At 35.1% G+C, this 60,948-nt stretch overlaps 1 protein-coding gene across 2 annotated transcripts; it reads left to right on the top strand.

The window, feature by feature from the left end:
- The first annotated feature begins 25,762 nt into the window (after positions 1–25,762).
- LOC136833229 (transmembrane protein 62-like) lies at positions 25,763–50,578 on the top strand. 2 transcript variants are annotated; one of them, XM_067095102.1, is made up of 17 exons: positions 25,763–26,758; positions 28,835–29,005; positions 30,151–30,351; positions 33,182–33,293; positions 34,621–34,758; positions 35,207–35,386; positions 36,151–36,412; positions 42,846–43,001; positions 43,127–43,277; positions 43,587–43,709; positions 44,325–44,406; positions 44,707–44,835; positions 45,398–45,516; positions 46,491–46,546; positions 46,772–46,859; positions 47,070–47,203; positions 48,205–50,578. In XM_067095102.1, exons 2-17 carry the CDS (start codon positions 28,961–28,963, stop codon positions 48,305–48,307), a joined length of 2,079 nt encoding a protein of 692 aa, XP_066951203.1. In that variant the 5' UTR covers positions 25,763–26,758; positions 28,835–28,960; the 3' UTR covers positions 48,308–50,578. The 2 variants fall into 2 exon arrangements, with proteins under 2 accessions (XP_066951203.1, XP_066951204.1); XM_067095103.1 differs by lacking the exon at positions 28,835–29,005 and having other exon boundaries at positions 26,589–26,758.
- Positions 50,579–60,948: the final 10,370 nt, after the last annotated feature.

The following is a 60,948-nucleotide window of genomic DNA, read 5'->3' on the forward strand; positions in this document are numbered from 1 at the left end:
TACGCAGGGTAATGTGATAATGTATTGCCTCCGGTGGTAAAATGGGGATCAACACGCACAAAACACGAGTCTCTTATACAGACGAGGCTTTAAACACACGCACATACGTACATACACATATATGTTTTATATGTATATATATGTATATATAATGCTGTATGAGCCGCGGCCCATGAAACTTTAACCACGGCAAGGTGGTGGCGTATACTATATCGTTGCCAGAGCAAGATTATGGCTAAATTTAACCTTAAATAAAATAAAAATCTAAATAAAATAAAAACTGCTGAGGCTAGAGCGCTGCAATTTGGTATGTTGGATGATTGGAGGATAGATGATCAACATACCAATTTGCAGCCCTCTAGCCTCAGTAGTTTTTACGATGTGAGGACTGACAGAAAAAAGTGCGGACGGACAGACAAAGCCGGCGCAATAGTTCTCTTTTCAGAAAACTAAAAATCATTCAGATGGTCAAAAAAGTATTTACTATATTCAGTAACCACAGGAATAATAACACTGACGAAACGAACGCACCCACCAAACATAGACAGACTTCCCAAAAGTCCCCTGAACACGTCGAGGGTAAAAAAAGAGGGAGGGGGGAGGAGAAGGGGGTCACTGAACACAGCCACTATCTACAAGAGAAATGATAACGTAGAAACATTTCTCCGAATGAACGCGCTCGCGTGATCCGGCACATCTTCATTAACTCTAAGTGGTGATGTGACTTTTACCTTTTATTTCCTCGCTTGAGAGAGAGAGAGGAGAGAGAGAGAGAGAGAGAGAGAGAGAGAGAGAGAGAGAGAGAGAGAGAAATGGAAGAAACGAGGTTATCCGTTATCGAGTTGATCTCGGCCACTGATAAGGCGCGGGGGCGGCGGCGTCGCTTGGCTGAAAAGGATGTGTTTTGTTTCGGGTATAAACAGTTTCATTTTAATCGTAGATGGAGAGGTTTAGTTATAATTGAAGAATTTAGTCATTATTATTATAATATATAATTGTATTCTCTGAGTATCGTGCATAATCTGAGGATGTGAATGAGAGACAAAGAAATTGTTTAAATCAGCTCGTTATTATTATTATTATTATTATTATTATTATTATTATTATTATTATTATTATTATTATTATTATTATTATAATATTATAATAATAAGGGGGTAAAACATCAGCCTTGAAGAAAAGAGAATAGTGGAGAATTGAAAAGGTCTTGTTATAAAATCAATTCCTTTTCTGATGCCTATCATTTTTTTAGCAACAATTATTATTATTATTATTATTATTATTATTATTATTATTATTATTATTATTATTATGAAGGAAATAGACCCTCCCTTAAACGGTCTTATTGAAAAGGATGGCTGTATTATGCGAATTTATCTTATACACAGGGTCTTTTCTATTTTCCTTATAATTCGCTTTTCAGGCTCAGCGATGTTGGTCTGCAACTGGCCGAAATTCATATTGGAAAAAGGACAGTGTGTGGAATGCGGGAAGTCTTTTATTGAAATATTCAACCATAAATCTGTGGAATCCTTCGTGATCTGGATTCAGGTTCCTACTACTTCAGGTTGTGGTACCGTCGACATGTTTCGACCATCTCCTTAGTCATCCCCTGGACGTGGTTGAGAAAGATCTGGAGAAACAAGCGCCTTTGCTTTGATTTATTACTGTATTATTTCCCCATTTTGTTCAGCTTTTGATCTTAAATATTAGGCAGTTTGGGTCACCTGACTGAATTTATCACTTGACCCCTATTTGAATAAACTCAGCTGTATTTCCAAAGTCATATACCCATCTTTATTAAAAGAATTTCAAAATGTCACAACTTTTTATTTTTAAAATTTGGGAGTTTCTTAGTTGGTTTTCTTAAATCGAACGAATGATTTTAAAAATCAGATAATATGCGTTGTAATTTTTTTTTTCTAAATCAGATGATAAATATTGTACTGTTTTTTTATGAGATGATAAATATTGTAATGTTGTTTTAAATTAGATAATAAATATTGTAATATTTTTTAAATCAAATTATAAATACTGTAATGTTTTTACGCATGCGGTTCAGTAGAAAAAATAAGTACATAAAGAACATTTGTGACTTTTGATCATGCTCGCATTTTTTGAGAAGTGCAAAATGGTTGTGTGTTTCTAATTTCAATATATTATTCACTAGGCGGACCAAAAGCATGTGGCTATAATTTGTTTGATATTCAAAGGAAAAAGACATACCAATAAATGCAATTTTTGACATAACATTCATGGTCATTACAAAATTAACATCGGAGATATTGTACTAGTTCAGTTTATTTGCTTTTTCTACTTGTTTGTTTATGCAAAAGGTTATTTGTTGATTTTTATGGAAATTTTAGCGAAGGTGACCCTCTTGATGGCAATACATGATTGGAATTTGGGAGAGGTAAAAACGTAACTTTTTGGGAAGAGCGGCGTTTGTGGACGATTATTGCTCAGCCCAGGCGGAGGTCTGCGTCTCCAAACGCCTTTTTTATTTATTTTACTTTTTAAAACTAAGCATGGCAGTTTTTTTTTTTTAAAGAACTTGTGCCTTTTCGATTATATGTGTTTTTTATGTTATTTTTTCCTCACAATGAAATAGAAACGCCGTTGGAGTTAATTTTGTTCAAATGATAACAATGAACTGAAGTATGTATAACTTCATATTTTAAGCAAGAATAATTAGCTGTCAGTGTATTTTGGTAATGAATATATTTATGAGATGAAGAAGGACTGAAAAAAATGAAAGTTTGGTTGATATAACTGCCGTAGATTCTCCAAGCACTAGTTTTTTATTCACAAATTTTTTTTATTCAGAATTGCAAAAAAAAACAATCAACTATCAGATGAAGTATTTAAAGACGAATTCAATATCCCACTTCTATAAATGGGAACCTTTAAAAAAGGATAGAAAATCTGACAAAAAATGTATATATATTCCTTCGCACAAAAGCGCGCCCCAAAATCCAGCCAGATTTAATGATTTGTGAAATCCGCGAGGAAAAGTGTGTACAGACGCGACGACATTTCCTAGCAGGTGGCGGACGCCATCAGATAAAGCGACTCCCCCGCGTGATCTTCCCTCTTGACATTTAGATCAAGATTCTGATTTGAGGAAAGGAAGAAGAAGAAGGAGGAGGAGAAAAAAGGAAGAAGAAGGAGAGTAGAGAGAGAGAGAGAAAAAAAATCAGTGGAACTTATCCACTCGCGAGGTGCTATTCCCGTTCACGATTCGACGCCTTCGCGAGACTAAAAGGCAGAAATGTCCGAGTCATGGCGCGCGCGAATTTTGACATTTCCCTGCGCGCCATTTTCGTGGCGCGAATGAGGCTCTTCAGATTTGGCTGGCTCACTCTCGCAGATTGGCCGCCCTGATACCGCCAACGAGCTGTCGTGGTTTTTCCTCTCGTCTTATCGGAGCAGATGAGAGAGTTAACGGCTTCATACGACGTGAAATATAAATGAAATAAAAATGTTGAAGTATAATAAAATAAAAACGTAGAAGTAGTCGTTACGGCTGTGCAATTTACTCCTTATTTTCGACTGGTTTTGTAGATATATATATATATATATATATATATATATATATATATATATATATATATATATATATATATATATATATATATATAAGTTTAAATTCTCCTGGCTCAAGTTAATAACATTTTAGTTGCTCCCCATATAAATGTGTGCATATTATTATTATTATTATTATTATTATTATTATTATTATTATTATTATTATTATTATTTTATTATTATTATTATGATAGAAAAATGGGTACGTACATGTTTGACGTTGTGCTTAAAGAAGTAGATTATTTTTATTTCATAATAATAATAATAATAGTAATAATTATTATTATTATTATTACCATTATTATTATTATTAAATAAATAGGTAAATGAATAATTAAATACATACATACATACATACATACATACAAGAAACCATTCCCGGAAATTCCTAGAAATCGGTCGACGATTCCGAAGCAAGACAACGGAAAATAGTATTCGGTCGTCCGTCCCCTCCTCAATCGTAAATCCTTTCGGGAAGGGGAAAAAGGAATCGAAGATCTTATCGTCAACGGTGGATAATGGCCCCGGCGTTGCCCACCCTGAAAAACAAGTAGGCCTATCATTGAATGATCACTGAGATTAAAGGCGAAAGGGGCCCGGGTGGGGCAGTTGAGGGGGGAAGGGGGAAGGGGGAAGTTTTAGGCTGCGCTTGTTGTTTACGAGGAGGAGCATATTTCTCTTTGATGAATGATATGCATGCCCAAGTTTTTTTTTCTCTCTCTCTCTCTCTCTCTCTCTCTCTCTCTCTCTCTCTCTCTCTCTCTCTCACTTACACATACATACATACATACATATATATATATATATATATATATATATATATATATATATATATATATATATATATATATATATATATATATATGTATGTACACATATATATAAAGATATGTGTATATATATGTACATATATATTATATATGTGTATATGAGTGTATGTTTGCACATGTGTGTGTGTGCGTGTGTATTTATAATAGCCACAGTGGCCTCAGGTTTTGGATAGCGTATCCAAATAGTATGGGAAAATTGTGATTATCACAATAACGTACATACTTAGAGAAAAAAGCAACAAACTATCTATCTATCTATCTATCTATCTATATATACATACATATATATATACATACATGCACATATTTATAATCAACATTGGTTTCGCACTGCGCGATCAAAGTATGTACGCGATATTGTGATTCATAAATAAAATAGCTAGCACGACATAACACTAACAAATGCTTTTCTTATCTATTAATATTTACTATTCTATGGCTAGCTATACTCTCCCCTGAGTAATTCCACTGGAGAAAAAAAATATAACAGAACATCCCGTTTGTCGCCTTGTTAAACTTAGTCAAACATGTAATTGTTTATTAATTATGTATTAAAGTTTGTTTTTTCTTTTTTTTCATGTTATTCATTGCTTTTACGTAACAATTTCACGTGCGTTTGATATTGGTAGATTTACTTTTATTATTATAAAAAAGTTTTTTTTTTTTCAACATTTAACCAGAAGATGGAGTCAGAATTTCTTCTACAAGTCCTTCTACTTATCTTCCATTTCCTGTTCGTATTTTTTCCTCCTCCTCCTCCCTATCCATCTTCCCATTCAGTCTTCCTTCTCCTGTTTCCCCCTTTTCTCCTCCTCCCCCTACCCTTCCTTTCCCCTATTCTGTCAGCTCTCGCCCTTATCACGATCATCTACCACTTCCTACACTCCCTACTTCTCACCTCATCTGTCATATGTCAACCTGTTTCTCTCTCTCTCTCTCTCTCTCTCTCTCTCTCTCTCTCTCTCTCTCTATCTCTCCAGAATCTTTCTCGAAGGGTTCCCTTTGCTAATAATTCCCAAGTTCTCGTCTGTAAGTTATGTCTATTTTTATCTTTTTTCTGATAAATATAAAAAAGGATAATTGTGTTTCTACTAACACTACTACTACCACTATTATTATTATTATTATTATTATTATTATTATTATTATTATTATTATTATTATTATTATGTCTGTATTTTTATAATTTTTCTGATAAATATAAAGAAGGATAATTGTGTTTCTACTAATACTGCTACTACCACTATTATTATTATTATTATTATTATTATTATTATTATTATTATTATTATTATTATTATTGTTGATAATAGTAATAATTCTGGATATTATAGCTTCGTTACAGGGGCTCCTTGGTTCATTATTATTATTATCATTATTATTATTATTATTATTATTATTATTAGTAGTAGTAGTAGTAGTAGTAGTAGTAGTAGTAGTAGTAGTATAATTTAGTAGAAATGAAAATGAACTTATGATATAATAAGCATTTCCTTAAGTTTTCAAATTCTTTTTAGAATTTAACCCTGTAAAAATGGAGTATGAGGAGTCAGGAAATTTTCATCATGTTTGCCTTCTCTTGGTTTAACTTCTGAATATTCTACGAGTTGGATGCTCAGGTTGTTTGTGCTCTCTCTCTCTCTCTCTCTCTCTCTCTCTCTCTCTCTCTCAGTCAGTGTGTGTGAGTGTGTAATGGTGTTGTTGTTTCCTTTTATAGCTTATTATTTCATGTGTCATTTATAGTTCCGGTTGTCATTCTCTCTCTCTCTCTCTCTCTCTCTCTCTCTCTCTCTCTCTCTCTCTGTAACGTTAATATTATTTTTATTAATTCCTTTATAGGATGCCATTTTCTTTTTACTCGATTTAGGTTGTCATATCATCTCTCTCTCTCTCTCTCTCTCTCTCTCTCTCTCTCTCTCTCTCTCTCTCTCTCTCTATAACGTTAATATTATTTCTTATTAATTCCTTATATAGGATGCCATTTCTTGTTACTCGATTTAGCTCTCTCTCTCTCTCTCTCTCTCTCTCTCTCTCTCTCTCTCTCTCTCTCTCTCTCTCTCTCAATATTATTTCCTATTAGTTCCATATGCAAGATGCTATTTGTTACCTGATCTAGATATATATCTCTCTCTCTCTCTCTCTCTCTCTCTCTCTCTCTCTCTCTCTCTCTCTCTCTCTCTCTCTCTCTCTCTCTCTCTCTGTGTGTGTAACATTGATATTGTTCTTATTAGTTCCTCATACAGGATGACATTTCTTGTTACTCGATCTAGACACATGTTCTCTCTCTCTCTCTCTCTCTCTCTCTCTCTCTCTCTCTCTCTCTCTCTCTCTCTCTCTCTGACGGAATCCTTATCCCCGTTCACAGTGCATTCCTCTTGTGTATATACATAATACTCATAAAGTCCTCATTACTCCCTTCATTCTTCCCCCCTGCTCATTATTCCCCACATTTCCCCTCTTTTTAGGTCTGTGTCTCCCCTCTGTCCTTCCCCTCGCCTGCTTGTTTATCTAAGAGGGGAAATCTCTGCAGCCGCTTTTCACAAGTCTCTCTCTCTCTCTCTCTCTCTCTCTCTCTCTCTCTCTCTCTCTCTCTCTCTCTCGTAGGCGTTTGGGTTTTGGCGTTCAAGTCTGTTCTCTCTACGTCGTCTGTCTAAGTTCGCAATTTTGCAGAGAGATGAAATCACTGTGATTTTAATCGTTTGGAATAATAATAATAATAATAATAATAATAATAATAATAATAATAATAATAATAATAATAGTAGTAGTAGTAGTAGTAATAATAATAATAATAATAATAATAATAATAATAATAATAATGTCCTCTATTTCAGCTCAGGGCCATATACATGGAATATACAAATGTTTTCTTTGATTGGATGGTGATTGTAGAAGGTTCGTTTTGGGACGTGCTGGTGTAATAATAATAATAATAATAATAATAATAATAATAATAATAATGAAATCTCTGTGGTTCTGAACCAATAGCTTCACTAAGTGATTGAATATTGCATACACATAATATCTGGGATGCTAAAATTCATTTTTTGCATAATTTGCGTAAATCGTTTTCAGACTATAATTTTGAGCTAGGCGTTAAACTCTTATTCCATATCTCTGTCAAGTCATTCAGTCTGTTCAAATTAGAGTTTGCATAGACGTTGTGCATTTGGAACTTCAGAAGTTCAAGCGATTCACTACTGCCCTAATACTTTTCTCCTTGTATTTGAATCATTTACTTACATTTTTATGTATGTATTTATTTGTTTGTTAATTTATCTGTTTTTCGAAATGCAGATCTCTTCTTTCTGTATTTCCCAATACCTTCTGTGACCCCTTTAGAATGAACACCATATTCTTTGGAAGCTTGAATTTCAAGTCAGTGGCCCCTGTGGGCTTATTCCATATGAATAGGGTTCATCTTCTGAATAATAATAATAATAATAATAATAATAATAATAATAATAATAATAATAATAATAATAATAATAATAACTCTTCAAGGATGTTAGCTTAAGTATGCATAAAAGATTGAAATTAGAAACTCCTAATACCTTCCATCCTTAAACAAATATGTACTTGAACTCTGTATCTGCATATAGCTGGAAAGTAATGGTATGTTATTATAAGGAGTATTATTATTATTTGGGTGTCACCGTTCTTTATTATTACTTTTTATCTTGTGTGTATATCTGAATTTTGTGTACTGTGTAGTAGCTGCCTTATATGTCTCTGTTTGTGGCCCTGAGCTAAAGCAAAGGATATTATTATTATTATTATTATTATTATTATTATTATTATTATTATTATTATTATTATTATTCAAGTGCCACACAGATAAGAGCCATGAAATAAAGGATTTTATTATTATTATTATTATTATTATTATTATTATTATTATTATTATTATTATTATTATTCAAGTGCCACGTAGTTAAGAACCATGATATAAAGGATATTATTATTATTATTATTATTATTATTATTATTATTATTATTATTATTATTATTATTATTATTATTATTCAAGTGCCACAGATAAGAGCCATGAAATAAAGGATTTTATTATTATTATTATTATTATTATTATTATTATTATTATTATTATTATTCAAGTTACACGTAGTTAAGAGCCATGAAATAAAGGATTTTATTATTATTATTATTATTATTATTATTATTATTATTATTATTATTATTATTATTATTATTATTATTATTCAAGTGCCACGCAGATAAGAGCCGACGTCCCACGACCTTATTTGTAACGGAATCCCAAAAGCACAATATTGGGAGCCTAAAACAGAAACCCCCAACACTCGTACCGTATGCCTATTCATGTATGGCCCATGTTCCAACAGGGGGCATCTGGCCACCATCAAAGCACATAGGCCCGAGGAGAGGGGGTGGGGGGAGAGGGAGTGGGAAGTATTTGGGTGAAAGGGAGATTGTAAAAGAGGTCATGAGGGAATAAGGACGATCGATGATAGGGGGGAAATGGAAAACTGGGGGTTGGGGAGGAGGAAGTTAATGGAAGGATGGGGGAGGGGAGCGAGTTGATTTTAAATGGGGATGGTTTGTCGTTGTTTGGGGGAAAGTTTTGCATTTCAGGGGAAACATTATTGTCGTGCTTGACCCATATTCCGAGAGCCTATGTGTGTAAGAGTGTGTGTATGTGTGTGTGTGTGTGTGTGTGTGTGATGTATGTGTGTTTGTGTTTTCACGCAAGGTACATGCACACATGGCTATGGAAAGACCGTTTTTAATGGGGACCTGTTAAAAGTTATCAGAAAGGGAGAGAGGGTTTTTTATTTTTTGTTTTTGTAAAAATATGGTCGTGATATTCCTGTCATTCAATGTTTTTTTCGTTTCTTATTTGTTATTGTTCATGCTCGTTCCCTCCTTGCGTGGTACAGTTTTTTAGTTTTATTTTCTTGAGTAAGTTTTCTTTTTCTAACGGATGGGATACGTTTTGACAATAATCATTACGTATCATTTAATCCGAGTAACTGCATGCGATTACTGTTACTGCCGTTGTCATGAGAGAGAGAGAGAGAGAGAGAGAGAGAGAGAGAGAGAGAGAGAGAGAGGCAGGCCTAAGCAAATTCTCTCACTTCCCGAGAGAGACAGACAGGAATTTGACGCATGAGTTGAACTCTTCCCCGGCGTCCCATGACAGTCAACACTCTCCCTGGATCCTCCCTCTATGTCAGGACCCCCACCTCCTCCACCCCCTCTATTGAATCACCACCACCCCCTCTCCCCCGAGAATGCCATCCCCACCTCCAACCCTCCCCCCTTCCCCCGATAGCTCAGTCCGCGACCAGACGAAAGCCTTCGTTCCCTACTGGGAAATGGCGGGATGGCCCTCCAGTTACTCACTTGTCTTTAATAAATGCCGTAACTGAATGGTTGAGCAGTTGGCCACTTTGTCTACATTAAGTACAGTCGTTCCAATGTCTCCCCAGGGGACGCCGTGCGTAATTGTGTAATTTATTAGTGTTATTTCACTGTGGTACGGTCCCCTTCAGAATTTCGGTTGGAGAGAGATATTATACGTCTCCTGCGAGATGGATTAAGGCAACGGGATACGTCTCTTTCTTCTGGCACGATAGGAAGGAAAGGATTAGAAAACTGTTAAGGGAATGTGATACGAATTATTTATGCTTATTCTGTACGGTAAGGACGTCAGTATAACTCTCTCTTGGCATATTTACGTGCGTGTTTATGCGGACGACTGCACAATGTGAACATCAAAAATTGAAATTTTAGTAATTACTGTTAATCATGGCGGAGTAATCTTCGTTGAGAAATGTTAGTGTGCAAACGAAAATATATTTCCTAACCACTGTCCCATTCAGAAGTTTTTAAGTTTAACATCTTCGTTTTCAGAAAAATACTGGGCATTCAAGTTCCTTCATTCATACTAGATATCCTTTAAATGATGATGTAGGGTTCAGATATCAACCTCTTCACCCAGAAAACCTGACGATTTCCTAGGATGCCATTTTTTCTTTTCAGACATTTTATTGTTATTCTGAACTTTTAGCTGTTACTAGTGAGAGTACTCACTTTCATTTTTCCTATTAGAGAGTGCCCTCATATTAATGTAATTAAGGTGCTCTCACTCTCTCTGTTTACAAATTCAATATTATAGTCATCGTTTCTGTATTCATACTCCTTGAGCATGCTACGTAAAGCCTGTTAAGCTGCAGCATCTTACGAATGCAGCGTAGAGGGTAGCAACCCATGAACTAATTGCTTCGTGTAATTTCTTGTTCTTCTGTTCCCCCAAGGTTTGGTAAATCTCTCGTTGCTTTGTTTCTTTGTTCAGTTATCTTTATCTGACCCTTCGTTATTTATTCATGTTCCTTCCCTTTTCCATTTTGTTTTCTTTCGTACCTGTTTACGACCGTTGCACTGCGTTTTTGTGAATCCAAAGAGCTCCGCCATTCGCTGGAAACTCGGCGCTACATTGATGTCGGAGGACAAGCCCTCACGGAGATAAGTAGCAGCCCCTCATATTTCGTCCTCTCGGGAGAAACTATTATTGTCAGGTGAATTGTGGGTATCAGATGGCGAAGCTGGTCATCCGTCAGTCCTCCTTAACATCTACGATCCATTAATCATATCAGAGACGCGCGCACACACACCCAAAACTTTACAACTCTTAACACGAACCGACCCGCGCTTATCTCGCGGCGTCTCGAGACCCGGGCGTTTTTGAAGGCCCCCGAGAAAGTGTCGACGCCTTCGATAAGTTTCTGTTCGGAGGTGAGAGGGAGGGTGAAAAGGAGAAGCAGCCGTCTTAAAAAATACTCCGTTCTCTTAGGTTGATGTTAAGTGGATGTTTGTGCGTAAAGATTTCACTCGCGATAAGCTTAAAAATGCTTAAAACCTGTTGTAGATTGCGTCAAGCGAAGCTCCGCTGTATGGTTTCACCACGGTCTAGATAGACCGTGGTTTTCACCTACTTGATTTTTTTTTTTTCCCCTTTCGTTGTTCAAGTGAAGAATGTCGAAAGGTTTTTGAAAGTGACTATTTTTACTTGACTATCATATCGTAAACTTGCATGTATCGCCATATACTTCCAACTTCTCGTGATATGGCGGCAAAGAGAAATTGTCAGGCATTTGAATTTGCATAAAGCGCCGTGTTCCGGCCCACATTGGCTAACTACACAATTGAACAAGAAATCCAGGAATATTCTCTCTCTCTCTCTCTCTCTCTCTCTCTCTCTCTCTCTCTCTCTCTCTCTCTCTCTCTCTCTTATGACGTGAAACCCTGGAGAAAACGAAATCATAAACGAACAGCGAATAATAATTATAATTCTTTATATACCTCTACTGGTAATACTTCGGATTTTGATTGAAGCCATTATTGTTCACGATCCTTGCAAATCTGTGTAAATACTCCAACTCTTTTCATATGAACTTTGCTTATTATGCATTTAAATTGAAAGGCAATCATAGAGAATTGTTTCAATGCGTTATGCCAGCACAGGCTCTTGCATTATGAGTCTATCCCGCAATCCCCAGAGAAAAGAGCCCATACCCACGCACAAGCTATGCGAGCGCACCAGTAGTTTGGTGTAAATTTGGATCTCACCCTTGGGTACGCTGCGTCTGTATGTGGGTTTAATATGCTTGCGGTTGAGGAGATGAGGAAATCCGAGAATAGACAGTTAATGTTCATGCAAGTTTTTGTGGTAAGTTAAGTATACCTTAGTACCAGACCACTGAGCTGATTAACAGCTCTCCTATAGGGCTGGCCCGAAGGATTAGACTTATTTTACGTGGCTAAGAACCAATTGGTTACTTAGCAAGGGACCTACAGCTTATTGTGGAATCCGAACCACATTATAGCGAGAAATTAGTTTCTATCACCAGAAATAAATTCCTCCAACTCTTCATTAGCCGGCCGAAGAGTCGAACTCGGGGCCTAGCGAGTAAAAAGGGCCGTAAATGAAATGTGGATTGGCTGATGTTTGCAGATGATGTAGTGGTAATTGACGATGGTGAAAAGAAGCTGTACAGGCTGGTAAAAACAAAGTTTTAGTAGACGAATTTGAAAATTATTGACATTAACTGAATAAAATTATTAAGGTGAATTGATACCTTGACAATGTACCAGCGATATTTATTGTAAAGGGCGATTTATTCCTACTGATATTTACAGAACGAATGTGAAATATAAACGCAAGATGAGAAAAGAAGATGAACCACAAATGGTAAAGGAAACAAGGTCGCAGGAGCTCTGTTGAAGGTTTGGAAATGAAGTAGAGTATTTAAGGAACCTAATGTTGAGATAATAAGGCAAATATTTACCCAGCCACGCATCTGTGGATACTAAAAGCAGAGAGGGGGAAAAAAATGGGCAGGACCAGTAGTTCTGGTGTTCGTCCTTGATTTGACATTTAAAGGATGAACGAAGCAGTAAGTGTTTTCAGTTTCTCTGGAACTACCAAGGAAACTACTTACTGACGAATAGTCACATACAAGCGCGCGCGTGTGTGTGTGTGTGTGTATATGAATATATATATATATATATATATATATATATATATATATATATATATATATATATATATATATATATATATTACACGGATTCATACTAAAAAAAATTAGTCCTTAATATTTTCTGTCTTGTGATTTTACCGCAAATATATTTTTGCAACTGCCCACCTTCTCTCTCTCTCTCTCTCTCTCTCTCTCTCTCTCTCTCTCTCTCTCTCTCTCTCTCTCTCTCTCTCTCTATATATATATATATATATATATATATATATATATATATATATATATATATATATATATATATCTCCAAGGCAGCTTTGATAACCAAAAATACTGATGATGCAGTAGATAAACCTGGCTATCTAGAGCGCTCTTTGGACCTTGCTCTTAACTAGCTTTCTAAAACACTTACGAGCTCCCATTTAGAGAACCGGAGAGCCTTTAATTACAGACACACCCAGAATAGAAGAACGTCAAATTTAACGTCAATGTACCTCCGCTTCAGCGCAATCATTTCATGATGTCTGAAATCTCCCGACGCCAAAAACGCCTTTCTTGATTTCAAAGTCTTGGCTCAACGACCCAGAAACACTCAAGTAACAGGCACACCCAGCTCACAAGTTCGATACATTTCAATAAACTGGCCAAAGATGTTGCCGCGTTCACCCAGCTTTCGAATACTACAATACAGTTGCATTTTAACCGAGCATGATCACCTCCGCTTTCGCAATACAACAATACAGTTGATTTTACCGACCAGATCACCTCCGCAAGCCGCTGCGAGCAGTCGGATCTCGAGACGTTTCAATTTATCGTACCGTTTTGATTTGCAGTCCGCGCAGAATCTCCCGCGCCGCTCGTATTTCTCATTTCTCGGGCCGTTTATCTGTGGTGGGCGCTTATTTTGCTTCTTATTTAGTGGGAGTTGGGGACGAAGGGTTATTGTAGTTTCCTTTCTTGCTGTTTATAATTAGCGTTTTACTCCTGCGAGAGGGCTACACCCTTAAATAATAATGGGGGAGTTGTTAAATACTTTACCCGTGCTCTGACGTGGGTTAGTTAAGCTATCTCTATCTCTCCCGTGATCTCGCTGTTGTTTTTAATTTTGACATTCTCTCTCTCTCTCTCTCTCTCTCTCTCTCTCTCTCTCTCTCTCTCTCTCTTACAAAGGACCTGAGTGTGAACTGAATATTCGACGCCTAGTGATCTAATTTTGGTGAAGCAGCTTGTCAAGTCGGTTAACGTCTAATACCTCCCAATTATTGAAGCACAGAGCCCTCCTCTCTCTCTCTCTCTCTCTCTCTCTCTCTCTCTCTCTCTCTCTCTCTCAACGCAAGTGTTTGATCTTTAGGAGCACTGGTCGTTTTGTCTTTTGTATCATTCACATCGTTTGATGTTCCCCCTCACTCCTTTATCTTATTTGCTTATTCCTGATGATTATCACATTATGATGATCCTTATCGCTGTGATCATTACTCTCTCTCTCTCTCTCTCTCTCTCTCTCTCTCTCTCTCTCTCTCTCTCTCTCTCTCTCTCTCTCTCTCAACTTTTTCTGCCACTTTCCTGCTTATTTTTATTCAGTGCACCATTGTCTCTCTCTAAAATTAGTTTTCTTTTTTCTTTCGCTTCTTTCCTGTCGCTTCTTTCTTGCACTTCTTCTGCTCCCTCGATTTTGCACATCCTTCCTCTTTAATCTTTCTTATCATTCCTCCAATCGCTTCCACATTACATTCTTTCGTCAGTCTTGTTTTATCTCCCCCACTTCTCTTCCTACTCCTCTTCCTACTCCTCCAACCCTTCCATCTCTACTTCTCTCTCTCCCTCCCTTCCACTTTCTTAATCACCTTTTTTCATCCTTCTTATCCTTCGTCTTCATCCCCCATCCTGCTCTTCTTCCTCTTTATCTCTTTCATCTATCTAGTTCGAAGACCCTCTCTTCTTCTTCTTTTTCTTCTTCTTCTTCTTCTTCTTCTTCTTCTTCCCAAAGTCATCAAGTATCTCTGATCTTGAGGGCCTCTTCTAATCATGGCATTTCTGAGGAGCAGTGTATCTCATCATGCCTTAAACTTAAACTGTGAGGAGATGGCCCTCTCTCTCTCTCTCTCTCTCTCTCTCTCTCTCTCTCTCTCTCTCTCTCTCTCTCTCTCTCTCTCTCTCTCTAATTTAGTTAAAACTATCCCTGGCATTTGTAAAGGAAGAATGGCTTACAGATTTTCTTTGGTAAGTCTCTCTCTCTCTCTCTCTCTCTCTCTCTCTCTCTCTCTCTCTCTCTCTCTCTCTCTCTCTCTCTCTCTCTCTCTCTCTCTTTATGATACACACATATATATACGCGCAGTTATGGTCAAAACTATGGAGAAAGAATAACTTGGAGATTTCCTTCCGGATCTCTCTCTCTCTCTCTCTCTCTCTCTCTCTCTCTCTCTCTCTCTCTCTAATATAATCAAAACTATTCATTGCTTTTGTGAAGCAAGAATAACTTAGATATTTGTTTAGGGAGGTTTTATCTCTCTCTCTCTCTCTCTCTCTCTCTCTCTCTCTCTCTCTCTCTCTCTCTCTCTCTCTCTCTAATATAGGCAAAACTATTCATGGCGTTTGCGAAGGAAGAATAACCTGGAGATTTTCTATCGTAGGTGTTTTCTCTCTCTCTCTCTCTCTCTCTCTCTCTCTCTCTCTCTCTCTCTCTCTCTCTCTCTCTCTCTCTCTCTCTCTCAGCCAAATCGGGAGAAGGTCAGCGATTTGCATCTTGAAATTTGAATCGCGTTACCTGATAAATCACAATCCTCCTATTATTTCTGATTGTACCAATCTTATCAGGGGGAATCTAGTGTGTGTGTGTGTGTGTGTATGTATGTGTGCGTATTTGTGTGTGTGTGTGTGTGTTTTTCCGATCAGTTGCGCAGCGAACACCACCAGATTTCGTCCAAAACAAATGTCCTGCTTTAGACGCAACCTTACGACTGCCGGCCGCTGAGGACTTCTAGAACTTCTAATGCCTTTAATGGCCAGAAGGATTTAAGCACACGAAGTCTAATGACATCCCAATGGCGCCTTAATGACACCCATCATCATCCTGGCGAGATCCCTTACATTTAAAGTGACAGCTGATATTCTAGGGAAGGCGAGATCCGCGCGGACAAATCTGGGCAGTCGGGAGATCCCTCAACGTCACAACCCGGATAAATGTTGATCCTTTGATACGGGTTGAGTTACGACATCGCCGCCCCAAATGACTCATTAGCATCTCCCTGGCATTATGAAAGGGGCACCGGTGTCGGGGTTTTACGAGGGGGAAGATTTCTTGCCAAGAAAAGAGTTGCGTCGGAGGACCGCAATTCTTGTGGGAGTAAGAGAAGAAGAAGAAGAAGAAGAGAGTGTAAAAAGCAAAACAAAAAAGTCCGCGAAGCCTTCTCTTGGGAAATGAACTCAGTGATTCACACGTTCTGCTGAATATAGAGTGACGCCGTAGAGGGAAGAAAAAAGGAACATCAACCGGGCCATGAATTCAGAATTACTTGAAGGGGAAGAGGAGACGGAAACACAACGTCTGGTAATAAAATGAATAACATGGGGCGAAATGGCCAAGTGTATTATGAACTTGCGAGACCTTTATTAAGGTCTCAGGAGTAAAGAATGTTTTCATTTTCTTTGTAGGTTGACAGAGAATAAGACAACTGAGTATTAGTTGAAATAGAAGATAAGAAATATTCCCAAGTTATGTAAATTCTGCCCTCATCCGAATCACGGTTGGACATTGGAATTTCACTAAAAATAGCGTATTTCAAGCAAGGTGGTAACTTATTTTCCCACTGGTATTTTCTTGCACATGCATGCATATTGCATGTGGGTATGCAGGGTCATATTTTTGAATAAGGGTAGCTTTGGAGTAAAGAAAAAACAAAGAGAAGAAAAGGTGAAATAGCAGAATTCGTGTCAGTGAAACAAAATATGGCTTTGCATGGTTCAGTTATAAAAAATTCATCTGTAGGAGAGGTAGCCTATTGCTAATGGAGCTGATAAATTATGGGTATGTCTAAACAACATTTATCGGATTGTACCTTATGTCCGTATGGTTTGAAATGACAGTAGAACTGTAACAAAAGTTATAAGTATGTATTGTTTAATCATAGAAAATGTAAAATGTAAGAAAAATGCTTAGACTACTTTCTCGTGATAAAGCGGGAAGAGAGAGAGAGAGAGAGAGAGAGCTACTGGGATCATCTAGAGAAATATCATGATAGTGGCTCTCTTGAAATGCATATGAAAAACTTTGCCAAATGATCAACGCATGGCTGATAAAGCGATAGAGCAGATAGAAAGTTAAGCTTATCTTTTACAGAGAATATAAATAGAGATGTGTCATAGGATTATAAAAAGCTTCAAAATAGGATGCCTGACTGTGGCATAGAGAGTATTGTAAACGGCAGGGAAACTTCTAGAAAGACAGGAATAATAACGATTTCTGCGTAAGGAGAAAACGGTTGACTGAACACGTAACTACAGAGTCTAGAGTTTTCTTTGATAGATACTAGAGGATGTTTTATAGAAGGGTGTTAATCTAAAAAGTATAACTGCTGCCAGAGAATAATGGAAGAACTTTGCACTTTTACGCAAGAAAGGTTGTGTGGGGGTGTGGGTCACTCTTTCTTTGTAAGAAGTTTAATGACACGAATCTTATTGTAGCCATGCCTTCTCGTGTGCTTTATTTGGATGTAGAAAAGGCATGAGATTCACATAAATTCTAATTATTTGTAGATGTTAAGAATAACAGCGGTTTGTTAAATGAATTTCTGCATTATTTTAATTTTCGTGAAAGATTAGACTGGTAAGAGAAAGACGCCTCAGATTTAGCATAAAAGGAAGGAGTGTTTAATGTTTCCAGAATCCTTGATATATTTACGTAAAGAATGAAGGAGGAATCTGAGGGAAAACAAAAGTGCATGCGTGCCATTTTGGGGGATGGGACAAGATGCAAGTGGAAGATGGGATTGTTATTGGCGCTTATAATGACAATACGGCGTTAAGTCAAGTCAGTGAGAAGTTGCGGAGGCTGGTAAAAGATTAAAATACATTTTAGTGAACACAACATTCTGAGGGATTTGACAAATGAAATGTTTGTGTGATTGATGTTAGTATGGGTGATTTCAGGACGGCTGCTGTTGATTTCTTGAATGACTTTGAGTAATTGCAGTAATTGATGATGGAAGAATGAGATTCTCACACATTGGTTTAGGAAAAATGACAAAAATACTTAATCACTATGGGTGTGGTTGTGAATGACTCTGAAAATGATAACTTTTGGCAGTAAGAAACATGTATAAAATGCGCCAAAGTTTCTTCGGTGCAATCAAGTTTTCTGTACAACCGCTACAGCGTATAATCAAGGCCACCGAAAATAGATCTTTTTCTGTACAACCGCTACAGCGTATAATCAAGGCCACCGAAAATAGATCTATCTTTCGGTGGTCTCGGTATAATCCTGTATGAGCGGCGGCCCAAGAAACTTTAACCACGGCCCGATGGTGGCATTTCCTATATCGTTACCAGAAGCATGATTATGGCTAACTTTAACCTTAAATAAAATAAAAACTACTGAGGCTAGACGGCTGCAATTTGGTGTGTATAATGATTGGAGGGTGGATGGTCGACATACCAATTTGCAGCCCTCAAGCCTCAGTAGTTTTTAAGATCTGAGGGCGGACAGAAAAAGTACGGATGGACAGGCGAAGCTGGCACAATAGTTTGCTTTTACAGAAAACTATAAATGATTAAAATAAGTTTTTTTTTTTTTCACGGAATAAAACGCTAGAGTTGATTATAGGATTAAAGTGAGAGTGGATTTCCTTGAAGTTCATATTTTATAAATATGTGGAGGGAGAAAGGATATGAATAACGTCAATATATAAGAGCGAAAAGAAGAGCTAAAGCATATAATATGAGAAGTTTTGACCATCTAGAAAGTGTAAGGAAGGATTTTTGGCATATATATGTATATATATATATGTGTGTATATATATATATATGTATATATATATACATATATATAATTATGTTATATATATCCATATATATATATAAATATATATGTGTATATATGTGTGTGTGGAGTTAAATTTGGTATCTTTGTATTCATACGCAGTGCATATTAATCCGCTTACGATTTTAAAGATTCATGTATCTTTCTTCTGACCTGGGATTTTCCTGCAGTTCCGTGATTACGTTAGCAATCATTTAGTTCTACGGAAGGGTTAGAAAGAGTTCATGTTATTATACTGTATTTTGATATTTCATTTGTATTATATCCTCAAGTTAAAAAGAAAAGAGAATCTGTTTCTTGATTTAACTATAGCCTATCTTATTATCTTCGTTGATTTATCGTACAGACGAGGTTGCCTTGATATTTATGATAAGAATAAGATTATATGATTATATATATATATATATATATATATATATGAAATGTTCAGCTTTTAAGAAAAAGACAAAAAAAAAACTCTGTTACCGCATACTTGTATTGAGAACAGCACACCGGTTAAGTCTAGCACCGTGAATGGCAACTCCCAAAATGCTAAGGTCCTCTCTCCCATTTACCAGCCCCTCCGAAATTACCTGGGCATGGTATCGTGGATTCCAGGATCAAATGAACTGGAACCAAAGTGGACGTGGAGATGCCTGAGCTTTGGGATAGCCACGAAGAATTCTCATTGTGTGGCTCCTTTATAGGTCTAAAGATGGCTGGCTGTTCGCCTTCGCCCCAATAGGTCTGGAGATGGCTGACCGAGAGAATGGCATATCGCTTTGAGCGCAAACAACCCCACCAAACGGATTAAGAATGTGCCCGGTGCTTTTGGGCACCACGAAGGGCATTAGGGGGATGTTGGATTAGTGGTCGGGTGAATAATAGAGGCTTGGGTATTTTGCCCGTTGGATCTTGAGATATTCTTCGGTTCTTAGGCATAAAGTTAATCCAGTTACGAAAGGGCTTCAGAGCTCTCTCTCTCTCTCTCTCTCTCTCTCTCTCTCTCTCTCTCTCTCTCTCTCCTTCTTCTTCTTCTTCTTCTTCTTCTTCTTCTTCTTCTTCTTCTTCTTTCTTCTTCTACACCCATAACATTAACGCTGAACTGAGTCAGTTTTGGTTGAAAGTGAGTTGTGTTTCAAAGAAAATTAAGTTATCTGTAGATCAATAAAATAGCTCAACCGCCTCCCAATTATTATTATTATTATTATTATTATTATTATTATTATTATTATTATTATTATTATTATTATTATTATTGCTGTTGTTGTTGTTTTTGCCTTCGACACGTCGCTTTGGGCCAGTGTGACCCGGTGCTCCTTACATCAGACTCCTGGGTCCGTTGTATGCTTCATGCTTCCAAGTACTGACTTTTGGGAATTTTCCATCAACGGTCAATCTTAACGTGATTTTGACGGATATATATTTTTCCTCCCACGCCCAAAATTACTTTTTTTTTGTTCTCTCAGTTTAAGTAACAAAAACAATAGTAACTGCAATAAAACTTTTAGTGTAAATGTCTCCTTTTTCGTAAATTCCGTATCCTGACCGGTATTATGTTTGTGACTTGTTCAGGATTATTTTTGTTGAAGTGTTGGCAAACAACTTCGCAGATAAAGGCTAAAAATAAAAATTGGGTTATTTCCATTGACTCATATCATTCTACTTATCAACATTTACAGTACAGAGGTATCTGTGTAAACTAGTGTTTATGATAGCCGTTGTATTATTACTCAACAATTTAGGAAAACCTCCTAGAGACAAGACAGAAAATTTCTCATTTTCCCAGTTGAGGTAACTTTGTCAGTAACAAATTCGGTATTATTCAAAAGTCTGTCAGCTTGGTGTGTCAATTATTCTAAAAGCAAATGGCTTTGCAGATTACAACTATGAATGGATGGTGTCTCGTATAATTCTTAATAATGACTTACGATTTACTACAGTTCTGAGGAGCTTTGACTAAAGAAGCACAGGAGAATGGAGAGAAATCCTCAGCTTGAAGTGACAGCTAAGGGTTTCTCATCTTAAAGTAAAAGATATCGCCATGCCAATCCCCATGTGTGTAGTACAAATAAGCAAGCCGTATGCTTAAAAGTTAGCCTAAACATCCACGTATTCTTAAATAAAGTTGTAGTGCAATGCATCTCGTTCCTGTTAAGCCTAGAACAAAATTACTGGAAAATATTTTACTACGAATATTCAGACATACATTAAAAAATCCAAGAATTTCATACTTATTTGCGATGTTATTTTTCAGAATTAAAGCATCAATTACTTAGGTAAAGTTCAATACATCTATTTGCATACATATATTTTTCTGTTTTCTTAAAAAAAAGTGTTTACACTATCCACCCTGATAATAGTATAATAGTAAACGTCGATAGGGTTTTAGAATTTTCGAGTGTCTCTAAACTTAGAATAGTTATACTCAAATTATTTCGCGTTTTCTTTAGAAGAAAAAGCTTGAATCCATTTTCTATGGTTTGTATCACCAACTTATCTAAAAAGACCAGGCTCAAGAATTGCAGCAAGGAAAGCTAAATCATTCGTAGCTTCTACGCGTTTTCCGTCAACATCGGGTTCAACAATGATTATAATAATAACACAATCTTTAATTTTCGTAATCGTTACCATAAAGCTGATGTGTAGGCCTAATTTCTTTGTTCTGTTCCTTTCATTCATCTAGGTCGGTTGGACAATGTCCAAATGGGCCAAATAAAACTGCCTTTTTTTTATTTGGTACATGACGACAATTTTTGGCAAGGACCAGTGCTGAAATGAGGCTGGCTTATTCTAACCAACAAAATCAATAGGCCTAACATGCGAGTCGACGTGAGTCAACTAGAATTTGGACCTTTTTTATGCAAAGGCCTTGTTTTTATGCCAAAGCCTTGTTTTTATGCATAGCAACAGAAGGCAAATGTAATAAGAATTTCATTAGTTGTTTTTCACTAACTAAGGGTTGGCATCAATGCATGAAGCGAAAGATTTCGAGTTAGTTCGAATAGTTTGGATACTTCATCTGTTGTGTGCTATATTACCGGTACAATTTGTAAACATTTATTACATGGATGTTCAGTGAATCGAAGTATTTATTTTTTCAAGTGTAGCTGATTTCCTAATGAAGTTACTCAATAGGCTACATTTGTGAACATAATAATCCAGTTTGTTTCACTGACAAAAGTTGATCAAGTTCTTTTGCACATGAAAGGCTTTTGATTACATTTACATCGTATCCTAAGCCTTCAAAGAAAACGAAAACTAAAGGCATCACGGTAAAGCCAAGAAGGATACGTTATATTGCCTCTTAAAAAGGGGATGCTAATAGAAGTGAGAGAAGGTAGAAGCATGGAGATAAGACTTCAGCCTGGTAGGCTACCAGAAAGAAACAGCCATCGTAAACTATTTACAGGGGTGACAGAAAGGCAAAGTGTCATTGATGAGACAAATGGCCTTTGAATCAATCCTTGTTAAGAGAAGATGAGGAAACGTTCCCTAAATATTTGATAAAGTTTATATGATTAACAACACAATCAGTAGATGAATTATAAGACCTGGTGCTTAAATGTACAGAGAAGTGAGTAGAAACTGTATTTTGAAGACGCAGAACTCAACTAAATTATGGGTTTTCCGTTCAGTTATTCCATCAAGACCAGAGCTCAGTGACGAAGAAAGAACAAGTAATAAATGGTAAACAAGTGAGACAATGTATTTTTAAGACGTCTTGATAATTAGAAGCAAAAGAGTGGAAGAGAGAACAAAAATGATAAATGGGAAGGAACCAAATACTTCACTTATGCAACAGATGGAAATTAGTTAGAAAAGGGATTAAATCTGACATTTGAGTGAGGGAGTGGTACACTTGTGACAGGAAAAGATAAAGACTTTTTTTTTCAGCAACGTAACAAAAAGAATTTAGTTGAAAGTTTGTTAGATTTTCGAAGTAAACACAGACCCCATTCCCCTTTCTTCCATCTTTCCATCGAAAAACGTATTTGTAGAGTCCTGTAACATTTGGAAATGTCCAGAGAAAGCAATGACGGACAAACAGGTTTTGTAGCATTGAAAAATCGGGGCTGACGGATACGGGGTAATGTTCCACAGTGGTAAAATTAGCATCGAAACTTCAGATACGAGAAATACCACAGATACGACTGTTTACCTTGAGTTGAAGGTTAGGAGGGAATCAATACTTCTGCTAAGTGAATCCACCTTATCAAAAAAAGTAGAATCATCGTATTTCCTCATAAATGAAATTCACACAAGATTTAAAAGTATAAAAAATCCATCATAAGACCGTATTAAACAGTCAGTTAAAGGTCACATATCTATGTAAAAGTAAGTTTAGAAAATATATGGCTGTGGCCTCAATTAAGAGAATTTATAATCTGTAATGCTGGCCCAGATATTCAACCATGTTAACTCCTGTTACACAGAAAATTCATTGTTTACATGCTATAGTAACAATAGATTTGGTATGTCGGCAATCCACACTGATTGGGACAAATTTTCATCTATTTCCTCAATTTAAGTCACTTTCGTTCTTCTGTATTAACACACATAATGGACTCATCAAAAGTTATGACTGAAATTATTATTATTATTATTAAATTTATAGCAGTTTGATTGAACATTCTCAGAAATTTCCGTGAAACCAAAACTCGTTTCTTAATGTCTAAGCATGTGCTGTGATTTTGGCAGCAAAAAGGATATCTGTGACGTATCAGAAGTGGGACACTAAAATAATCCAGTAAAGAAAACATAAGTAGTTGATTGACCGCATTGATTTTCATTTCCCATGCAAAGTTTAGATGCGCAGTTTATCAGGAAGCTTTTACGAATAACTGAAAATGATTAGAAACACTATAAGGTAATCGTTTTTATGCTATTGGCAATTTCAGTTTGTATATATATATATATATATATATATATATATATATATGTTATATTATATTTATATATTTTTTTTTTTTTTTTTTTTTTTTTTTTTTTTTTAATAGCTACTTTTATAGTTATTTACGTTCATGATCAATGCGAGTATGATAAACTCTTGGTTACTGTAAGGACAAAGGTAGGCTAGCACATGACAGTTTCCTTTAAAAAATGCACTAACGCTCACAGTTTATTTAGAACTTGCCCTGTATGTCATACCATGTCCTTAAAATTCTCGGTTAAGCAGGAAACCTTAGAAGACATGAGATGTATTTTTGTTCAGAGCAGCTTACTGCTTTATTACGAAATACCTGGAATCTAACTACCGTAGTGCAAAGTGAAGGCAGTTTTTTTCTTCTGTGGCAGTTGAGTATACAGTAGTGTCATAAGCCTTGGGTGCTTGGTCTGGGTTAGTAAGGAAACTTGTTTACGGACTACGAAATTTGCCTTGGAAGTTAAAAAGAAAGTTATTATTTTTGCAAAATTATTCTCGTTACAGTGGAGATTGACCTTGATTTTATCAGTTAGTGTTGGGAGAAAGTCAAAATAACACGCTTGTTATACAGAATCATTCAGATGTTGATGTGCGTATGTCCAAAGTTTGGAAAATAATTACTGTTGCTGAAACCGTTGGTGGTTTGAAGAAAAAAAAAATTTTTGGCATGGTTTTCAAGTTATGTTCACCCATCTTCCCACACACACACACACACACACACACACACACACACACACATGCGCGCGCGCGCGCGTAAAAGTGATTCAGCGTTATCTGAAGTGGGAAAATGTAAGTAAAATATTGATAAATAACACAGAGTGAGCAATACGGTTCCACTTGTAAATTTATGTTTCGTTCGGAAGTACAGTATATATTAAACAAATCATCCTCGACATATACAGATTTTCAAAACAGCACGAAGCACGTTACCCATAATATAATTCCTGTGATCAACGTTCATTTGTTGATCACAGAAATCGAGATGAAGAGGAGATTATTTACTGTTAAATTTTACTTCTGTCCTTTAACTGGAGCTGGGGGATTAGCATGCAGGTATGACACACTAGGCTTAAGGTTTGCATGTTTGGCCCGAGGTCTTACGTCTAGTTTTGTTTCTTACTTTATCAAGCTTATTTTTTATGTTGTTAAAATCACTTTGGGTTTCAATGAGATACTGCACCAGTTTCTTGCGTATTTTGGTCTCCTGTCGGAGGGTCTGTCATGTCGTATGATGTTTTCCTTCATATAACCTTCAAAGACGCAATTTCAATTTGCCTGCTGACGATCCATCTCTCTCTCTCTCTCTCTCTCTCTCTCTCTCTCTCTCTCTCTCTCTCTCTCTCTCTCTCTCTTATTGTTCAAATGAAAGTGAGAAGAGGTTATTTCTAACCTTATATCTTTCGATGTTACTCTCTAGTGTGAAGTTTTTTCAGTTATGTCAGGAACACATCCATTCACGTAGGACTACGTGACATCTGCATCACACGTGACTATTAGTGTATCCAGTGATGCACACCATTCGTGCCTGGTCAAGGTGAAACGTGTATTTACCGAGATAAAATATGTATTTATTCATCATGCCATTCCCAGATTAGGATACCGTATTTATGCCCTTATCCATCCCCCACCCCCATCTTCTCCTATACGTGATGCCGTCATGTGATCACTATTCATTCTTTATTCTTAGCATTAGCCTACTAATAAATCAGTTACATAAGTGTCATCTTTAATTTATATGGTTTAGTGATACCCGGATGCTAGCACCCATGTACAGTATGTAGTCTCGTGCCGGTCTTTGAGTGCATTAGACCGAGTATACTGCGTCTTAGTTATTTTACCGGAAGGATAAAGAGGAACTGGTGCTTGGGAAGTTTTGTCCAACTGCTGCACTTCGATCACCGACCTTCCTATCAACGTCTCGTTTATTCTTTCAAGCTTCACTGAGTGCTTCTTGCATTTTAAATAGAAATCGTATTGGTCGTTTGCAATGGTGAGGCGATTCCTTAAAGCTAAATGGCTCAGTTCTCTTTAAGTGATTTATCTCCGTGTTGCTGTTCATGTTGTGCATTAAATCTACATTCTTAAAGGGGGAACAATTACTTAACTAAGCCACCAACTGGATGGGAAAGGCCCTTTCCCATTTGGTAACATGTAGGTCCCAAATTGCCGCAGTTCAGTAGTAACGCCTTCGTAATGAAATAAGGATATCTTGTCTCTCATACTGATTAATTCGTGAGATATTCAAAGAAAAAGAAAGGTGATTCGATACTTTGGGAATATCAGTCCAATACAGCTTTTTAGCACCGAACTGAACTCTACCGGTTTGACAAGTTGTGTCGTTGCAGTTATCTTACGTGAGTTGAGATTGTAGTTCCATCCCCTGAGGAGATAGATAGAGCCAAATTAAGCTGGAAAATGGTCAATAAATAGCCCATATTATACGGATGCAAGAAGTTCAGATGCTGTACGTGCCACTTTAGCCGAAAACCAGAAAAGGGGGTGTTAGGCGGAGGTCAATGTGTCGAAATGAAGTTCCATCCCTTTAGAAGCTAGACATAGGCCAGTAAAGTTGAATAAGGAATAGTAAATAGCTCATACTATACGGATACGAGAAGATAAGACGTTTGTACGTGCTACTTTAGCAGAAAACCAAATGGTGGGGGGGGAGGTTAGGTCAATGTGTCAAAATGGCGACCGGCCTGCCAGACGCACGAGGACAGAACGACGTCGTCTGCTGCGCTGACACACAGTCGCTTCTTCTTCTCCTCGTCTTTCGCCTCGACAAAATCAATTCATGGCCCCCTCCGAGTCCTGATTCCCGGCTGATTTTATTTATTTTGAAAACGTGAATGTAGCGGCAGGGTCGGACGCCCGAAATTAACAGGTAAATAGAAGTGGGAAGGTCAAACTCCCCTCCAGTTCAAAGGGGTCTGGCTTGTTCCAGCCTCTCGTATCCTGTCTTGGTCGTCCAGGACAATACTTGCTGTCCGTTTTTACGTAATTACTAATTAAAGAAACCTCCTTAAAACGCGTTAAAACGTCTAGATTAATTCTTGTAAAGTAAATAGTTTAAGTTGAGTGAACAGGAGCGAGGTTAAATCACTTAAAACCGAGATTTAAGTTAATTAAGTGGTGCCAGTCAGTCATTCCAGGACACTGTTCAGCATCCCTTTGTGTCAGATAACCATTAGGGTATGTTACCGTTGCCAACTTAGGACGACATGTTTCTCTAGCAACGAGTGACTTGTGTCTTTATTGAAAATGATTCCTAAATAATAATTAACACAAGGATGAAAATTATTCGTAACTTATGCATAGCCTAGACATTCTGGCCCATGGAGTTTAGGTTATAAGGTTAGGCTACACGAAATGCATTGAGGTTTTCCGTACAGTATCCCAATATAAATTTAATTTTTTTCTCTAAATTTGAGGATTTTCAATAAATCTGACTTCTCAATCAATTTCAGGTATTTTTAATAAATTTAAGGACATTCAGTAAATTTGAGGTTTCAATAAATTTGAGGTTTTTCAGTAAATTTGAGATTTTTAATAAATTTCAGTTTTCTGAGTTAGGCTAGCCTAGCTAGGCCAACTTTGATAAAGTGTAGCCTTCTGAATTTTAAATTTTCATTTTCTGATTACCGAAAGAACTAAGCTCGGCAGTATACCTGTAGATCCATTGGTAGAACTGAATACGTACTAGAGCACCCCTCTGGATCAGTTACTAGAGCCAGCCAGTTTACAAGCAAAATGGGCTCCATGTTTAGTACCAGATATAGCTAAGATGGCAAATATCATAAACATACACAAAAGACATCAGCATAAACAAAAAGTGGTAAATCTTCTGGTCAGCGACTGGCAGGAACCAGGCTGCAATGATTATCTTCAGTTTTACAGATCCTTTATTTTAAGTGGTCTCAGAGGACTAAAGGATCTGAGCAGCGGCCAATACATTTTTTGTTGCAAAAACAAATGTAACCACATTAAAAGAATTGTAGCACATACTCCATATCAGGTGACAAATATGCAAATGTTCAACATCATAACGGTTGAGAACAAGCAGTCTTTTAGAGTCTTCTTGAAAATCTTAATATTTTTAATTCTTATATCATGTGGGAGCTCATTAGGTGTACACAGTCATGGATCTGTAAAACTGTAGTGTGTTGTGGTTTGACAAATGAATTTCTCGCCCAACACTAACCAAATGTTTTCCTGACTGCTTGTTTTGCATTGTTTGTGTCACCTACCATAATAGTTGGACAAAATGATGATATTTATCTGTAAATCAAATAATTATTTTGGCAACGGCATTGAAAACCTGGTGTTTTTAGGTGGGAAAAAACCAGATATAGGTAACCAAAAAATATGTTGGAAACACTACTGAACCAACTGGAAAAGTGTGTAGTTCATGTGTAATTATTAACAATGACAAGAAGAAAACATATGATAAAGATTATTAAAATTGGGCCACAGTAATTACTGGGAGTACATTCCAGTCTAACCTAAGATGCCAGTTCCCGCTTGAAAAAAGTTTGAAAAGTCAGAAAGTATGAGGGATCGTAACCAAGAGAAAATGGTGTTTCTCTTTACTAAGAATGTGACCAAACCATAAGACACGAGGTCATAAAGTCGACAAAAAAATGGTGAGATAGTGCACTTACAATATTCCCATTGTCTTCATTTGAGATTTCTAAAAACATCTTTGAGGTCACAGAAGGCACTGGAAAAGTTAGATGGGCTATTCAAAATTTGTGAATCCCTCCTATGTAAAGCTGTTAATATCTAATCTTGTAACAAGTTGCTTTTCATATTTTGTAGGGGAAAAGCATTGTTAGCATTGATACTATTTAATTTGTTACAAGGCAAAAAAAAAGTTTAAAGCACTCATTTCACCTTGAATCGCACGTATGATAAATTGACGTAAAAAAACCATGATATTGATGATGATAAACTCTTGCAGGTTCTGAAATCAACATTCAAAAGTGCTTCTAGTCTTGGATAACTTGAAATCATCCATGGCCAGTCATATGTTCTCACCATCTTTTGATTAACTGGGTTATTTACGAGAAATTGCTTAAGCATCAGTATGTTGCGATACCGTACCTGCATTGATTGCTTGATGAGTCAAAAGGTACAGTATTTTCAAATTCATTGTAACTATAATATGCCTCCAAACAGCTCAAACAGTACAGGTTAATTCTGTATCCTTAGGGGCAACATCTTATATGAATCTTGCAGTTCTATTTAATGTCTTCTGAAACTTCTAGTTGTATCAAAGTAAATTACAATAGATTGGGTTGAAGAAGTACACTGTTGGTAATACAATTGATTATAAGTTTCTAGATAGCCCCTTCATCAAGGTACTTTTTAACAAAAGCACTAACTACAAGATGATCTGGAAATAATAGTATTATTTATTTAAGCATTAAGAGACAAATCACAGTCCAGCACTTACCAGCAGGGATTTGCCCCAATTTCCTTAGTTTATATTTCTTTCCTTCCAACACATTCAGTGTTTTTAATTTACACCTAGGCTAATGAATGATTGACCTGAGTAGCCTAAATTGCTTGGATACGTCAGGCGTAGGATACTGACAAAATTATGTGACAACTCCTAATTCTAGAAGATTAGGATCAACCAATTTTCTCTTGGTAGTTATGCCAGTAAAGCTGATAGTACTGGAGTGTTCTGGTATTCCAAAAGATTTTATATGAATAATCCTGGTATCATAATGTATTAATCCAATCATTGGGTAAAGAAGAATATCTTGTTGTGGCTATGTGTTGTTTCCCAAAACTGTTGATAGGAATATTAAGGTTATAAGGTTTGTGTGATTCTTGAAGCTTAATAAGGATGAGATAGTATTATATTAGGGTTAACATGGCTTGTTACATGTACAGTATTATGCTTTCAACCGTACAGGGGATATATTAGTCAGTGTAAGTTATTTATATAATTCACAGGCATTCATGAACTTGTAATGTTGGATATGTTTAGGTATATTGTTATATTGCATGGGGTTTTTATATCACCCTTACACTGGCTGTCACACTTTTAATAGACATGTTTAACAACTTATGTAAGGAACTTGGTCTCTCTAGTATGCATTATGGTAAATACAAATTACTGTACAGTGTATGCCTTATGTGCCCAACAGTTGTATGAATAGTATGTGGTTTTCAGTAAGTGATTGGTGTATATGCAATGAAATATAGATGTATTCATTGAAATTAAAGTATGGTACTCTATGTGATAGCATTTCTTCAAACTTACAGAAAATGCGAATAGGATTGAGTGCCCTTGTATGGACGGTGGTTGTGCTTGGCGGGGCTTCTCTGATTGGTCGAGTTGTTCACGTTCTCAGCGTTGACGTCAGGGAATTCTCTCCAGATCATCATGACCATGAGAGGGATGGAAAGGATTCGAAGCAGCTGCACATTAATGCCAAACCTAATCGTCTTGTTTGGTTTGTTCAGGTTAGTCTTGTGCCATGTGATACAGTACCTTTATTATGCAAGTGTGCCTGTTTATTTAATTTTTCCTTTATCTTAATAGTTTTTACTTAAAGTATTAATTGTCTCATTTGTTCAGGTTAGTCTTTTGCCAGTTGATACATTACATGTATTAAGCAAGTGTAACTGTTTAGTCCTGTAAAAGTTTCTGAATTAGATTAACAGTTTTTACTTTTAGAATTAAATTTTAGACTTACAAAAGACTTTATGATTTACAGTAGAATTTAACTTACAGTGCTTCATAATATATTGATCTCTCTCTCTCTCTCTCTCTCTCTCTCTCTCTCTCTCTCTCTCTCTCTCTCTCTCTCTCTCTCTCTCTCTCTCTCTCTCTCTCATTAGGGTGATGGTGATGAGGTAACTGTAGTATATTCTTATGTTTTGATTAGCATTGTGTATGTTGACCAAGCAAACCTGTTGTGGTGTTCACAAGGTTTTAGGTTACAAGTTGGGAAGAAGGGAGTGGACGTGAGGTTGAGTTGTTTGACTTGTACTGTTCATTACAATACTTGCAGTTAACTTTCAGGTTTTAAGATGTTATTGGTGTTGCATGCATTTAACTTTTAGAGTTAAAATGTTACTCATGAAATTTTGACATTTACACTAGGTAAAAAATACCTAATGTTACAAGTGTCAGGTAAAAGTTTGTTTCAGAAAGACTGGGTTTAAAATCAGGGCCTGTGCAAATCTTTCTGATAATGAATGATCCTACTTGTAAAAAAAACAACAACGCTGATATAGGGTGCTGCGTTGCATTGGGGTACTGGTATTCATCTGTATTCAGTGCTATGAGATGATAGTTATGTTTTAATCAAATGCCTAGGAAGTCTTCAGAACAGTATAGAATTGAATTTACTGCCTAAGCACATGAGATCATTCTTTCTTTTTGTTCTTTCCCTTTATATCTATACCTTAATTTCACTTTTCTTTGATTTTATGTTATTATTAGTATTTATTACTAAAGTTTTTTCCTCTTTTTAACATTATTCCAGTGGGACACTATCGAATATTACAGATTATTTAAGTGTTCTCATAATCAAGGAACAAACACATAGTGTGTGGTGAATACTGGTTGATGGAGAGATGAAGCTGCTGTATGTTCATTATTAACTCATGAAAAAATGCAGTATAATTTAGATGAAATTACTTATGTTACAGTGTACAACAAGTGAGAAAGGTGTTAGTAGAAATTCTTGTTTTTGCTATCCACTCCATAAATGTAGAGCAGTTTTAAGCTTTAGTGTATAGGATGAGAATGGTTTGTTGTGCATATACCAATATTGTGTGTGTTTCTGGCCAGTGTTCAGTCCTAAATTTTATTTACATAGGAGATAATTGTTACACCATAAAGTTAGTGCTGCAGTGCAGTAGAATGACAATAACTTTAGCATTATACTGTTACACTAATCAAAGTTTTTGACACATTCAGTTTAACATTCAGAGACTGATTTCCCATGTAGACTGAAGTCATAGGATGTAGCACATGAATGTGTAATAAAATTCTCTTGCTTATTGCACATAGCAATCACAAAGAACAGATAAGAGAAATGGCAAATTTTACTTTTAAAATGAACAGATACAGGTTACAGAAAACAGTCATTCTTACAACATACTCATGACAGCTGCAAAAACAAGGATTAACAAACTATGATGCTGGCCATTGTATGCATGGTGAAAAAGGATGTACGTGTTTGCACTAATCACAGGTAGCACAGGAGATATTGGATGTTAATTTTGCTTGTACAGTGAAGAGATGTTCAGGCATTGCATGTATATCTATCCATGGCAACTGATGATACAGACTAGTCTCAAAAACATGAGGAGAAGCAGACAAAGATTGTTAACAATGGTGTTGATCCGTGTGTAGGTCCAGCACATGAATGTATAACTTGCAGATTCTTAGCATTACAACTAGACCCTCGCATCCACCTCACTCACCATAGTTATTTTTTTTTTTTTTAGCTGCTGGTAAATAAGCACGGCTGACACCACTGAAACTAATCATGATCGCTGGAAGCTCATGCTGCTCACCACACACCAGAGATTGCATTTCAAATTGGGTGGCCAGTCAGAAGCAAGATAGCTTCGATGATATTGGCTGCTTGTCTATAGCACCAGTTAAAAATGGAAATAGATTATAACACTTGACAACAATATCCACTCCCAGTTTGTCACACTTACGGCATTACTGCACACATTCATGGCTGTCTGTGCCAGGCTGGTACTATAGAGAGGTTTTATGCCTGAGAGCAAAGTTGCCTGTTATCTACTTGAATCATATAATGCAACATTTTCTAATGTGATATTTAATGTACCATGCTGTCACAGGAAAAAGTAAAATGAGGAGATAGTCATCCTGGATTCCTAGTAAACATTAAACCCAAATAGATTAGAGTTAGACAAGATTACCACTTGATATTTAGGTCGTTTATCAGTGGCTTTTTGAAGCTAAATTGGTATTTACATGTAGCACCCACAAAAACATTAACCCAAAGGGGGTAGTGCCGTCATTGCACCTCACAGTACACTGTAGGCATTACTTAAGGTTCTTTGTAGCATCCTTTTGGCCCCATAGCAGCAACCCCCTTCATTCCTTTTACCATACCTCCATTCATAGTCTCTTTCTTCCATCTTACTTTTCACCTTTTAAGAATTGTTTCAGCAGTGCTGAATACAGTAACTTCACAGGTCCCAGTGTGTGGCTTTTGGCCTAAATTTTAAAATTCAATCCCATTCACTAAGACGTTGATGGTAAATGTATTTTATAGATTGTTTTTCCCTTGCCTCTGCACAGATTTCTGATCTACACCTAAGTGTGTTTCAAGATCCTACAAGAGTGTCGCAGTTGCGAGAGTTTGCTACTTCAACTGTCGGTACCATCAGTCCAGCTGTTGTGTTGGCGTCAGGTAAACTTTCACCTGTAATACATTCATAGATATATATATATATATATAACCAACTAATACTGTACACTAACTAATATTATAATATATACAGTAAAGCTATGAAAGCTAGCATCATTTAAATCAAATATTTTCTATAACGTAACCAAAGTTAGCTCTATGTAATACAGTAGATGGGATATGTATAAGCTAATCTGAAGATTTAGAAATAATTACAGTATTTTTGTGACAGACTACCCTTGGTTTTCATATCAACTGTTAACCAAGATGCATGCAATAACTGAAAATGACTGAGATCTCTTGTTTTTCAAAAGAACCACCTTAAACATACTTGGTAGCTGCTCTGCTGAAGCATATTGTAGAGTTTCTTCTTGGTTAATCCATAGATTTTACAAAAGAGTAGTTTGCACGTCATAAAATTTTAAGGATAACTTTTGAGTGAATGAGATGATATTTCTTGTTTGTCATGTTGGCAAAATATGAGACACCTCCTAGTCTATTCTTACCACCAGTGAGGTCCTGAGTAAAACTAGTATACCTGAAACTCAGAACACTTGTTTTTTTTTATTTCTAGATGATCTGACTAGAGATTTCATAAAAATGATTTAGTGGGGTCAAACTGACAATCTTAATTTAAGTACTGTAGACAGTATTCATATGCATGATGTATATCTATGGAAATATGCTATACAGTAATGTGATTCACTTTTCATAGAAGAATATATTTCATATTTTTCCTTGTGGTATACACCTTTACATAGCTGTGACTTACTGGTCTGTAGACCTACTGGTATGTGAATTTGCTAAAATGACAAATAACAGAACCATAGTTAAGAATGTACAATACAGAAGTTATTTTATGGGGAATGAATAAGTCGTCAACATTGCAGTGGTGGGCAATGAGGCTAATTTTTTTTATGCATTGTAAAAATTTGTATGTGACATGACCATATATCCTCAAGTTACTGTATTGTAGGTATTAAAATTTAAAATATTACTGGAACCTGTCTGTTATTCTTGTTATGTTGTAAGGTTGCTGCTTATTTTTATACAGTAATTAACTTACTGTATATGCATTTAAAACACAGTGCAGTAGAGTATGATCTATTCTGTTAGACAAGATTATTGTCAGTTAAGACTTTGTGATAAAATCTGTTTGGGTAATGGCAGTTTTATATTTGGAGTAAACATTTGGCCGTATTTAATATAGTGATATAGAAGCATCATGTATACCAATTAAAATACAAGTCAGTAATGACTTGAGAGAAGAAACAAACTGTATTCAAATACATCCAATTGAAATACTGCATATGCTTTCTTTCCCTTTCAGGTGATCTGACAGATGCCAAGAATATGGACATGCTAGGCTCAAAGCAGTATATAGAGGAGTGGGCTACCTACAGAGATATTTTGCACTCGTCGGGTGTCCTCAACAAAACTGTCTGGCTAGACATAAGAGGAAACCATGGTAAGACTTGTGGAGCTGGTGGAGGCGTTTTTTACACCCTAATAAAATCGTAGCTCTCTGTTTAGTGAACAAGGAAATGTTATCTCAGATATTTGTATATTGGAGACTACAGTAATTTGATTTTAAGTAAAAGTGTGTTCTTGACACTGGTAATGGGAGTGTTTCATCGAGTACTCTGTGAATCTTGTTGAAGCTCAGCTTAAATTGATGACACACTTTATATTAAAGCAAAACCATAAAAAATCATTCATGAATAATAAATTTGGGCGTGGTTGTTTATTTTTAATATTTCATATTGAAACTGAAAGCATGGTTTATGATGTACAGTACAGTACTTGACAAGGAAATTATACATTTGCATCTTATGATAGATGAGTTAGTTTGATTTCATGATGTTTTACTCTTTGATGAAAAGTACATTCATTAACCACATTTGTTCTTCCTACAGATAACTTCAACGTTCCGTCTTTATCCAGTGATGAAAATTTTTATCAAAAATATAGTGTTCAGGGTCAGCACAGTAAGAGGTCTTATATATATACTCACAGATATGGACCAGACTCCATTGCCTTTATTGCTGTAGATGCATGCCTTTTACCAGGACCCAGGAGGCCTTTCAATTTTATTGGTAAGCAAATTGGATTAAAAATTTTTATGTTGTCAGTTCAATAACTTTTACTATGTTAACGTGTGTGTGTGTCTCATAAATAAATTATTTTTACCTTACTTAACCCTTTGAGGTTTCATGGGCCTCATCATAATCCTAACCATTGAGATTCCAATTATTGCTGTGACTTGAGTGGTCTGTAAGAGATTGTCCAAGGACAAATTTTGTGACAAACCTCCCTCCTTGGAATCTCAGAGGGTTCAGTATCTTTTCCGTGCAAAGGACACCCATCATCTTGCTATTCTTGTAAACAATTTGAAGTGAAGTGTAGTCCATATCAGTAATTACTCAGTTCTTTTTCAAGACTTAGAGTTAATCATGCCATTCCTGGATTTGATTCTTTTCCTAAATTTATTTTGAGAGACCCATCCTTTTATAGATAAACACATGACTGCTAATTTTTATTTAGTAATAAATTAGATAAGGAAAGTTAAATTCAAAAGTCACATACTGTATAACATTTATTTTATAAATACTGTATGTATTAATGATCTAGTTTAGGTCCAGAAAAATATAGGATATGCAGTATGGTATCTCATAACAGTATATGCCATTGTGTAAATTTCCTTTGGTAAGTGTGGAGGATATATAAAGTTAGCGTGCAAGATGTTAGCTGATACCAGATACAAAATATAGGAAAGTATTGTTTAGTGGTGTCTGGCATTGTAATTGCACAGTTTGTTTTTGTCTGAAGTATGTTCTAGATGTCATGATATTCTTTGCAGGGGTTGTCACTAACTCTGAAATGAAGCTTTTGCAAGATTTTGAAATTGCCAGTCGCCATAGTAATTACACAATTTGGTTTGGTCACTACCCTACCTCCTGTATACTTTCACCGGAGCCAGGAATTCGTCGTTTGATGGGTAGAGGTTTGGCATATATGTGTGGTCATTTGCACACACTTGGAGGCCTTGTTCCCAATATGTATACACGACAACACACAGGTTCTCTTGAACTAGAACTAGGTGACTGGAAGGACAGTCGCATGTAAGTGGCTCTTCCTTTTCTTTTCAATGCACTTCTTTTCTTGACTTGTAAAACCATATTTGCTTGCGTATGTGCCAGATTATGATTGTCCCCCATGTTGTTGAAACGGAAGAAAGTATAGTTCAATCTTCCATCAGAAATAACATTATAATGTATCTAGTGGTTATATGACACATATTTAGTCACCTTTCTGTGGGCACTAATTCAGTGATTCAGAGTCAAAGCTAGTTAAAATATGCAGGGTAAACAAATACCAAAATAATATATGTATATATAACTTGTTAGAGTGGGGTTTGTTTTAATTTTTGATGAAGTGCAGCTTATTTAATAAAAATACTGATGATCAAGTGGGATAATAAATTTCACTTGAAGTTATATGTTGAGGTATCCATGTCCAGTTTTTTACAGTTTGTATCATTTGTTTATGTAAGGAAAAATATTTTTGATGCCTATTTTACTGAAAATCACTTGATTATGAATTGTTGATCCCTGTTGGCCTCCAAATACCTGTAAAAGGAAATGTGATACTGGTGTATGTTGCAAGCAGTTGATATTAGGAATGTCATGCTGAATCCTTGAGCTAACTTAAGATAACTGTTGCAGATGATGATAGCTCATACCCAGCAAGACTACCTAGCATTGTGTTCATGTTCACAGAAAAATTAACAGCTTTAGTTTGCATACCAACTTGAAGAAAAAGTTTAAATATTTAGGTTCCAGAAGTTTTGTAGTATCTCTTATATAAGTCCAATGCATTTCATTTATTCAAAGTGTCAGGAATGTTGTTGTATCTTTCTTGATGCTTTAAGTTTGTTCATTTGAGTCCCTACTCTTGTTGTATGCAAGGAAGCAAGAATGGTTGCTCTAAGTAAACATTAAGATGATTTTCCAGAGCGAGAGAAGACCATCTCCAATACAGTGCTTGAAAATTATGAAAAAGCAAACAAATAGTGTTAGGCCATTCCTTTTGCTTAGGCAGACAGTTTTAATTAGACAGTCTAGTGCATACTTAACCTACCACTTTATTTTAGATGCAAGTTGTTTTTAAACTGGTTGTTGACAGTTGAGTACACTTGTATACTGTCCCAATTATTGTAGTATTTGAGGAACCTCCAGGGTTGTAAGAGGAACCTCCAGGGTATTCCAAGTGATAAGATTGATATTGATGTTCTCAGTATCAGACATTGATAATAATAATTTTTTTTAGTTAATTTTTACACACAAACCCATAACTTACAAATTAACCTACATTCGTGGTCTTCAAAAACCTCAGACACTTCAGTCTTTTAATTGACAAAAGAAGAGTAGGGATAGTGCTGTGCATACCGATCTGGGTCCCCAGTTAATGCCTGTTATCTAAACTGTCCATTATTTATAATTCACTTGAATTGCAGTGTAGGTGGGAAGGATTTAGTTGGTGAATGCCTTAGAAAATGAGGAGATGAATGGGTGAGGTGAAATGAGTAATTTAAATATTGTAATTGGTCTTAAGCAATAATCAAAACTATGTGAAATCTGCAAAGAGCTATGGAATTTCAGAAGCTCTCTACCTCAGCATAGACACATGAAAAGTCATGGACTTAGAGGACCTTGAGATCTCTGTGCTTGTGTACAACCAGTCTTCTTTGTGGATTAAGCAAGACTGTGAAGTGCCTGGATTGGTTAAGGACCATGAATGTGGGTGTAATTTAAGTATGGTAATGGGGGCTTGTGGGTGAAAAATTTATATTGCAATTTTATCTTATTTATTTTTTAAGATCATTGTTATTTTTTATGTAATATTCTTGATGAAATATTTTAAAACTATCACATACCACCATTCCCAGTTATGACACTTCTTGACATATCATTTTGGTTATGAATGGCCATTTTGGCTTTAATGCCCGAGTGTCTTTAATATGTCATCCATCCTAGCAATGAGCAATTAGGGACTTCCTCTAGGTACCAAATCTAGGGTGCAAGTGCTTGCTATCTAGAAACTGATTGATATTTGTGAATGAAAAGTATTATTTACAGGGACGCCCAATTCCATTTATGTAGCATTGTTTATCCTTACTACTAGTAAGCTGTGTTGTATGACTGTTTTAGGTACCAATTTTATCTGTATCGCTTTTGCTGTAACAAATTTTTTCAGATGTATGTTGCCCTAAAAGTGTTTTTAGATGACGAATGTTGAGCTGGTATTCATGATAGCTGTCCTTTAGATGCATTGGCTTAACCTAGTTGTTTTACCTAACTTGTGTGATAGCACAAGGCAGATGTTTCCTGCACTTTTATCGTTATTTTGCACTTCAGTTACCATTACTGCATCTTTGAGAGTATTAGCTAGTATGCTCCATGTGAGTGTTTTTTTTATATGCAGTGTTTCCTCAGAGTTTACGTCCTATGCTCATGGTGAGCTGGTACCTACAATATCCTTTTGTCTTTTTCCAGTTTTGAATTACCTCCTCATCCTTGCTCATTTCAGTTTTGCTGCGTACTCCTCTGGTGTTTGGCTTTCCCAGTTATTACCTGTAGGATACTAGTATGCTGTGCTTGTAATTACCTTGAGTGCATTCTTAGACTCATCATTAGTCAGCCAGCAGAGCTGCTCACACAAGTAAGTGTGCCTATACAGATGTTACAATATAACCGACACAGCTGTATACATTGGTCACTTATTGAGCTTACCAATTATGCTTATGTTGCATGTTCAGTTGCTTCATTGTGCAACAGCTAGGTATTCAAGCCCTACTTACACATTATGTTCCCAATTTCACTTTTTTTGCATATTTATTGAAATAGCATTTACATTATTGTACACCATTAGTGCAAGATCTGGTACAGTATTTTAGTTTTCCATAAAATTTGAGATTTGCAGGATAGTTGTATGTAAAGCAAGTTTTGTTTTACTGTACATACAACTAACGTGCAGACGGTAGGTTGGCAAAGAACTTCAGGAGAATCAAAGTGCTGTACATGGGGATGCAGTTGTCCACCAATTGATTGTCGGTATGCATAAGCAGACTAAAAGCATTCAGTTATTCATCATTACTCTGTTTCCATGCCTATAGTTCAGTTAGGTCACGCTGCTCAGGCACTCCATTTTTCTTGGTCTTTAATGATTATCATCATAGTTTTCATTTTGTAGGTCAGTGAGAGTTAGAACCATTTCCTTGCAGTAATGCTCTTTTGAATTTTTGGTATTGACCAATGGTTTTAAGAAAACCTTGTAATGGCTCACTGGCTTAATTCCCAGAGTGGATGTTTCCGTAGTGTTTTTTTGAATGGTTTTGCACATTGGGAAGACAATCTTGTGATGAGGACCATGTAAGGAATTTGGTTCAGCAGCTCAAATTAAGTTTGTTTCTTTGGTTTCGTAGGATCTATCTATCTTCCTGTGCAGTACACGTGTAAGTGATTGGTATACTACCAGAACAAAGTAGTACTAGTAGGAAAAATTGTCATTATGTATTAAACTCAGGTTTTATAATAGTAGATGGTATTTTATGAGAGGTTTAAAGGTTACCAAGTGTGATGGCATATAACACCATTTCTCTTCCAGAAATATGGCTCAGCTTATTTGTCAAGTTAAGGTGAATGGGTAGGCTAATGTGTTCCCAGACATAAACTATCAGTACTTGTACTTATCTAACTCCATAATACTGTAATATTACTGTTGCTTACTCAAATATCACTATTATTACTATTGTTATTATTAAAACATTAAAATCCCTTATAAATGTTAACTTTGGACTAATGGGTTGTAGTGCCTAAAAGTATACATCAGTACAGCAAAGTACATACAAACACACATTTTTGCAATAGACAGTAGAATCAGGCTGAAACTAAGCACATCAATGCACTTAGCGTTCTCTCTCTCTCTCTCTCTCTCTCTCTCTCTCTCTCTCTCTCTCTCTCTCTCTCTCTCTCTCTCTCTCTCTGGGTAATTCTTTAATAGAAAAAAGATTTTTGAGAGAGAGAGAGAGCACAATAAATGTGTTATTTACCTTGACTAGATGCATGCTTCTACTTTGCACGTACTGAAAAATATATAATGTAACACTTCATTACTGCAGTAAATACAGTACTATACTGTCTTAAATAAATGTTAATAAAGATACTGTGCCAGAGAGAGAGATAGAGTATACTGTATATGTAATTTACTAGACGTAATGCATTTGTGCACATATACACATGCAAGCTATCCTATAGGCTAGGCTTAGACATTGATATTACGTAACAAAAAGACAGTCAATATATGTAATTTTATTTATTGTATCTTATTGAAAATCTTTTTCTAATACAAATTTGTAAGTGATTTCTTATATTTAACATACAATCTTGTCTCTTTTATTTTGTTTGGAAATTCAAGTACTCGTAAATTCATTGTCACCGTTTTGAGTTGCCCATGGGAGGTGCAGGAAAAGTATGGGAGTGTTATAAAATGCTTTTTGCTGTATACTTAAGCTGCTTTTGTTTTGTAAATTACAATGGAATTATTATTAACAAGATTTTTCCTGCTGTCCAGTTGCATGCTTTATCCAAGTTTTTTTTTTTGTCATACATTAGTTAATATTTCAATAACATTAAATGCTAACATGCAAACACAAGTTATTTTTCTACTGAAAATTTGGGTAAGGGGTCTTACTGTCAGGTACAGTACTCATGGCATAATGAATTACTATGGCTCTAATTGGTTTGTGTGTTTTTATGTTTAGTCATAATCATAGTGTAACTGATTTGTTGTTGAGTTCCGTGAAATGAGTACATCGGCTACTAGCGGAGAATAAAATGGAATATCATTGGCAGTGGATATTGAGGTTTGGTGATTTTCAGAGGAAATGTGGTCAAGCATTTTATATGATATAAAAATTGCAGAGTTCATTGACAGAATGAATTAGAGAAGCACAATATTCTCAACAAGATTCTGATAGACCATGTCATGGGGGGCCAGATGGACACATTAATGTGCCAATTTTTACTTCCTCTGAAGGCTCATTTTGTGAATACAAATGTCATTCCAATAGAAATACCTAAATTTTATCATTTTTTATTGCATAAACATGTTTAAACATGTTAATATTTTTGTTACACTGCTGGTGCATTCCTTCATGTCGAACTTAATGCTAAAAGAGCAGGGAGTCAGGACACAGTTTTGAGTACATGTGCTCTTAACACTAAAAGTGCTGGGAATCAGGACAGTATTATGAGTACATGAGCTATACTGTGTAAGCATCTGTAAGTCCTTATGTTGACAGTGTATATAGTAATACAGTACTATTATTGTATCTGTAAAAGGAAATTTCAAGCTCTTCTCATCTTTCTTAACTATCATTAGTGTCATTCTTACTTTGTTGAATATTGTACAAGGTAAATCCTTCAGTGCTGAGTTTTTCAGTAAATATGATAGAGTTCCTAAACTGTCAAATGTTACCTCACACAGAACAGTCTTTTGACAACTGTACTTGGATTCCAAATTTTTTTTATGATTTTGTATCTTAGCTGGTAGTGCTCCTGCCTTCCACTTGAAAGTCATGGGCTTGATCATGATGTGAGGTAGAAATTTATAATATTAATAATAACAGTAATTCAGTGAGAGGTATAATATAGGTTGCCTCAAACTGTTTAGGTTAGTTAGGCCTGAGCATTTCATCTCCTGGTGTTCACATATGCATAGCTGTATTTGGTAACTATGTACAATACTGCAGTGTGTTGATGCAGACTGCAGAGTACTGTACAAATCTCTCTTTCAAATTGAGCAGCGAATGTGAAAACTACAAAATGTAGATCTCTGAAACATGATAATAGAAGGGAAATCAGAGTTGTAACTGTCTGCAGTGTTCTTTTGTCAGTCGTAAAAGCTACTTGAACCATACTGCCAAGCTAAAAGTCTTCCCTCACGGGGCTCTTTATGGATGCTTGAGTGTCTTGGTTGTGGCAAAACTTTGAATTACTGATAGGGAACAGTTCAGTCTGGAGACTTACAAACCATATTTTAACTCAGTTATTGTGGTTCTGTACTGTTCAGTGACTAGATATTCCACTGGTCTTGGTAAGAAGCACAAGCTAAAGACAGTAATCTGTGTACTATAGAAAACACTACAAAAATATTATTCTCAAATTTACTTCCTCACTAGGAACTAGAAGCTTATTTATTGATATATTAATAATCTGTTTAATTTTGAGATTTAACGTAGTACTAAATTTCTGGTGAAGGCTTTCAAGATACTGTATATATTTTGTGTGGGTTGTCTGTTCCTTTTTGTCCCACAGTCATTGTGAACAGTTTTCTATATTTTTTTTAAGTCGAGTAGTTTTGCTGTACTGTACGTATACTAAATAATCTCGTGTACTGAAGTTTTACTACTGTACTTTAATCCAAGGAGTTTAAGTATGCCTGTAGAGTTAGACTAATTTTTAGACATTTATTTTCAGTTTCATTTACTTTCAGTTATCGTGTTGCAGCGATAGATCATGGGCTATTTTCATTCACTGATGTGAAGTACGGATCTTGGCCTGTTATCCTTGTCACCAACCCAAAGCATGCCCTTTTCACCATGGTTCATCATGAACCATTGCACCTTATGCAGGAGTCTTCTCATATACGGTGAGTAACACTGTGTAACGAATTTACTGAGTTATACCTGATGTCACATCATATTCAGTTTGTGCTTGGTGTGTAAGCATTTTCTGATTCTTTGCTTCTAAGAAGAATATGCGCTTTTCATGCAGAGTGCTGATATGGTCAGTTTCGCCGATAACGGAAGCGAGAGTACGAGTAGATGACTCGGAATCTTGGTTATTACTATCCCATGTTGAAGGACCATTATATGTATCGAGATGGAATGCTTACAAATATGCAGAGGGAATGCACTTGTTGGAGGTAATTGCGCCTGAATTGGAATAAATGAAATACTGTATTGAAAATGTTATATACCACCTGAATCAGATGTAAAGAGTTACATTTTTTCATGCCAAGTTTATCACTTCCATCAGGTTTAAACTAATTCTGCAGACACCGTAACCTAAATAGATGCATAGGTCAGTAGTTATGATGAAAATTTATTGAAAAGATTTTGATTTCTTGATTGAAAAGTAAATACTGTACTGTACTAGTTCCATTTAGGTTAATATACTCCAAAGTTTATAGAGAGCTGTAATATTCACAATTTATTTTTCTCAACAATATTAGGTACATGCAAGAGATGCTAGTGGCAGAGAGGCTACAGTTACTCAGGAGTTCTCACTTGATGGGTCGCAGCCGTCGTTCCGGTTCTGGCCAAGGGCATTGCTCATGTCCAATATATCCATGTTTGTAAGTGTGAGTTCTTTTTATCCTGGGTAATATTGTCTTAAATTACTTAACATTACTTGACTGCATCTCAAAATATTTTTGTGGTTTATCAACAGTACCTTTTGTTTAACATAAGACATAGTGTGTAGGGACAGTCAAAGACTGTGAATGTGGACATATATGACTGATAGTTTGTCTAAAAGTAATTTTTATTAAGAAAATCTTGTACAGCATTCCAGTTTTGGTGCACATTCTATTTTGTTTGGTGTGGAGGAGCTGTTATTCCATAATTATCCTTTTCATTTTCATCTGAATTCATTTCAATGATTGAAGCAACTCAAACGAAAGTCCCAGTGAGACTGAGATTTCCATATCATTGAAGATACAACAATTACATGATTAATAAGGTTGTATGAAAAAACTTTTTGTCACATAAAACAGTTTTAATGCCTAATACAATACATGCAAAGCAGTTTAGGCTTGTATCCTTATCCTAGTAGCAAAAATTTCTGATGTTGGCAATGCAAATACACTGCACATCATGATTTCAGACATGTGCTTGCAAAGCTTTCTTGTTTTGTTTCCTGAGCTGTTTTATGTCTAAGAACATGTTCTAAATCTTACCATTTTTTACAGTTCCAGTTCTTGTTTGGTATAATGGTGTGCATATGTGTTGTTCCACTGTGTGTACTTCGGTACATACATCACCTGGTTCTTGGTGAGTTGCAAGCTTATATTTGAATTGTTAAAAATAATTGTTCTTGAAATAAAATCACAACAGCATTTATCATCTACATCACCTGGTTCGTTTGTCTAGTGATGAAAAGCAATTTTTGCGAAAAGACTTATATTTGCACTGATACATACCCTGACAGAGGCGCTGATAACAATTGTTCTTGAAATAAAATCACAATAGCATTTATCATCTACTTGGAATTTGTAAATTCGTTTAAGATTCACATGAATTTTTGTTAACTGTAGTAATGATTGTTTTCTCCATTTCGATATTTGTTTACAGAAAGGCGCATGTTACGGCCACGTTTAGGATGGAAATTATGTAACACCTGGCTTAGAAAATTGTGGGTCTTAGTTACTGTTGACCGGCTCTTTTGGCCCCTTGTCATGACATCAGTTTACTTACCCTTGGGTAAGTACGTAAAGAGGTTTTCTGAGGAGTGTAAGAAAAATTTCAATATGATTCAATAGAATTATCAGCTTGGTAAAAAATTAGTAAAATTTTGTTGTATTTTGCACTAAAAAGATTAGCTCATCTCTTGTGTTAAATTTGAGTTAACTGCATCATTTTAGAATACTTGACCAGCAAAAATATAAAACTCAAGACCATTTTGCTGAATCTATTTGTAACCTTTGCATATAAGTGAAATCACTTTGAAGTTTTTGTTGCTGTAAATATAAAATTAAACTTTACTTTATTACATATATTAATAAATTACTGATATTGTTATCACTGCAGTGTTGTTTTATTATTACATATTGTTGTATGGAATGACAAAACAGATGTTACACTGCATTATATTTGATTATATTTTGCTTTAAAAAATGTACACAAGAAATTATCTTTGTGTTATGCTCTGTATTAATTATTTCATTTTGAGCATACAGTACAGTGTTTACTTGAATGACAAATTTATACAAAGAAAATTGTAACATGGAAGGTACTTTGTTAATCAGCTGAATTAAATTTCCAGGTCCTTGGTTTGTTGGAGAGGTAATTGAGGACCACATAGGAGTTGTGTTTGCATGGGGAACCTTTGTTAATAGAAGCTACCTTCCTGGATCATTGACATATGCATATGGATTCATGCAGGTATAGTGTTGTGTTCATTTTAGATTAATGTCATATAGTATTAGTTGCAGAATCCCTGTGATTGAATGTTTTTAATTTATTACATTATTTGTAATTTGAATTTATTAATGGTAAATGGACAAGTTACTTTGTTGTGAATTATGATTACCATGGATTAGTCTTGATCCAGGTAACACTGTAGAAATTTAGAAACAAGGTGACACATTGTCATAAGAAGCAACTGTAAATTGATATCCAAAAATACAGGTGTATATTTTAATCATCAAAGGGCATTTTTTGAGTATCTTATGAAATTTTTAGGGGTTGTGAAATATGAAACAAAGTCTCTTGTATGCATGAAGAACAAACCCTTGTGGCTGGCTGAGAGAGTTGAGAATTTGACTCAAATTGTCAGTTTGAATTATTTATTGATAATATGAAAGGAGTGCTATACTGTAATGCTTTTACTTATGCCAGTTAATTTTAGTTTTTAAATATTCATGCTCCAAAAATGTTGCCATTCTTGTGACTTGTTAGCGTACAAAGTAATATTTGTTCCTCTTGTTAAAGTCACTCTAGGAAAATAATTTTATGTGACCTCAAGGTATGAATGATAATTCATCCAGTTCGTGTTCGTGTAAGGGGTTATCACCTACAGCATGCCCTGCACGGCATACTTTAGATGACACTAAATGTTCTTTGCAATCCTTTCATCCCAGCTGTATTGCTTTCTGTTGTTTACTTTTTGTCCAATCACTTTGACCTTATCAACTAGCAGTCCAATTTTTATTATGTCTTGCACTAATTTTCACCTTTCACTTAAGAAGAAACCCTTTGGGTGAACACTGTAAGAGTTTAGTGACATGAGTAAGTGTCTCATTAAGTTTTAAAATAATAATATAGACAACATATAATTTTCATGGAACTGTTTGAGTATATTGATGATTTATCTTATATTAATGATCAAACTAACTGGGAATAATTTTTCTTTTCAGTTGCTCTTGTTCCAGTTCCCCCTTATTTTTGCTATTGCTCACTCCGTTGATTTTAGGTAAAGTGAATTGCTTTTTTCCATTATTTGTAAGTGATGACAACTGGCAGAATAGCATTTAAATTTACTGTTCAACTTTTTTGGGTGTGTCTGTTATTTGTATAGTTTAAATTGAAGAATTGTTTTGTGTGAATATTTGTATGGCACCTAATTTGTTTACAGCATTTGCCTCATTTCATTACCCAGGAGTTTCAAGTTTGAGACATTTTTTCCATTGTTTTCCAGATTTTGGTCCTTGTACATAAGTCCTGTCTGCAGCTTTTCTAGATATCTCTGCCGACATGTGTGTCTCCTCATTCTAATTACCATTCAGGTATGGTGTATGTGAAAATGGGTTAATGAAGAAAAGAAATTCTTGCTTTCAAAATTATGAAATTCTGATTGAAACTTTTTAAGAAATGTTACCGAAGTACAGTTTATTGAGGTGGATAATGCAGTATACCAGACCAAATAGATGTGTTTAATGCTCTGATACTCGCAAAATTTATGAGTGTTTTATAATGGTAGTATCATTGTTTTTCAGTTGATAGCTGCATATTTCTTTTACCTGGCATACGGAACAATGGCAATGCTTCTAGGACCATTGCGTACATGGTCTGCTATTTTGGGTTTAGTGTTGTGGCACCAGGCCACAACAATGCATCGAGACCTTTTGAGGTATGTTTTGTTGGTAATTGCTCTCTTATTGTTGGATGAAAGTATTAGTTTTCTTTATCACAGAATGTAGAAATGTCCAGCTTGAGTGCTGATTCTGTCTCTTCGTGAACATACTGTATTACTGTGTAAGTTTCAGTTCACTTGCAGTAGCGCGGCATGACTGTTCTCTGGACTGTGGTGTGTGTTTATTACACCAGCTTCTTTTGTAGTTAATAAGAATTTTATGGAATATAATTAATTCCTTTGGGTTATTAGCTTTTCCAGTCATCCTAGATTATTAATTTTGGTGTGAATTTGAACTTGAGACGATTTCAATACATCGCAAGCAGAGATCAAGAGTGAAGACAGTAAGTAGTTTATTAGAAACATTTGAGGTGAATATTATGTTCATCAAGGATTCACACTGAATCGACTGATGTTTATCATATTATACGATGGAAGAATCCCTTGATATTGCTATATACAGATAACTGCATATAGTGATAACATTAGGCTCAGAAGAAGTCTTATATTTAATAGATGGGAAAACAGATTAGAATAATAAAAAAAAGTGAAGATTATGTTGATTTGAAAAGTAAAATTTGGAAAAGTGGTTGTGTGGAAGCTGCCAGCATGATATAAGTGTTAATACATTGACATGTCTTATAGATGATTAGATTTGCAGTTTAGAATAAGGGATTTAATCCATAGGGGTATATTTAGGAATATACTTTTAATTTTAAAAAATTACTCAAACCAAAAGGGAATAGAATTTCATGATTGCAGTGCTGTTTACTAATGAACTTTGGATATTTGGGACCCCAATAATAGGAATTTAAAATATATGATTATAATGGGGTTGTCAAAAAACAGATTTTGTCCACAATTGATTCTGATATTAGAAACTCCATTTAAATTTTGAAACTTTTATGTTATTATATGTGATATACAGTATATCCAGTTTGGCTTGCCACTGAAAACCTCTTTGCTTTGTTTCTGAAGAACTTTTCCTTTTCTTTTAGAGGAGCTGCTGAAGTATGGGCCCCAGATCATTGTGACTGGAAAGAAGATAAATCAAACCAACTCACTGATGATGAGAACAAAGTAACTCAGAGCAACTTGTGATTTTTTCAAAGTTAGTCAGGTATTTCTCAAACCATATTTCAAGAGTGTGAATTGTGACTCAGAACGAAATTATCAGGTATTTGCTATGTAACGATGATTTACAGCTGTTTTCATTGGCAGCACAGTAGCTACTTAAACAAATATTTCATACTTTAATGTTGACTTCTTGTACAGTATTTAATAACAGTGGTGTGTATACCAGTAGATGTCACCAAGGAGTTGGTGAGTAAGTCTAGTAGATGCTTTTAAGTGAACAGCTCTTGCAGTTCCTTATATGTACTTAAGATTGTAAGTTAGGTTCTTGAGCAAGTGTCATGACTGACACTGCCCATCAGGTTAATTCTCTTTGGAGGAAGACTCATAATTTAGGCAGCCAAGGCTAAAGATGTATTGACGTACAAAGTCCTTGACCATGTCCTCAGTTTTTTTTTAATTGATCTTCACTACATATAGTACAGTATTTGACAGAATACTGTTAAAATTAATTTGTTTTCTCATTCATCTTTGTATAATGATGTTGTCTTTCATATTTATATGCTGTGCAATTTCTCAGTTTTGACCAGTATATGTGGTACAGATTTTAGTCTTTCAGTTTTGACTGATTCAGGTGTATGTATTTTATTTAAAAGATTGCATATGGCCATTTCTTCCAGAATGCTAATTGACTGGTCATATGCAAGATATTTTGAGGTTGTATGAATATCAGTTAATTTTTGTGGGTTTAATATATAACTTATTTTCAAGTGGAGGTTGAGTTTTCTCTATGTGCTTTCTTTAATGTGTGGTGATATAGCTATTCCATTCACACTTTCTTTGATTGATTGATTGATTAGCAGGTTTCTTGTTATTTTAATAATGCCATTTCATGTTGTCCCTTCAGGTTTTTGTGTGTGGATTGTTGGGCCTTATTACGTAGGGCATACAAATAATTATTTCGAGTCTAGATACTGCTGAGTAACGAAAATTTTTGTAGCTGCTCAAGGGTGAAGTCCCACTGGTTAAAGAGCCTTGTGATAGTATTCATCTGTCATATTTTGCTGGTTAAGGGACCCTTTGATGTATTACAGTATGATATCTTGTTAATTAAAGGAATCTTGTATAATGTAGTACAGTACCCATATAATTATGATGTATAACTGGTCAGGGGACCCGTTGATAGTCTGTAAGTCTGGTATCCTGCTGATTAAGGGCTCTAAAATTATATCATTCAAGTATATCCAGTTGGTTGCAGGAGCCTTTGACTCGATTTGATTATAATATCCTACTGGGTAAGGGATTTTGATAGTATGCAAACATGGTGTTGTTTAAGACTAGACATTATCCAAGTATGACTCTCTGCTGGTTAAGGGACCCTTTGATGTTATTTATGATATCCTACTGGTTAAGAAACAGTTTGATGCTCTTCAGGTATGATGTCCCGTTGGTTGAGAACTGTAGATGGTATGCAGAACTTTCGGTTTATTTTATATTTAAGCACAGTAGAACAATATTGAATGTTACTATATTTTTAGATTACTGTACCAGTTTTCATGATTTAACTTTGGTTGTGAAAAGTGTACTTTTCAGTTTTATTGATTATTGGAAATATTTCTGAGGTGTAGCATGGAAAAATTATTTGCCATTTCATTTTACTGGGAAATGTGATCCTCACATTTATTAGTGATAAGGGAAATAAAGCATAATGGGACTGGTATTTGAAAGGAAACTTATAATTGCTATACTTCCAATATGCAAAGTAACCTCCTCCTTAGCCTCGTACAATAAAATTTATCTTGCTTTGCCATTACCGCATTAATAGGAGGAAGCTTTGATCCTTTGTATAGCAAAGGGCTGTGAATACCTTCTAGCTTCTTTGTATTACAAGGTTTTCTTTTTTCCCCTTCTAGTTTTAGTAACTACAAATCAAAGTAGGACTTCTGTTTAGGTATGGTTATTTAATGAAAAGTAAAGCAACATTTGCTTTATTGCTGTCAAAAAGCACCAGCTCCAGCCATATAAAGAAAATAATAAGATGTTTAGGTAAAATTTGCTTAATATTTCAAGCAATATTATATTGCAAGATATTTGCATGAGGGGATCTCATAATAGCAGTGGGATTAGATGCTTTTTAATTGGAAAAGGAAACTTAATATATACTGTACATGGAAATTACTACATTAATATGTAGTTTAGGGTTGAGTAGTTATGAATTTTTGTATGGATTAAGCAAAAAGTAGGTTTTATTAAATATATCCAGACTGTAAAGTCAGTTAAGACTCATATAATTAAGATGATACTACGCACAATTTATATTCAGTTTGTTTTTTCCGCGCTTGTATAGAGTAGACCTACTGAAGTGCATGGAGGTAGGTGCACAATGTCCACAGCTACCCTAAAATGGTGTGTGTGTGACAATAAATATTAAAGAACTAAAGCACCAAAGTCTAGGCTTTAAAACAAAAACCTTCTTACATAGTATAAAAGTTGTAATCAAAATATTTTACTATTTTAGTAATGAGGGAAGTTGTACAGCAGAAAGTGGTGGCTTATGGATATCGTGGTATGGAGGATATCACGTTTGGTTTACTCCACATTAGTTTGTACAGTATATAAGTAATAATATAAATTTAATGACCTGCATTCTGGACATTAAAATCAAAATGTATGGCTTATATATATATATACTGTGAGAAATATTTTAATGCATCATGTATAGATTTCTGTTTGGAAAATTTTTTGATGGAATTGTACAGCCTTTAGCATGTTTGATAATCTACATTGTCTCCTTTCTTCAAATACTGGCTAAATATTGAAAGAAGAATGCATGTAAGGCAGATATAGTTACTAGTAGAGGAAATGTTAGTGGGGAGTATTTTCCATACAATGGGTATTGTGAATGAAAACTTTGACAGAGAATTTTTTTATCAAGTGTCAAGATGTGGGAAATTTCAAGTATTTAGTGGCTTAATAATTATTCCAAGTACTGTATGTGTTTGATTATAGAGGAAATTCTATAGCATATACTGTGCATCAAACATTTTTTAGTGCTAAGTTTCAGTGAACTGCACAATATTTGGAACTCACTGAAGAAAACATATTTATTTTGGTTGAGGAACAAACATCCAATTGGGAGTTTTTTTTTTTTTTTTTTGCAACAAGCAGAATATTGTTTATAGTTTAATTATTAGTGTTACTGAGAAAAGCTATTTAAAAAGGAGGGCTTCCCCATTTATCAGTAACATTTTTGTTCTAAAACATGATTTGTTTTTGTATGAAATGCTCTGTTGAAACTATTAGTTTTTCTACATCAAGCTTTAGAATTTATCACGTTTACTATCTTACACTGGTAACACAAAGTAATCTGTCAAGGGTAAAGAACTCATATTTAATTATGTGCTGTGCACATTTAATGTTCCTTATATCCAGGTTTTCATGAACAGTACAGTATTAGGTAAAAAGCTTCCGTTTTTAAACCTGTTGTAGTATATATAGAATTTTTCACTGTAGAGCTTGTAATCATTTGATTCATAAACTTGATGTTTTAAATAAGGCAGTATTCATAATTAGGGATCTCCTTGGAAATTGAATTATAGCATGATTTTTCATATTGATGGTTCAGTTTTCAAACTGAAAACTGAAAGTTAGCCTTAATAGTTTAGTTTCTTAGTGAGAAACTTTAAGATTATGCAGGCTTTCATGCTCTATTTTGAAATAACACCCTACCTTTTAACAAAGCTTGGAAGACCACCATTGATATTGCTTGGAATTTCAATTAGATTGCAGATGTCCAAAAATTCAAGTAGCTTTATTTTTAACACCAAATTAATGGTCTTCAAAGAATTATGTATGAAATATGACTGGTTATTTCAGTACAGCAGTAAGTAGCCCTTAATTAAGGCTTAGTATGCATATTTTGGTCTATATTTTACTGTGTGTTCGTATCTCCCCTATGATTAAGCTGGAAGATACTGGTATTTAGTGGGTGAACAGCATAGTTTTGTTAAATAGTAGGTGCCAAGTAGATGGTTCTACCTCCTCTCTTCTTTAAATAATTCAGAATTAGTATGGTTTCTCAGTTGCTTTTGTACACAGTACAATAATCTCAAGTTTTTCACATATTGAGCTTCCATATTTTACTTAGGCTTTTGTAGTTATTGCTGAATTACTTGGTGTATGTTGCAAGTACTTCTTTTATAATTTTTTTTTTTATTTTCCAGTTTTTAACGCAGGTACTCTTCCTTGCAAATAGAAAATTGTTGGCCCTTTTCTTACGATTTTTATGTAATTTTGTTCATTAGTCTGTGGTTGTTATAATAAACAGGTTTTAATACTTTTATACAAGTCACCTGTTGGTCACTGTCATTTAAGGGTTTTTGTATTTATTTGGATCCTTTAATATATTATATATATATATATATATATATATATATATATATATATATATATATATATATATATATATATATATATATATATATATATATATATATATATATATATATATATATATATATATATATATATATATATATATATATATATATATATATATATATATACACACATAATATATATATATACATATCTCTGTATATATATATAAATATATATATATATATATATATATATATATATATATATATATATATATATATATATATATATATATATATATATATATATATATATATATATATATACTCTTATATATATAAATAAGTATTCTTCAATTCAAGTATAACAGAAGAAAGATAGGTCCAAGTTAGCATATTTCCTAAATAAAACTTACAATTATTATTATTATTAAATTATTATTATTATTATTATTATTATTATTATTATTGTTATTGTTAAGGAGACCTCCTCTGAGGGCAGTAGCATTGAAAATATTAGCTGTTTCTATGGCATTTAATTTGTACAATCTTCTCTGTTCATCTTAAAATCCTCTTTTCATCAGTGAGCTGATATATCGGGTTTCCTAAGGACATATAAAAATTTTCTGTTGTCTTAGTTTTATTTCCTCTTATGTTTTGACATGCTCTGGCAGTCATCTGCAGAAAGTTACAAAAATTTAATGAATTGATATGCATGTTATACAGGTATATACAACAGGTGGGTGGTTTACAGTTGGCAGACTGGTTAGCAGACTGTATTTTAATTGGTTGCAGGTTGATGACAAAATTGGTCTCAGAAGCGTTGTGATCTTCTAGGCCTGATCGGTGTTGTTGGTTGGAGGTGGGTGTTGGCTCAGGTACCCCCCTTGGTGTGGCTGGTATCATAGATCACCCATGTGACATGTTGCTGGCATCCAGTGCTCTCTCTCTCTCTCTCTCTCTCTCTCTCTCTCTCTCTCTCTCTCTCTCTCTCTCTCTCTCTCTCTCTGTCTCTCTCTCTGTCTCTCTCTCTCTCTCTCTCTCTCTCTCTCTCTCTCTCTCTCTCTCTCTCTCTCTCTCTCTCTCTCTCGTCAATTTATGGTGCTGGCTGATTCTTATATTTATGGAGTGCATGCAGAAGCCATAGGCGTTGGCACTATGGTGCCTGGTCTATAATTTTTGTTTTCTTATAAGTTCTTCTCTGTCAGGTCTTTTGTTGTGGCATTGTAAATAATGGTTAAAGATGGCCTTTGCACTACTGTAGTCATCCCGATACAGTATATGAGGGGTGGTATCCTTCCACCGGGTATGTAAATTTGTAGATGACACTATTCTTCAAAGATGTTTCTGGGGGTGCCAGGTTGCTTTTAAGAAGTAGCTTGCTCGTTTTCATATTCTTATGATGCATTATAATATTAATCTTATCCCCTTCTGTAGTAATGGAGACATTTTCATTTATTATTTTTCTGAGTGCTTTCCTGTCCTCTATTTTTTGTGCAAAATATTTCTGTAATAGAGTTATATGAACCCACTTTGGTCATTATCAGTGTCCATCATACTTTTCACGGTGCCAATTGTTTATGGAAACTCGGGTTTGTCATTAGACTTTATGATTTGAGAAATTGTTGTTTATAAGCATTTGCGTGGACCTTTCAATCTCCTCTGTGGTTTCTCTACACGTGGAGCAGTGTGCGAGGGCATGGCTGACGAAGGCATCCGCCACAGACCTTTTATACCTGTTTGGGCATTCATTGGATCCATTAAGGCATGCAACAGGTTTGTAGGCTTTTTAAAGACTATGGTGGTATAACCCACTGGAGACTGCTGTACCCAAATATCCAGGAAGGGGAGGGCACCATCAACACTGCATTCTCACATGAAGTGGAAGACGGATCATTCTTCAAAAGTTCTTAATATTTCTGGATCCTCTTCATTGTCCACTCTTGCAAAGGTGTCATCTATATAACTGTGGTATTGAGGAGGGCAAGGGATCATATTGAAAACCCTTTCCTCTACGACACTCTTGTAGAAATTGGCAAATGGAACCCCTAAAGGAGATCCCATTCCCATGCCATCAGTCAGGCAGTAAAGATGTCCTCTGTGGGTGATAAAAGGGGCCTTCTTCGTGCATGTTTCAAGAAGGGCTTTTAGGGCTTCTTCAGGGATGTTCATAGTCAGTGTGTCCTCTCATCTATAGTCCCTATTCAAGATAAGTTCAATGGTCTCATCAACTAAAACATTCGTGAAGAGTCTGTTGACTTCTAGAGAGGTGTTAATATGTGTAGAAGACTATATAAATTAAATGCTGTAGAAACATCTATTAATTATTATTATTATTATTATTATTATTATTATTATTATTATTATTATTATTGTTTTTATTATTATTATTATTATTATTACAGTACAATATTATTAGTACAGTATTCTGATATGCCTCAGCATTCTCAGTAAACTAATTTATATTATTCATAGAAAGAAAACTAATGAGGTGTCTAAACTTCTATGATCTGCATTGAAACTTACATCAGATTAGGTTGTATTTCTTGGATTTGAGTCATACTGATAGTTGCAACTCAGATGAATGAAATATTTTTAGGCTTAAAAACTAAATTTTTGTGTTTTGAAAATTCATTTGTAACTCATGTTAGTTTTCATAAATTCAGATTTAATTAGATGCTGCTGGCTTTGAAGAACTTGGACCTTGAAATTTACTATTTAGAAATAATTTAAAATAACTTGAGATACCTGACCAACTGAGGAAAGAGGATCTATAGTCATGTTTCTAGTACATCCTATCCAAAATTTGCAATTACAGCACAGTCATGCACTTTGATATGTGTTGTACATTTTTGAAAAAACCTGTTGGCCCAGTCCTGTGAGAGTCAATAACTGTGGCTTGGTTAAATTAACGAATAATACAGTAACGTGCACTACAGAATTACACCATATGTCATATGTACTTCAACAGTATTTCCCAGAAGTAATGTAATATTCCGGTGATGTGCAGTGCTGTATATTTAAAATATTTTGTAAGCACAATACATATTTAGACTTATTAGATGTATTTAGTTTTTTTTACTTCTTAGAGCTAGATATGAGATCTGCCTTGATCTTTGCTAATACAAATCATCTGCAAAAGGAGTGTCTTTTTTTTTTAAATATAATCTCTCACTTCATTGACTTCCTGGGCCTCGTTGTGACCCGGCGACTTACATCAGACTCGCAAGGTTTGTTGAAAGTTTATAAATGCATATTTTTCATAAGGCAGATGTACTGGATTAGTCATCCTCTCTTTTGCAGCTGGCATGCAGAACTCTCCTTGTTTCTTCACAGGAAGATCCCTAAAACTCATATTGTAAACTTTGTTCTTCAGGTTATCATCATTGATTTTTTGACACTACATTTTTCCTTTATGGGCTCAGATGTGAAATGAGTTCTGTCCATTCTCTTCCTGAATTACCATCTGCTCCAGGTCATTTTCTCTGCCATTTTCCTATTTTATGGGTCATCTCTCATCATAAAATCTTTTTACTTTCATATTTAGTACTGTTCTGAATAAGTGCTCCTCTCCCCTTATCCCTTCCCGAAACAGATACTTTAAGAAACTTGTAAACCACAGTTTCACATATTGTACTGTATTTTGATCAGTCATTCATACAACACTGTTCCCTTGCAGAATTTTGAATTCTGTTCCTCATTACGCATGCTTTAAAAAAACTAACTTGGCTCTTTCCTTTAAGATCAGTTTTTAAACATTTTCTACAGTAACTATGCTTGGTTAATCTGTCATGAGTATATCTGTACATTCACTGTAAAAATGCATGCTAAGTTTTTAGGAGACTATAAATATTGGCTGTTATGCATATTATTACTACCAATGCTTTTTATACTATATTTTACATATATTCTGATGAATTACTGCTTCAGTTTAGAAGTCTTGTAACAGAATGGATTTAAGCAAAAATTCAATATACACTAGTGGGTTTGCCAGACAGGTGTAATCGTGAATCTTTAAAAAATTTTAAGATAGGGGTTTATTTAAATATATTCATGACATTCTGGTTATTCATGATTCATGGGAAGTGTTTTATAGGCAAACTTTATATCACAATGGTACTTTTCTAGTTCTTCCAAAGTATATTTTTTGATTTGTTGATGTACCATGTCTTAATCTTACAAGTATTGCAAGAAATGTTTACATTTAGCAGGAAAATGTTTTAGGCATCAGGAACATTTTAAAAATGTTTGTATTTAATAATGAACAATGAAGTAGACAGTTTTTTGTATCTCATGCCTTGATATTCTGAATGAAATTCACTTTCATTACAGAGAGCTGTACAATATACTGTATAACATCATGTGATGCATTGCAAGTCTGCTTTCCACATTCGTTGTCATTTTTTCAGCTAGTTATAATCAGTTTGTTTGAAAATGATGATGATAAACAAAGGGAGTGCAAGAGGCTGTTAAATTGAGATATATAGCAATGAAAGTGATACCCCACACATCCAGTACAGTACTCATAAAACTATATTAGGGTATAGTGCTCTTGTTCCTAGGACTTTTTCTCCCTTGGGGACTTGTATAGCATCTATCTTCACCTTGTAATTCTTCTCTTCAAATTACACTTGTAAGCTCTGTATTCCTACTTATGCTATATAATTTCTCTAATCTCCATAACTAAAATTACAGAGGTTAGAAGTGCCCTTCTATAAATGCATGAGAAGGGATCCTCATGGTCCCTTCATTCTGACTTGCTGTAGCAACTGCTGTAAGCATTAGGTAACCTTTCAACAGCAGCAGCTTCACAAAAAACTCAAGCTTTATGTTATACACTTACAACTCACTGTCATTGTTTATTGACATGTCAGGAAATATTTTTGGTGGTGGTTGCTATATGATATTTCAACTACTGTAGCTTTTGCTAGAAACTAATATGACTAACGAAACAGCAAGATGCTGTGAAAGTTTTATCTAGTGATCATCCACATTTAATTAGGATTGCTGTGTAAGTGACCCCTTCTTTGAAAGCAAAAAAATTTATCTCACATCAAAAGATGTAAAGCAAGTGTTTCATACCTTATAGTCTATTTACTGTGTGCATTAACTGTAATTTATTCATACAAATGGTTTAACCTAAGAACATAGACTTTTGATATAGTATGCTTTAAATTCTTTATAGCAATTTAATGAAATCTTGTAATCCTTGCATCATTTGAAGTCATGTTAATTTGTCAGAGCAAATGAGTGCTAGATGGTTTTATTGTCTACATCTTAAACCAAGCATAACCTTCATCACAATCCTACCATCATCATAGCACTGGTTACTTTTTTGGTTTATAATACGATTCATTAAACATGAACTTTATAGGATGTCAGACTTTTTTGGTGTGAGCACACAGATGCAAGTCTCAATTACACATGCAAGTGTGCTTCTATGAAAATGCTCAACACAAGTAAAAGGATATCTCTCATATCCTCTATGATGGTCTTGAAATTCATTATCCTGGTTTCACTTCAATATGTGAAACTTATGATACAGTCAAGTTAATGAATACCAGAGATTATGTTGATTATAAAACAATGTTCAGATATGCTGAAATTGTGTTAGTGCAGAATTTTACTGGGCAAAAATTGAGGCTGTATTAAGGATACCATCTTTAAAGCCCCCAAATATTTTTTATTAAAGTTCTTTTGTATCTCTCTTCCCGTTGGTTTTGATGTAGTTTTCAGATGTAGTCATACGAAGCTCTTGCATGAGTAACTGAGATATTGTATATCCCAAAGAATATATTTTTAAAAAAATTAACAATAATGTGCCTTGGTGTGTGACTGCAGGAAAACCATAGCAGAATAATATGCTGTATACTGCTGCACAGAAAATAAATGAAATCAAAACTGAAAGTACATCAAATGTTTTGATTTAGGTACACATACAGTAATATAGCCTATTTTGTGAAATCATGACAACTTGTTTGTGGCATAAGACATACGCTGTAGTATTATCATATTTATATTACTGGAATAGTATTTTCTTCATGTCATAATTGTGAGTGTATTACTATTTACCCTCCCATTTCTTGTAATAAATTAGGCATCATAAGCAAAATATTCTAAGCACTATAATACATATTTTATTATCTCGCTTGTGTATGTACTGGAACAATAGTTGTACCATTATGAACCTAGTATCTCTCTACTTTACACCTAGTGTATGACTCTTGAAACCAGCATATTTTTAAGCACTTTTATTGATGTATTTTACATACATTATTGTACTTATAAGGAATCACTTGACCTACATTCTGTATTTCACCCCTAATGCTGATGAAGGTGTGCACTTAATTTGTGATGTTTTGCATAATCATGGGAAGTTAACTATGATTTTTTTTTTTTTCAAGAATTTTGTCCTAAAATGCCTTTTGATCTTTTCAAGATCAAAAGGCTAGTTTAGGAATCTTAGGAGAATTAGAATATTTCATAATGTACTGTACTCTTCGTATTCTGGCCAAAGTACGTATTGTCTTTCTAAAATAAGCATTGCCTTCTGTACTGACAAGGATATTTGTATTACTAGGAATACCTAAATTATCTTATAAAATACTGTTCTCATAAAATGGCAATCTGTTTGTGATAGGTTTTGAATATTTGTCATTCTACATAGAATTTTGACCTTCACGTCCTTTTATTTCACGTCCTTTTATTCTTCAGCTTTTCTAATTCTTATTGTAGGAACATTGACTCCATAAGACACTTTCTTTGCAGTATGGTAATGGTTTTTGTTGCACTAAAGAGTTAAAATCTTTTTATTATCCATTTCCATGTGTTTCTCAACAGTCAGCTTTCTTTTTGTGCAAAATTCACCTAAATAGTTGCAGTCACCAGTGTCTGTCTGTACGTTAGAACGGTATGGATTACTACCATATTTTCTCTTGTTCTCTTTTCTGACTTCTACTCCATAATACTCCTTTTTATCAGGAAGATATGTGCTAACATGTAAAGTGCTATGTAGGACATTTTTACATCTTTGTTTAGGTATTGTATATATTGTTGACTATTTTGAAAACTGCTCTGTTGCTAGGCATCAGTTATCTCTGAGAAAAGCAACTATCCTATAGAAAGCATCTATTGGTTTGATAGGCAACTGTTCTTACCATTAAAGCAGTGGTCCCAAATGAAGTCCATATCTTTTGTTGGCAACCAGTTAAATGGAAATTCATGCTATGAGAAACAAACTAATTAATTTGATTTCAACAGCCCATCTCTGTTTTTTTAAATAAGTTTGATACTTAAGGAATATTTTTCTGAGTGAGCTAGTCATTACTCTGTCAAGGTTTTATTGTCAGTTCTGTCAAACTGATTGAATAATTTCTTTTCCAAAAACCAGATGTTTGACTTCCAGGTCTCTATATATTTTTTAGCATCAGTTCATTATTTGATTTGATTAAATTTCGACTGTCCCACCAAGCTTCAGGGCACTTTTAACCATTCAGTGCTTAAGACAGAAGAAGGATTTAAGTGGTTTGACATCAAGATAGAGATCCAGAAAATAAGGGTGATGTAGGACAAGGATCTAAAGGTGCCACTGGGAGAAAACCCAACACTTGTACAGTATTAGGTAATTTAAGAGGTTGGACAGCAAAATGAAGAAAGGAAGTGAGAAGAGTGAGGCTAAGAAATGGGTGCAGCTATGAGCTGAAAGAACGTTTCAAGCAGCCTGTAGCATTGACTACAATGCATCACGTGAAGTACACAGATGGCACTACTCCGTATGGGACCCGATAGATATTTGTCTTTTATCGATATGTTAAGTTGGTTAATTGTACTGACAAATGGGCTATATGGGTTAGCCAAAGTCCTGTACACTCTGCATTCCAGACTAGTTTTAGTGCCATTTGGTTTGATGATTTGAAATGTCACTTTAAGACTGGACTTCTAGAACATTTTGAAGGGATGGGTTGTTTTACTACAGGACTAGAGCCATTACTACTTCACTTTCACAATGCATGAAGTGTAGAAAACAGCTGTTCAGAATTAAAATTTTTGTTAATGGAATTTGATGTTAAAGTGGTCAGGCTAGGACCACTTTAACCATTTATTTTGATAAGGATGACTTTAACCAGTTGTTATATAATAGCTGTGGACTTCTATAACCATTTGTTATAATCTGTGATCATTCTTTTTTTATATTTCCTTTTTGTCAGCTGACCTTAGTAGCTAGTCCTACAGAGTTGGTACTAGAAGTAGGAAGTGTTTGAGTTAACAAATTAGAAACTGATGAAATCA

The sequence above is a fragment of the Macrobrachium rosenbergii genome, chromosome 51, assembly GCF_040412425.1.
Source record: "Macrobrachium rosenbergii isolate ZJJX-2024 chromosome 51, ASM4041242v1, whole genome shotgun sequence".
Taxonomy (NCBI): domain Eukaryota; kingdom Metazoa; phylum Arthropoda; class Malacostraca; order Decapoda; family Palaemonidae; genus Macrobrachium; species Macrobrachium rosenbergii.

Bases quoted from the DNA above. Each gene is read 5' to 3' on its own strand.
- LOC136833229 (XM_067095102.1), top strand. From the start codon at position 28,961: ATGTTGCGATACCGTACCTGCATTGATTGCTTGATGAGTCAAAAG. The intron at 43,002-43,126 runs GTGAGTAACACT...CTTTTCATGCAG, and splicing joins CAGGAGTCTTCTCATATACG to AGTGCTGATATGGTCAGTTT. The intron at 45,517-46,490 runs GTATAGTGTTGT...TTTTCTTTTCAG, and splicing joins ATGCATATGGATTCATGCAG to TTGCTCTTGTTCCAGTTCCC.